At 50.3% G+C, this 70639-nt stretch overlaps 1 long non-coding RNA gene across 2 annotated transcripts; it reads right to left on the reverse strand.

The window, feature by feature from the left end:
* Positions 1–15921: 15921 nt before the first annotated feature.
* On the reverse strand, positions 15922–55157 carry LOC119144814. Of its 2 annotated transcripts, none has more exons than XR_005103223.1 (4): positions 54849–55157; positions 29523–54738; positions 29197–29259; positions 15922–21431 (listed from the first exon to the last, which is right to left on the reverse strand). It is a non-coding gene; the product is annotated as an uncharacterized LOC119144814 (long non-coding RNA). The 2 variants fall into 2 exon arrangements; XR_005103222.1 differs by having other exon boundaries at positions 29197–29385.
* Positions 55158–70639: the final 15482 nt, after the last annotated feature.

Below are 70639 nucleotides of genomic sequence, written 5' to 3' on the forward strand. Positions count from 1 at the left end.
CTGCTGCTGGATGGGGAGCGGTGAAGGGCGGGTGGCCAGCGGTGGCTGGTCCTGGCCCAGGGGAGCGAGCCAGGCATCCAGAGATCCACAGGGGTCCGTCCTGTGGGACAGCAGCTGCTGGGTTGGAGGCTGGCAGGTGTGGGCAGAGGTTTGGTGGACACACCTGGGGAAGGAAGGGCATTTGTCTTCAGTGCATTCACCCTTCAGTCACCGTTCAATAACCTTTTCTGCCAGAAAGAAATGTCCAGCACTGACCAAGCCCAAACCCGGTGGCCTTTTGCTCCATCAGGTTAGTCCCTAAAGCAACAGGCTGGCTGATAGGAGCTGGCTGCCCTGGGGATGCTGGCGGTGCCTGCCTCCCTCAGTGCCAGGGAGCAGCCCCGTGCATCCTGGGGGGATGCTGGAATGGGCTGTTCCCTCCCCTGGCTATGGGGGTGGAGGAGCATCCCCTCGGAGCACAGTGCTGTTAGCCATCTGCATGGTGTGAGCCCTCACTGCTGTGCCTGTGGCAGGTAGGGCAGCGGGACCTCCAGCCACCTTTTCCACTCCTTTCAGCTCCCAGGGTGAGGGCCAGGCAGGTCTCTCCAGAGTCCCCATCACAGCAGCAAGAAGGGGAGGAGGATCTGGAGGTGATGCAGGATGGAGCCCACAGCCCACGTGCTCCAGCTCAGCGAGGAGGGGTGCAGCGAGGTCTGTGCTCTGAGCACCAGCCCCTGGGAAGCGTCCAGGCTCCACGTGCTTCCCACAGGCAGGATCGTGCACTTGTGGGTTTAATGGAAAAAAAATCAATGGAGACAACAACCCATCAGCACAGCCAGCAGTGCTAATGGGGAATAAATCTGGTAGCAAATGTCACTGTGTAGAGGGGGCTGTCTGGGAGACGTTTCTGTAGGGCCCAGCGATGGCCAGGCTTGTCTGTGTTTTCTAATCTGACCTGGTTTCTATAACTGTATGTGGACCAGATGTGGACACTGTTAGGAAATTCTGGAAGACAAGAGAGTAAAATACTTTTCATCTTAACCAAAAATGCAATAAAAATTTGTCATTATGTTTCTGTCTCAAAAATCTGAGCTGCAAAACACTCAGTTCCTATCCCGGGCTGAAATAAAATATGCATTGATCTTAACTTTAAGGTGCAAAAACGTGTCTGATGGTGTGTGAGGATAGGTAGCAAAGCTATCAGCACACGCCACAGCAATCAGAAAGGTGTGTTGTGCCCCAGAGAGAACAGGACACACGTCAATGACCTGAGTGTTCACTTAGGAAGCCCTTGCCTTGGGGCTGGTGCACAACCAAGAACTTGTTCAGATCCAGCTAAGAGCTGAAATTTGTTTCAGTTTCATGTGGGATGAGTTTGTGATGAATTTTGCTTTTGGATGGGGGGCATCCCCAGAGCCAAACAAGGGCTGGCTTGGCAGATTTTTGGCTTTTTCATCTGTAGGCAAGATGGAACAGCTGCTGGCCTCTGCTCTGGGGCTGCATGCTAGAAATACATCCCTGAGCACCCTCCTTTTTGTCTACATCTACAGTTCAAAGTGGTGATATTCAAAAGAAACATAGTGCAAGGAACATGAATCACAGCCTTCCCCTGAAATAAAATGGTATTCATTGCTGCAAAAGTATTAGTTACTGCCAAACCTTAATCAACCACTTTCTACATGGGCAGCAGAAGCCCAAAACTGGCTGACAAACAGGTTGGTTACATTCACTTTTTAACTGGTTCCTTGTGATGACCCATTTGAAGAGGCTCATTTCGTGCTTGCAGTATTCTCTCATATTTACTCATCTTTCTCTTTTTTTTTCAATGCTAATTTCAAAACTCCTTCCACCTTTTTCTTGGTACCTGGAGAAACCTGTTAGCTTTTTAACCCATTGCTCTGTGCAGATCCCAGCTGGTTCTCCTCTTGACAGATGCCTTTGACACTGAATCCTTTGGTTGCATCCTGATTTCAAGCTCCTTTCCCAGCTCTCCATCAGGATATACCTAAGCCTTGCCAACAAAAAGCAGAGAACAGTTTTGGTATCAGTCCCAGTCCTGCTGCTTAGATAGCTGTTTAATCTGCTGCATCTCATGAATTCTGCTATAAAAACCCCAAATCCAGGACAGAGCTACAATCCTAGAGTCACAGCCCTGTCTCAGGTATGGGCAACCCAACCTAACTCACTGTGTTTTTCTTGCAGAACTGCATTTCTTAGCAAGAATTTAACACAAGCACATTTTTTACAAAGTCTACAAGACTCAGCTGCTGTGCTGGCCAGTGGTCTCACCAGGCCTGAGTCTCTTGGCCATCTTGTCTGCTCATGAAGCCACTGCTGTTCCCCAGGCTGGTGATTTTATCTTTCTCATTCCCCATATTTCTCTGACAGCTGTGGACCAGTTATTTCCAGGGCACCAGGGAATTCCTCCTGTGCATCCATACAGTTCTCATGGTTTCAGCTCGAGGTTACACCACTGGTGGCAGGGTCTGAGGTTTATTTTACTGGCTTGCTCCTGGACTGGTGATGGAACTTCATTCTTTGTACTGAGGCCACTTTTTGAGAGAACTAACACATTCACCTTTTTTTGGTAGAGTCCTTGAGACCAGGCTCAGATGATGCCGTGCCTCAGAAAAGAGAGCAGGGGTGGTTGGGAGGGACCTCTGGGGATCTCTAGTCCAGCCTCTTGCTCAAACTTGGTCAACAGTAGTCCATGTTTCCCAAACATCACTGTTGATAACTACTGTTCTGCTCTTCTTGTTCCCTTTGTTTACTATTGCTTTCACATGATTTCCATGTGGGTTAGCAGGGCCCCTGACACAGACACCTGCTGGATGAGTGCTCAAGGCTGAGAAATGCTTGGAGACTCAGGACTCTTCCCAAGACTCTGGCCAGCTGGGCAGGGAGGAGGGGGAATGGATGAGAAGAGGGGGCAACTGCTCAGGTGGGGCAGGGTGGACTCAGTACCTTGCTAGCTCTAGGGTCCAAGCGCTTGGTTGCCTGACCACGAGCTATGAAATGTGGCTTGCTGTCACCTACAGTGAAGTCAGAGATACAGTCAAAACCCACCTGGACAGCACTCTGTGCAACCTGCTCTAGAACCTGCTCTAGCAGGAGTTGGACTGGATGATCTCCCGAGGTCCCTTCCAACCCCGACCAGTCTGTGGTCAGCCAGGTGTATAAAAATACTTATCCCAAACATTCTTTTTATGTGACCGTGTAAGCCATGCAGATTGCCACACAGCTTCCCAGCCAGCTGTATTTACACAGCTGAAGGGGTGCGGGCAGCAATTTCTTAAACTGGCATTGCCACTGAAAAAATGTTGGTGGCACCACACCCTGCATCTGCCTGGGAAAAGAGTAGTAGGAAGGTGGCAACTCCATCAGCCGCCTGGCAGGAGGGTGAGCCTGGTGTGAGACATCAGCACATCACAAAGGCTTTGTGTATTCCAGCACCCAACATGCTTCAACAACCTTTCATTTGCATTCTCACAAACAAGACATTGGAGCCAAGCTGGAAATACCAAAAATTTCTTAAATTGATTAGTTAGAAGGAAGGAAAGGGAGGGGATGAGGGAGGTTGAACTGCTTTGAGGATACCTGCACACTCAGGGCTGCCTGGTGGCCCTGGCTTGTGCCTGGTGCTACAAGGACCCGAGGAGGGTGCACTAGGGGCTGAATTAGGTGTGGTGTATGTGTCTCACAGAAGGGTTGTCCCTGATAGATAAACGTTTTTCCTCATGTATTTATTCAGAAATCTACTGAAGTGCTCTGGAGTGGGGCTTGGTTGCATAAAGCCACATTACTGTGGGCATAATACGCATTTGCCCCAAGTTTTGCCAAACACATTTGTTTTCCCTCAACAAAATGCAGATCAACGTGTCCTAATAGGTTGCAGGGAATGTGTGGCCAATGTCGGGTGCCTTGTGAACTAGTTCAGTGCCCTTCTCCTAAGGAAAGCTACACATCCCACCGTCCTTCCCCACCATGACATTCCCAGGTGGCACAATAGTGGCACGTTTTCTTTCCAGAGATTGGAGCTATGAGCTGGAGCTGTGTCCATCAGACTTGGAGAGCAAAGGTACCTGGTAAAGGAGGGTGCAACAGACCTGCTGCAAACTGCTTGCAAGGGATTTTCACCCAAACTTCAGCCCAGGACCCAACAGGACCAGTATTACCCCGCTCAGGCCCTGGGGCTAGCATGAGCATGTGATGTGCCATAAAGGATGCCTCACATCTATCTGGGATGAGGGGAATGCTCTCATGTACTTGTGAAGGGTATCACAGATGTCCTCAAACAATTCTCACCTTTCATTAACCTGCACCAAAATGAAAGAGTGCTCCCAAGCAGCTCTGCTGATGCTGCCTTTATGCCAGAAGGAAAGGAATAACCTGATGGTGGAGGACTGGTCACACTGGTAAGGGAGTGCTGTAGGACTTGTCCTGCCCTCCATGCTCAAAACAGGCTGAATACACAGAAAAAGTCCAGCAGACCCAGGAGGTACCAGGAATCCATGTAATATATAATAAATCAGCAAAGTTCAACAATGGAAAGTGGGAATCAGACACTCTGAGACCGAAAGTGAGGCACCATCTAATAACAAAGGTAATTAGACCTTGGAAGACATTCACAAAGACTGTGATGGACTCTGTTAACAGAGCTGTTAAAGCAAGAGTACATGTTCAGCTGGGATGTCAGAGAGATAAGGTGGAAAGATAATTGTAAGGAAAAATGCTGTGCTGCCTGGCTTCGGCAGCAAGGGTGGATGCGAAGCGTGCGGGCTGCAGCCCCAGCAGCACGTGCAGCCTTAGCTGTGTCCCCTTGTGCTGCCGTGTGGCAGCACAGCCCGCACACCCCCTCACACTGTCACACATCACCCCTGTCCCAGGGGTGCAGGCTGACCGCCCTGCTGTGCTTTGGGTGCTTGTCACCTTTGCCAGCACCTTTTGTCACCTCCCGCTCCAGGGTCCCTCTTGGTGTCTTCTGTGTCCTGACCGGGGGGCTCTGCACCATTCTGCCTCCTGCCCCTGCGGTCTGACCAATCCCCATCTTTTCTGGGTGCTCAGGCCCAAATACAGCCCCAACATGCACGGTCGGAGCATTGTGTAGGAGTAGGAAGATCGGTAAGGCCCAGAGTCAGCGTCAGGCATCTTTCAGCCCTGACATCTAGGAACTCCGTGACCTTTCCCTGCTTGTTACCTGGGTGTCCCCTGCTGCAGGGAGCAGGTTCCCCCTCGCCCCCGGTGCCTGTGTGTCACTGCTGTGCAGGCAGGCAGAGCTGGTCCATGCACAATGGTTGTGTGCCACGCCAGTACCTGCCACACCAGTGTGTGCCATGCTGGTACCTGCCATGCCAGTGGATGCCACACTGGTACCTGCCATGCCAGTACCTGCCACGCCAGTGGGTGCCACGCTGGTACCTGCAACACCGATACCTGCCACGCTGGTACCTGCCATGCCGGTCATGCCCTGGTCTGCAGCTCCCCCAGGAGCTGCCGTAGCTCTGCCAAGGTCTCCACTGCAGACGATGTAGCGATGGCCGAGCTGTGCTGATGCCACCTGTCACCCACGGTGCCCCTGGGTGTGCCTGCAAGCATAGAGCCTTTCTGAGGGGCCTGCTGCATTAGCAGGGGCAGAGGAGCACTGCAGCAGGTGGACCTGTTTGCCAGCTCCTCTGCCCAGCTGCAGGAGTGGCGGTGGATGCATTTAATTCATATTTTGCTGGCAATCTGCAGGACTGGCCAGGACCATACTGTGCAGCAGCTAGAGCAAAGTGGTGCTTTCTTTCCTATTGTTCCTCATGTACTCAGTTTCTCACATTTTTAGGATGAGGACAATTCAGAACCAGGGAAACAGGGTCTTCAGGAGGTGAAACATCATTTTAATGCCTTTGTAGAGGGGCAATACAGTGACATTTTCCAGCCTCTTGGAAAGTGGAAGTTCATGTTGCACATTAACAGCTGAACTGAAACCGTTTCTGCACACCCTGTCATGCCTCCTGTTGCTCTTGTGGTTGGTTGTGGGTTTTTTTCTTGAACGCAACCATTCTGTCACTGACATTACTTTGCCCATCTGAAAATGCTAATTTGGCACTCTTATCCCTGACGTAGCACCCAAAGGTGTCCAGCTGCAGGGCTGGGGAGGGCAGACAAGAAAGAAGGGGAGAAAATGAAAAGCTGTTTGGGAGCCAGCAGCAGCCCAGGCAGAGAAACCTCTGGTGATAAACCAAACCAAGCGCAGGCAGAAGAAGCGAGGACAGCTCTCGAGCCCACTCCTGAAGTTCACAGCTGAGTGTATCTCCACTGATCTGAGGCCTGCTACAATAGCTAATAAAATAACACAACATATAATAAAATAAAAGTTCCAAAATCATGGATTGGAGCAGTTACTCTGCAGTTACAAGCAGCTGTGTGGCTTTAGTGACAATGGATTTCACCTGAGTTCTTCTCCTTCTCTTCTTATGTATTTGTCACGTGATCCTGAAAACAATTTTAGCCTGGAGCTTTAATAACATAAGAAGGGAGCCCATGCAGTTACTAAATGCCTCATGATTTTGCAATTTATTTATTTTTTCGCCCAGAAGTAGGATTTTAGATTCTCATTTTAAGATTTAATAAGATTAAGAGCTCTGTCCTCACGATGGAGAAATGCAGCAAAAGATATAAGGAATAACAGAAATGAATATATATAGAAAAACTCTTAGCTTCTCTGCTGAGAGCCTTGAGGGTTCAGCCGTGCTGCTGGCCCGTCAGTGCTGTCACAAGTGCTCAGAGTCCCCAGCGCTCCTCTGCCATTTCTTTAGGCATTTTGATTGAACATTTCACCACTCAGGGCAGCAATAACACAGGTGTAGGGGAAGTGCTTTTTATGCAAATGTTTTGTTTCTTGCTTGTAGGAGCCTGAACATATCTCCGAAGACCACCTGCTCAGGAATCCCAGGGGTGGCCACTCCAGGGTGCTCCCACGGGCGGCACTGGCCATGGGGGGAACTGGTCTGCTGGCCAGTGACCATGGACAGGACAAACCCCACGGCTTTAGGCACCTCGTAAGAAAAGGAAACGAAACTTGGTTGGGAAGTGTCATTTCCAAGAAAATGAATATTTAGGGTAGTTGAATTCTGGTTTAGTCTGAACCAGGCTGAAACTGAAACTTTTCTACATTTCCTTTGAATGGGGAATGCTCCAGATGTTTCTAGGGCTGCAAGACTGACAGTTGTCAGTCAGCATCACCTGCCCAAGCCCAGTTCCTCAGTACCTGGAGGAGTCCCAGTGTGCCCAGTCAGAGGTGACCCAGCTGGCTGGTTGTACTGGGGCTGAGCTGGCCAGCCGCTGCCCACCAGACCTGCAGCTCTGGAAGCCCGGCTCCGCAGGCGAACTGGACAGCTTCCCCCAGACTGAGGCATTCCCAAGGAGAAATGTGGGGCTTTGTGAACCGGTATTTTCCAGTTCCCTGAGCTGCCATTCCTTGAGTTTCCCCAGTGTTTATAGCAGGGTAACAGCCCTCTAATTGCCTCGTGCCTCCCTGCTGATCTTACGAGAAGGCTGCCACAGCATTTGCTTTCTCCCAGCCTCGTAAATCTTTCATGACATCCCTAGGTTTATTAAAAGTATCATCCTATGAAAGCACCCCCTTCTAGACCCTTGGTTGCAGGTTATTGCAGCTGTTTAACTTTGAAGTTTTTAAGTAATCAGTTAAACTTTGTTTTTCTCAATTGCAGTTTAACACCCTCCTTCTCTTAGGGGTGGAGCAGACACTTTGGTGTTACCTCAGCTTGGTGGGAAAGCCTCTCCCGCTATCTTTCCAGATATTAGCAGAGCAGTTTACTGAATCCCTTGGAGCTGTGTTAAGCCCAGTAGCCGCTCGTGACAGCCTGATCTCCATCTAGCAAAGGACCTGTGAGATCTTCAGTCTGTATGTTTGCTTCAGATATACTTCAGCAATTCCATGTCTTCGTTCTTATCCTTGTGGCTATTCGATCTTCATTTGTTTTGTACTCTGCTGAACGCATTCTTATAATGGATTTTATTTCCTGTCCTCACTATGCTTTCCCACACCCATAAGGTGTTACCAATATCCAGGCTGAATGCCAGCAGTCAGCTGGGATTGTTTCTGATAAGGCAGGAATCCAAGGACTTCGATTTTACACGTGATTTTGTGGCCAGTTTTTCTGGGCTTGCGCAAGCCCTTTTTAGCCACCAAAAGGACTTACAATTTGGATTTTTAAACAAACGTTGGTCATTCAGATTTTGATTCTTGAAATTCAGCCAAATTTAATCCTGATCAACTAAAGCAAACATTTAAAACCTACCCAAAGTTTACCTTTGGTGGCCAGCTGAACCCTCCTGCTTACAAGAACTTGTCCAGCCCCTGGTCACTGCACAGTGACTCCAACTCATACCACATGGGTATGGACCGGGCCCAGGCTGGTATGCATGATCTCCCTTTTCTGGGGAGAGGTCCTCTGTGTCCAACTTTTCCATTTGGATCAGTCTCCTCATGGGATGTGTCAGCTTTCTGCAGAGCCCAGCCCAGCACCCAGAGGCTCAGTTTCTGTTTCTCTCCAGCTGACAGGCTGGTAGGTGCAGGGAAGATGGCAGTGAGCTTTTTTCCTGCAGGGCAGACTGGCAGTGGGGAGGCATTCCCAGCCCAGGTCTGGGAACATGCTGGTGTGAGCACGCAGCAGCCTGGGCTTGCAGGGCCAGGAGATCCCTTGCTGGAGAGCTGGCATGGCCGGGAAAGGCTCTGCAAGTCTCTGGCATCTGTTACAGGGGCAGCTTTGCAGAGGGAGACATTTGCCCCGTGCGTTAACCAATGTGTTTGTGAACAGGGAAGAGGAAGGAGGGAAACACATCGAACACATCTAGTATTCACTGTAGATACACACCCTGACTGGCAAGGTGACGCCTCTTCACAAACACAGATAAGCTGCACTCACCAGCCCAGGACACATTTTGCCACTGTTTGTCCTGGGATTAGTGCCCTGACTGACCTTTCCCGCTGATGCTGTTACTGGTGAAACGCCCCTGCGCGGGCAGCGCTCTGGGATTTGGGCATCCTGCAGAGTCTGTGGCAGAGCGAAAAGCCTACCTTCATCTCTTTGTGTCAGACTGTGAAGATTGCTTTACTTCCGTGAAAAGGCATGACATAGGCTCTTAAGGCATCGTTTGCACTTCAATTTTTTTTTCCCCCCCAAAAAGAAGCAAATACATGGTGTGGCAGGCTAGCAGACCCCACAGACAGCTAATCAGATGGTCTATAAAATGCAGATTACTGAGGTGACAGCTGTGGTGTGCAGTTGGCTGTGCTCCCCCAGCTCCTGACCATTTGGTTGAGGCAGGTATGCACAGCACAGAGGCAGCAGCCTTTTGCAGGAGTACAAGCTGATTCACAAAATATTAATACAACCCTTTTGAAATTAAATACCAGGCAGGTTTAGGATCCTGACATATCACTGGGAATGCCATGTTTTGGCTAAAATATCTCAGAGTTGTGAAACGCACGTCTGGTTTTAGCTGTTTGTATGGCTGCTGCAGACAGCAGTAGGTTTTGCATCTGATTCACATCCATTGAGACTCAGAGTTGTTAACCAGAACAGCTGGCCCCTGAACCTCTGGTCCTTAGTTGTAAATCAAATGTGGACAGTTCTCTAGATTATCAAAAATAGATCCAGGACAGTGCTGTGAACTTGTGTCGGCAGGCGGCAGGCTAGTTGGCCAAGGCAGTCTCTTTTAGCCTTGAGTCTGTAAGTACCTAAGATTAAGAGAAAGCCATGCGCATCCTGCAAATGTCTCTGCTGACGTTAAAAATAAAGGGAGATACCCAATGCCATGGCACAGCCTTTTCCTGTGTCAGCAGCAGCAACTCAAAGAGAAGTGCAAAAACGCTTCCCTGGCACAGACGCCCGCTGCTCTGAGCATGGCATGACCAAGAAGTCACTTCGGTCCCTTGAGTCTTCTGACTCAGGCTGAGGGTGCAGGAGCACCGGTCAGAGTCAATGACTTTGTGTTTCTCCCTGTGATTTCATCACTTCAGACATTTCGTGTCTATTTAAAGTTCTGGTTCCTGATTATTCATGTATTTTGTCTTTTAAACTCAGAGGAAGACTCTAACTTCCTAAGAAGCTGTGAAGTAACATCCTTCCAATATAGAGGAACTTCCAAATGAAGTAACAGCCTTCCCAGTGTGACACTGCTGCCTGGCCTGTGTCACCATACTGTAGGTGTGGGCATTTCCTCAATGTAACCAAAGCCTCATGGTGCTTTCTGCACTCAGAGATGTTAGTATGCACAGGCATGGGAAAATACAGAGGGAATTTACAATCCATGTCATGATTTTGCCGCTATATTTCTGATTCTGAAGGTCTGAAGCTGCCACAACCACTGCTGGTCCTGAAGACGCTATGACCTACCACAGCCCTGACTCCTGACGGAGGGAGTTCAGCATCATGACTGGCTTTGCATCTCCAAAGCAGAGGGCTCCTACCTCTCTTGGTTTCCTCCATAAAGACATGTGTGTTTCCCAGTGCTTGGGTTGGGCAATGATGAGAAGGTCCTTTGACACATGAGGGCATCACAGTGGACCAGGGGGATTCCTCAGGAACTGTCTTGAGAGTAGAAGATCACTGACTCCCTGTGCATCCACCAGCTCGAGGTCACTGCTCTGGATCAAAGACTTTTTTGTGAGATGCAAATAATTAGAGCTTTATGAATTCATTCGCTTGGCTGAGCTACAAAACTTGGCAAAATAATTTTGCTTTGAGTGAATATGAAAGAAAAAAGCCAAAAATAAAGCAAAAAAAAAAAAAGTGGAAGTGTTCAATTTAAAAAATAGCAAAAGTTTATATTGTCTTGAGTTTTCCCATGATTTTTCATGGGATCATGAATCAACTTGGTATTTGCAGGCATGTGCTTGGTGTGCTCCATCCTTTCCAGGAGCCCAGAATTTACAAGTGGTGGAGACCCTGAGATTGGTCCTGCTGGAGAGGCTGGTGCTGGGTGCGCTCAGCCCCTGGGGCTTCCTAATGGGTGGGTGGTGGCCAAGTATCAGCAAGAAGTCGCAGAAGGGAGTGAAGGAGAGGCTAGCCCAGGGTTTGTGGTGTTTTCTGTGTTTAAAAAAAATATAAAATTGAGCACGTTATTGTGAGATAAATATTTCTCAGTTTGGAGTCACTGTCAACTGCTTAACACAAAACTGAGAGTCTCAGGGGTGAATGGAAAGAAATGGTTTATTTGACTCCAAAAAATAATTAACTTTTTCTTTTTCTGTTGCTATTTGGCTTTATAGGAAAAAAAAGAAAAAACTCAATGTGTTCAAATGAGAAAGTGCTTTAGATGGAAAAGCTAAGTCAGCCATCCTCTTAATTTTTGCCTTTTGATTTCATTCTTACAAAGCTTTTTTTTTTTCCCCAGGCCTTTCTTCTTCAGGAAGAAAGAATGGGACAAACTTTTATTATTTTTTCCTATCACAAAGGACCTGCAAAATCTCTTCAGTGCAGGAAATCTGAGCCTGGGAAACCCTGTCATTTGGTGGGAAAGAGCAGAGCATCCACCAGAAGTGATGACACCATCACACTCTGTGATTCTAGAATCCTCTAGTATTTATTTACTTTCAAATCCCATTGCCAGATTTGTCTTTCAGAAAAGAATGACTCTGGAAAACATGAGGTTTGTCAAGCTGCATCTCTCCAGTGTGAGAGGAGCTTGTGCCCCACACAGCCGCTGCCCGGCCTCCAGCCGTGCATCTTGCAGCACATTAGGTGAATTGTCAGTAAAGGAGAAAAGCACACCCTTGGAAACAGAGTGAATCCCTTTAATGAATAAGAACTTTGTACATGAGAGAGCGAAATGTTGTTTAATGAGCCTGAGGCCCATTAAAGGAAGAAATCTGCTATTTACCTCTCTCCGTACTGTGAAATCTCTCTTAAACAAACACCTGCTATAGGCATAAAGCTGCGAAGTATTAAATTGGCTGCACATTATACCTAGACCATTATCAGTTATCTAAGGAAAACATCAACTACTTTTCGAAGCTTTTTGCTGGGGCCCACAATAGACAAGAACTTTATTGTTGGTTCTGTATCAGCAGTGTTACCCTGCATGACTGAGACACTGATGTTCATCTTTCCCCTCCAAAAAGCTGAGATTTTCCCAAAGTACCACAAAAAGGACCTCGCTGTGATTACCTCTAACAGCAAGACTGCTGTCGTCATCCCAAGGGATGAAGTCTTCCTGGAAAACCTGTTCAGAGGTCAGAGCTGGACATGCCTTGAAGGCAGGTCTGCAGAGCTTTTGTAGGTTGGGAGAGCTTTGCCACACAGCACCATGACACAGCTCGAGCTCCCACACAGAGCACGACCCGTGTGCTGCTGGCCATTGGGCACTGCCTGGCTGATACCCCAGTCCAGCTGTGACACATCTGTAAGCACCACAAGGGACCAAGCAAAGATGTGCTGGCTTTGGAGGGCAGTGGTGACAGGAGCTACCAGTGGTGGGTCCACGCTTGGGTGGCACTGGCCAGTCCAAGTAACATCACTGTCAGCTCATGGCTGGGTAGTCGAGGTTGGCAGGCTGCAACCCCTGCTGTTGTATTAGCCCTTACAGAGGTATCTGGCCTTGTTGAACCACATGAGGTTCACACAGGCTCACATTTTGCACTTGTCCAGGTCCCTGGACATTTTTATTTTATTGCCAGCTGTTACTTTATTTATTTTTTTGTTTGTTTATGTAAATATATTTTTATTATTCAATTATTTCATCTTGCCTGAATGGTGAAAGATAATAGCCATGTCACAACAATGCAACGCTAATGCTGCATGCCAGCCCTGGCGATGCCATAGCTTGGTCGCAGCAGGCAGCCACCAGCTCCCAGCCCCAGCCCTGTGAAAGCAGACAGAACGTCGGTGGTGGCTGTGTCGCGGAGGAGGTGTTGGTGACCTGGGTGGCCCAGGATGGGTATAAAAAGGGGTACACCAGAGCAGACTGGCAGACAGGTAACCTGGTGAGCAAGGGCTGAGAGGAGAGGGCAGGGTGGGATGGGCAGGGCTGCCCGTGGTGTTGGAGGGTTGCTGCTCCTCCTTCATTCCTTCTCCTGTCTATTACAGCTGGATGCCTGGATAGAGATGTGACCAGACTGGCACATTCCTGTCCTGTTCCCCCTCACATGCTCAGCCAGAGAGCTGCCAGCATGCTGCAGGACACGTACGATAGCCCCAACCCCATTATGGGCTTACGGGCCACTGGGAGCTCCCTGAAGCTGTGGCAGAGCCATGCACCCTTTTTCCCCCGGTAGCCAAGGGCTGAGCGGCACAAGAGCTCTTGGCACCAGCCCTCGCATCCAGGTCACAGTGGGAAAACACTGGTGATGGCCCATGTTGCCATCAACCACAGTGGGGCTGGTGACATGGTTGGCCCGGGAAGGGTGTCTCCTGTCTGTCAGGCAGGCATGGGATGGACAGCCCTGACATGAGGCGTGGGCAGGTGATTCCCTGTCCTCCATGTGCCTTAGCATAGCTTCGAGGAGGACCTGTTCCATCATCTTCACAGGCACAGAGGTGAGGCTGACAGGTCAGTAGTTGCCAGGGTTCCTCGTTTAAAAATGGGTGCAATGTTTCCCTTTTTGCAGTCACTGAGGACTTCACCTGACTGCTGTGACGGCTCAGATATCATGGAGAGTGGCTTGGCAACTACATCAGCTAATTCCCTCAGGACTCTGGGATGCATCTCATCAGGTCCCATAGACTTATATATGTTTGGGTTCCTCAGGTGGTCTCAAACATCCAGGTTTCTCGTCCTGAATAGCCCCAGAGTGCAGAGGATGCCTGGGGCTGGCCAAGCACCATGCTCCTGCCCCTGGAAGATCTCCAAAGGGAGTATCATAGGTATGATAGGACTCAACTGGCCAGTGCAGTGGAATAAGGAGGTCTAGCTTGGACAGGAGTAGGAAACAAGCTGCAATTTCTACATCCACATGTTCAGTGAAAGCGAGTGTGTCGAAGACCAGAGCTCTGTTCCTGGCTCTGCCATGAGGTCCTGAGTAAGCCACTTGGCTGTGACATGCTGCACTGGTGTGATGGGCAGGGAGGGGCTGCCCGGGTGCCATGCGGCCAAAACAGTTATGAAACCAAAATCTGCATGCATATGCAGCGGATTATCATATTTAGCCAGAAAGGGGCAAGTTCATTTCTATATCAATATATCAATACATTTGAAATGTTCAGAGAAAATCAGCAAAACCGTTTGGGACTCAGAAGCAAAGATGAAAAGCGTTAATATTTTTAGCACGGCAGCCTCTGCTTCAGCAAGGTCATGACACCAGCCCATTATAATTTGAAAAGTGTACTCATGAAAGAGGGAAAAGAACTGCTTTGGAGCAAGTAGGTGTAACGGGATGAAAGGCACAAAGCTACATTTCAAGCCGAGAGCAGCCTCTTCCAGGCACTCGGCTGAGAACTGCGACACCCAATTTCCCTCTCGTTGCCGCCGCTGACCGGCTTTTTCATCTGCAGTTTCTATTATTCAGATGAGTGGAAATTACTGCAATAAATATTGATGGAGTGGCGTATGGGAATGACCGGACTGAATATTGGCAGATTACTATACAGTGCATGTGAACTGCATAGAAATAAGTGACCAGGAGCACGATGCGCTGCGGAGCCGTCACAGGGGTGCTTCTGGGGGTGCCGGGTCCTGCGGGGGAGGTGGGGTGATGGGATTTTCTCTGGGCCTTCCCGGCCGTGGCTGAGACAGCGCCGTTCGGCGATGGATGCTCACCTTTTGGGTTTTTTCACAAAGAAACCAGGAAAGCAGCACGGCTCTGGATTGCACTGAAATGAGGTTGGTTCCTACAGGACTTGGTCGGGGAGACGGGGCTGAGCACCCTGCGTGGGGGGGCTGTGCTGGCGCAGGAGTCGGCTTTGCATATTCAGAGGAGACGGGGAGGAGGATTTCATATCGCAGGTGACCCTGTGGCAGGCGCAGCTCCTCGCCTGGCTGCTGGGAAAGGTGAAGGTCCCTGCCCATGGCCCCGAAGAGTATCACCAAAAAGCTGCCTGCGAATCCCAACAGTACCTGCAAAGCATTTCAAACGGAACGTCCAGAAATAAAGACTCTTAAGCATTTGAAAGTGTTAAGATGCTAATTAATTCTGATGATTTGTATGTTTTAATTATTCACTGACACTGTATTATTTTTCAAGCAGAAAAGGAACTTTTTAAAGTGTCACTGCCTCTGCTACTTAAATCAAAGTAATTGTGTTTAATTAAACTGAGACCAGCAAGGCTGTATTGTGTGACACTTGCAAAGAAGCCTGTGGAATAAGAAATGTCAAAGATTAAACAAACCTCTTTTAAAGCCAGCTAAGAGGAGAGGTGCCACTGTTTATAAAATCAGAGCCAGGAAAGATACAACAATTAGAAAAAAAACAGGTCATATGGAAAAAAAATATCCAACTTGACAATCCTTCATGCAGATATGATTTGAAGTTTATTACTCATTGTATTCTTGCACAGAAGGCTTTTTGTTATTCTCTGTGCTAAGTCATTTTTTAATTTAAATGGAGATGGAGATGTGTTCAAAGGATTTTTTTTGAACAAATGAACACAGATGCATTTCATGTCGGTTTTGATATAAAGGTTGAATGAAGCTGCAGGGAAGGAAAACTGCATTTAATTAATTTATAATTTTTTTTCACAAATAGATCTGTTTCTGACCACTTTCTTTAATATTCATGTGTGGTTGGCGGGCAGAGAGTACATGAGGTTATTTCCTCATTTGAAGCCTAGTTTAATTACTTTTGAAAGAACATAACAGTTAAATTTAAGCTCTAAAACGTAAATATGTGTATTAATGTAGAAGGAGATGATGAGAGATTTGTCACCGGCTGGATTTCATCACATGGACCTAAATAATATTGTAATCTGAGATGCTCATTCAGACATAAGACACATATCATTAAAATGTGCTTTAATTCTCCTCTTTGGTGCTTAGAGCTATTTTCCACCCCAGAAGGTTACAGTGCAAAATATACAAACCGACAGTTCCCTCCTCCCTCCCGCTCCTGACAGCTGGGTGCATTGGGTTGGAGGCAGCGGCATCGCTCCGGAGCCAGGTGGGCACGCTCCAGCCCTGAGCCCCCACTTGCCCCGACTTGTCCCCCGGCTCGGGCACGGGGTGGAAGCCCAGTGGGAGCCTGGTGCTAAGCCAGCCCTGCGCTGAAGGCACGGCTGAGCCTGCCCACTGCCCCAGAGAGCAGTGCCTGTGCCTGCCACGGTCCGAGACCAGACCCCAGGTTACAGGACCATCCAGCCTGGATGAGGGTCACGGACCCTTCCCTAGCTGGGGAGCAGCTGGAGTTGGACGGGCTGCTCTGTTTCTCCTCCACAACCCATGTGCTTTGGGACACTTAGGCAGTACTGTCCCCTGTTCTCGGAGAGCTGCTGGCCTCGGGGGCAGGTGATGGGCTCATGGCGGAACCTGGGGCAAACCTGGCTGCCCTTACCATGGGTGAAGCTTCAGCGTGCCCGAGACGCAGGTGAGGGGCTGCACTCCCTTGTTCAACAATTCCAAGTTGCTTGGACTGAATTAGCTTGCTTGCTTTATACTCCCTAATGTGCCATTGAGTTCAACTGTCCTGAAGCAAAAATTCTGAGAAAAGTATAATAAAATAACCCACATGTTGGGATTCCTGATTGCTAAAATCTGTCCACCTTATTACCTGGTGTGCTGGACACACGAGTGGACAAAGCAGGTGTCTCTTTCCACTTAGAAGGTGTTAGAGTTTGACAGGGCTCTATTTAGCAACCCAGACCTGGGAAAGACTCCTGAGTGTTGAGTCCAGGCCCTGTAAATCCTTTCCTAGGCTGACTGGGATGACTGGCCGGCGGTGGAAGGGCTGGGGGGGGTGTGTGTCTGCAGCCCTGTCCCCCTGAGAACGGGCTGGGGAGATGGACTGTGGGTCCAGCCTGGGGCCCAAATCCACCTCCATACTCTGTGACAACAAGGGTGATGCTCCAAGGGAAGAGGTCTAGGGCATTACCCAGAGGGAAGACATCTCCACCGGCTTCTTGGTGCTGCCATGTGTTGCAGCAGCATTTGTCCGCAGCCTGTCACTGCAGGGACTCTTGCTGTCCTGTCCTGGTGTCTTTCCTTCCCTGGTGGGACACATGAGAGGTCTCATCCAGCTGTGCCATGCCTAGGGCTGAGGGAGCAAGTGTTCCTGTGGGGGCTCTGTGACCCTGGGACACATATGATTTATTTTTATTGAACTGTGTTCAAACTTACTTCAACCAGCTGATAACACTACTGAATGTGATGCCAACAAATGGACAAATGTGGCATAAATAATCATAAAAATGGCAAATGAGAGCCCCATGGCATGGCAGCAAATGGGAAATTGTTACAACAGTGCATGCCACTGATCTCCACTCAGCCTTGGGTAACAATGGTCTGCTTGTATATCTAAGCAGTCTGTTGATTGATTAATTGATCTGTCTACCCACTCCATGCAGAAAGGATATTTTAACCCATAACTCTCATTTTAGAAGTATTCTTACAGGATCTAATGATAGAAAATGAGTTGTTGCTTTTTCTCTGGGATGAACCAATGCCAGGTGCCAAACCCTCAGTCCTCATTTCTACTACAGAGCACCAGACCATGGCAGATGCATTGAATGGAGCCTGGCAGTGCTTGCCAGGGTTAGAAAAGCCATTATCTGCACTGCTAAATTGTCAGAAAGGGCCCTGGGTTTGGACTGTGCCAGACAGCTCTCTCCAAAGCGATTTCTGGATGTGGTCAGCAGCTGGAGTGCTCCTGGGACTGTTTTGGATGCATCCATCCTGCTGCAGGGACCAGGCAAGTTCAGAAGATAGTGTGGGGTGCTCATGCTGGTTGGTCCCAGTGCCCGGGCATATTTCCAGACCTATTTAATTCACTGTTCAGACGTAGGCCTGAGGTGATGTTGGCATTTGTGGCATCCTGCCTGTTGGCAGATTGCACCCTATGCCTCCAGTTGCTTCAGACCAGGGTTTCCCACAAAAACATCCTGTTCTTGCTCCACTGCTCTTCCACCTTTGGTTCCTACAGGTGTGCTGCTCTGCCAGTGCTGCCCTGTATGATGCTCTCACACTTCCAGGAGCCGTAATTCTCACCTCTTGGTCCTCTCCAGATGACAAGAGTTCAGGGTGGTGAGACGTCCCCAGCACCTTTAGGAGGTCTCTTCCTGCAGGGAGCTGTGGCAGCTCCAGCACACACGTCACATCACCTCCTCTGCAGACTCCCTCGCATGGGGGTCCAGCATCCCACTCACACTCCCTGTCAGTGGTGTAATTCCCTGGTGGCACCCTACTTTGGGGCTACTGCTATCCATAAAACCTCTTGAGGCTGAACCATTACAAAACTGTCACCCTAGGCTTGGGTTAGCAAAATGTAGACCCCTGATGCCCCTCCTTTCTCCTTGGGCACATCTGAATGCCTAGATGTCCAGCCAAGCCTGCTCAGATGCCAAAAATCTCGGTACCAGCTCAGCCCTGAGCATCACCAGGATCCTCCCCTCTGCCCCTGCATTTCTCTCCTCTGCTGCCCAGTCTGCAGTGTGCCTTCAGAGCCATCCCACTGGGTTAGGGTGGGAAGAAAACAGCCATAAAACCATGGGCTCCTCACCACAGCAGGCTGGTACTTTGAGATACTTCAGTGGGTCTCCTACCTCTCTGAGGCTGCTCCAAGAATGCAGCTGGGATGGAAAGGGCTCTTCTCTCCTTGCCGGGGGCTATTCTCTTTGCTGCCTCTTAAAGCAAAGGCATTCAGTCATGCCAGCACTTCTGCATCGCAGGGCTCCGTTAGAGCTTTACCCTGCTGGAGACACAGCTGAACATTTTGCATCAAAATTATTTTCAGCCAAAACTGATCGTCATCAACACAGAAAACAGTGTATAACTTGGGGGAGGGTCGAAATTTCAGAATCTCATTAAGAAAATGAGCCTGAAAAATCCCCAGCTCAATAAGACAAATGTCATTTTTTGTTTTGACAAAACCTCTGGCAAATCTTGCAGAAAATCTTCAGCAAAAATATTTGTTGTGAGCCTGTATAAATCACTTCTGTGAATGTACAGTTGCCCTGAACCCAGGCACCTCCCGGTGGCAGGGGTGGCCCAGGTGCATGGCCAGCCCTAATAGACACATTTCCTTCATTTGTTTGCTTGAAGCGCCCCAGGGCTGTCCTAGAGGCAGAGGATACATTGAAATAACATACAGATTCATTAGTGCCCCTGCTCATTAACTGAGACCTCTGTGGCACTGATGTGGCGCCTCTAATTTGTGTCAGTGGTGCAGGGGGTGCTGAGCACCGCTGCCCACCCAGCTCTTGCAGACAAAGCTGTCATCGCATCCTCGAGGGCAACTCCTGCCCACCTTTGCCCACCTCGCCTGCGCCTTCCAGGGGCTCAGGGCTCCTCTCTGGTCCCAGGCACGATGTCATCTTATCCATGGAGAGACGTGGATACTCCAGGTCAGATGCTGATGAAGGAGGTTTGGTGCCAGGATGAGGAGGAAAAGTGAGAAGGCTGAGAATTAGTTTGGGGACAGAAGTCAGGGGCTGTCTGGGTTTAGGAACACAGCACCAGATGTCACTTCTTCGCTTCTGCCAGGCAAAGCCCCCAGTCAGCTCCCCCCTCCCCGAAGAAACCAATCCTCCTAATCAGAGGTGTCTGTTTGCAGGGATTAAGCAGAGATCAGGCCGTCTGAGGATCTTACTCTCTGTCTTGAAGAGGTCCTGGTTATTTGAAGAGGTCTGCTTTGCTGTTATCCTTGCCAGGGGCTGGGTGACGCTGCAAGAGCCCGCTGTGCTCCCTGTGTGCCTGTCCTCGCCTCCCTCAGCCCAGGGTGATGCCTCCAGAGCTGGGACCAACGCTCCCTGTGCTCATGGCCGTGACAGAGAAGGGGTTCCTCTGGGCTGGTTGCTGAAGCACTTCCAAAATTTTGGGAAGATCATTTGCCTGTAGCAACCAGCATGTGACCCTGCTGGGATGCGGGACAGGTAGCCCTGAACACCTTCTCCCCTTAACCTGTTCTGTGGCTGAGCTGTCATCCACAGGACAGGAACAAGAAGGAAGATGAAGGGCTGGCTCTGCTGCTGCTGCAGAGAAACCCTGAACCACTCCACCCACAGTCCCCAGTGGCTCTGGAACTCCCTGCTGGGATCTGGGTATGCACAGCTGAATGATACCTCTGTGATGCTCCTGGGAAGCTGAGGCTTTCCTGAAATGGCAGTGTGCTGCTGCCTTGTCCCTGGCACCTCTGCAGCAGCTCTCAGCAGCCTTGGGTCTCCAGGAGGAGCATTGAAGTTGGTGGCTCCCAGAGTTAAACACCCAGTTCCTGACAATCTCCCCTCTCCTCATGCAGCTGAGGATGGAAAACCTTCTGGAGATATCCAGCAAGGTGCAGGTATCTGTCTTTTGCTCTGTCCTCTGCAGCAACCCCTCCTCATCCCACTTCCCCATGGCACAGAATTTGTGAGCAAAGAAGTGACTCAGTACTGACACCTTCTGCACTTGGCTGCAGAGACAGGTTCACTCTTCCCGGGGCTAAGAAATCCAGAGGCGCATCCCGTTTATTAGGAAGTTTTGGGAGGATTCCCTTTATCCACCTCAGTGTTGTCCAGGGCATCGAGCACAGAAGTCCATGGGGGAAAGGGGTTCTGTCTTTGCTGCTAGAGGCTGATGGGGACACTGGAGAGGTGCTGCGATGCTGCACTGGTCCTGGATGATGTCCTTGCTGTGCACTCAGGAGATGCTGGTGGGACCCGCAGGACTCATTCTGTGGGGCCAGGGATAGCCACAACCCCACAGTCCACCATCCCACTCCATCATCTCCTCCAGTTAGATCTGTGCCACGACGTGGTTAAGGAGTAACCCTTTGGGGAGGCACCTGCTGTCACTTTGTTTCACACTACCAGCCGTTACTCCAGCCGCAGGCACTGCTGTAAGGAGAGGCTCCTCGGCAGGTCTCAGCGGCAGGCTGCTCCGAAGGGTGTCCCAGCACCTCCCAGTGCACACCACACTTCACCTTCTGGTCAATGGCAAGTGCTCCACTGCCTTTATGGCAGGGACATCGCGTAGGGCCATTGCACTGCAATTGCCACAGGAATTTGCTGGAAGTCTGTTCAGGACAAGGAATGGACACAGCTGGAAGAGGCTTGTCCCGCTCTGCTGGGAGATGCTTGCCTCACCATCGCCGCTGCTGAGTGGTCTCCTAGTGCAAACACTGGTGGTGCTTCCTTCCTCTTGCTGGGAGTGGGAGGCATCTGCGGGTGAGCTGCAGCTCAGCTGGATGTGCTGCATCTCACCCCGACTCCTAAAGGATGAGATGGGGCAGAGACAGGGGAAGGGAACAAGTCCTTCTCCTACCCACCCAGCCTCTCCAAGGGTGCTGCCTGAGTGTGAGGTACCTCCCAAAAGCTCCATTCCTGCAGTGGGCAAGAAAAAGAAATAGCACCAGAAAAGTAAACTTTTTGGAAGTGCATCCCTCCTCCAGTTACCCTTCCCTCTGAGGACCCTGTTCCCCCTGCCAGGGGTCACCACCGCTCTCATCACCGAACTGAGGGAATAGCCCAGACCCACCGAGGCTGCAGAGGGGCTAAGAGCACCCAGCCCCTACCTCATATTGTGCAGGGGTCTGGCTGAAAGGCTGCATTCGGAGCTGGTCCCACTCGCTGGCGGGAGGCAAGCAGAAATAGCTTCTGTGGTATCATTTCTCCAAGTCTTTTTTTTTCCCCTGGGTGTAAATGATTAATGAAGGATATTGTGGAAAGCAGATGTACTGTTGCCACAGTAACTGAAACGAGTGGCGGGCAAGGTTTGTGCACATGGTGAATACTGAAGCAATGATCTTCGTGTGCGTTGTAGTTATTTTAGCTTTCATAAGATTCTGGTTAATTATTAACACCATAAGGTCCTAACCTGGGGGAATATTTGTAAGTGTGGATAAGTTCATAATGAATCCCTTTCAATTTTCTCTCCCCATCCCCTTCTCTCCCTGGATACTGTTATAATTTTATCTCCCTAAAGTCTCCCATTATCTCACTTTCAACTACAGTAACCTATTACCATCTTTAATTTTTAAAAAGGATAATAACGCAGAAGAAAATGTGAGCATGGGGATGACTCACATTCACGCACCTGCGGTGGCATTTCCTTGCTCTATTACCTGCTGTTTCCCTCCACTTTCTAGGGTCAGCCCATGGTCAGCACTGAGCGAGAGATCCCAGTCCAGCCAGTCTGTATCACCAGTCTGGGCCAGTGTCCAGCCTCCTCCACAGAGCAGCAGTGTCTGGTGTGATGGCCAGCACTGTCACTTTGGGAGACCTGTCCCTTCTCAGCTGCCACCACCTGAATCCCAGCAAAGTCTCTGAACTTTTAAAGAGGCTGTGTCCCAGGAGAAGGAATCTGGATTTTGCTTTTTGCTCCCTGAAATGACTTTGCATAGTTCTGGGAGAGAAGCAGAGGGGTGGGATCGATTTGAAAGAGCTAAAGCAAAAAAAACCCAACAAAAACAGCTGCCCCCATCCCAGTCCTCTGCTGCACGACCCTGGTGCTGCTAAAAGCAAGAGGCAGGGCTAAGTCTCATTGCTGTGATGCACCAGCAGGTACCAGGGAATTGGCACCTTCTCACATCTAAGTGACAAAGCCCATTGTGCAGCATCATTCTTTCCTTTACTGACCCCGAAAGGCTGAGAGCTGGCCCTAGAGATGGGCTGTTGAGGAGTAAACTCTAGCCAGCCGTGCTCGGTGCACAGCACCATCCAGCTATGGGACACAGGGATCACACCTGATGCTGCTCTCTCCATGGAGCTCACGGTGTGGCAGGCTGGCAGGGTCTCAGTGGAGGTCCTGTTTTATAGATAGGGAAACTGAGGAAGAGCCAAGCAGCGCTTCTTTCTCAAGGCTACACAAAAAGGGTGCCCCAGGGATGGGAACTCTTCATTTCCATCGGAGTCACCGTGGTTGGACATGTCCACAATGTCGATGGGAAGTCAGCAGAAGCCTTCCTCCCCTCCTCTACCTCCACGTTCATCACTGACTGCCAAAGCTGGCATATCACACACCTGACCGGCCTTTCCCTGCCTCATCCCCTTCACCTCCTCCCTCCTCTTGCTTTGTGCTCCTCACCCCCACGCTGCTCTGGTGACCTGGTCCTCAGCAAGCCCTCTCAAAGCCTGGCAGACCCAGGTGGACAGAAGGGAAGGCCCCTTTGCCTCCTGTTCTTCCACCAGCCCCCTCCTCTAGCCTTGCCCCACACCATCCCCTCTGATGGTTCCGTCGGCTCCTGCCTGGGAAGGTCGGGTCCGCTCTGAGGGTGCCTTGTGTTTTTCATGTACTTAGAAATCACATTGATGCCTCCAGCTGATGCTTTTATCTGGAGCAGATGCTTTTATCTGGAAGCAGTGCTCACATTGGACTCCCAAACACATTAAATGAAGGTTGAGAGGAAAAAATGAAGGGCATGTTGGCTGGTCACAAATGGAGGGATCTGGGAGTCCTGCCAGCAGCAGAGGGGCTAATAGGATGGTTGGATTCTGCCTTGCACAGTTCTCAGGGAGGGACAGATGGTTCAGGAGCTCCGGGCTCCTGATTTATTTTGCTTACAAACTGCAGCGCTACCCACCTTCCTCCCCAGGACACTGATTCTGGCCTGCAGGATAGGCAGCTGTGTGAGGGCAGGACCATGCCAGACCAAGGCTGGGATGGAGGGAGCTTTATGGCCCTAAGGGGAGCAGTGGCTCACAGCAGTGCCTGCCCTGCTTAAAATGCCAGGAAAGCCACAGTGCATGGTGAACTGTTGTGGAAGAAAACTTCCTGAAGGTGCTGCACACTACAACCCTGCCACTTGGCACACAGACATGTGTAGAGGGAGCGCGTGCTCAGCAGCTGAGCATGTCCCATACCCACCTGGGGACTCATCCCTGTGTTTGCTTATGCTTAGGGACTCCCTCAGCTGAGGAGTGATGGCAGCATGGTGAGCGTGCCAGCAGGGCAAGGAGCTGCCCGTGGGAGCTAGATCCTGCAGGGAACAACTGCAGGGGCTGCAGCACAGCTGGGTTAGAGAGCCACCTAATCATTTCAGTTCTCCGGCCATGCTGTGCTATTAAAACCATGGTCCTGGTCAACAAGCACCAGTGCATCGAGGAAATGGGGTCGTGCAGTCCCTAAGCCTTTCCCTTAGGGCTGCAAGGACACTGTGTCTGCTCACAGTGAGCCGTGCACATGGCCCTGGCTCCTTCTGACAACAGTCAGAAGGTGCAATAACCCTGTGGTAGCAGATGCAGGGCATTTCTTTCTATGTTAAGCCTCAATCCAATCTCTGAAGATCAGCTTAAACAAGATTGACTTAAACCCTGAACACCTCTTCTGTATTTCTCATTGCTGTCTATTGTGACAGCAGGGTATTCCTCCTGTGCGCAAAGATGTTCACCTCCTTTTATGAATCTTCCTAAATTCTTGTCCTCAAAGACTAAGTAAAATTCAGAAGGAGATGGGATTTTTTAATGGCTTCCAGAAAATCGCAGAAGATCAGAATTAAGAACAAAACTTCTCAGGATGGGACCTTTCCCATGATCAGGCAAGAAAATGCAAGACCTGACTCTTGTGAGTGATAGTAAAAATGAGGTGGGAAAGGTCACTTGGAAAGACACACACAAAGGCAGCATCAAAGGATCTATTTAAAACCCTGCACCACTTGTTCCTCTTTTCTGCATGAAGACATTGCCAAGCTGGGCTTAGCCACCAGCACACGATTTACAAATTGCCTCTGGCACGCAGGTGGATCAGCCTTAGACAAGGCTGAGGGATGTGCAGCAAGAAGAGCTGGTGACCTCCAACTGACCTTTGCTCCTCCAGCTGTGGCAGCATTTCCAGGCTGTGAGAAGGGTGGATGGACCTCACAGATCCCCGGATTATCCCAGTTCAACAGGCTGCAAGCATACGGCTTGTGCCCATGCGTCTCTTGCACCAGAGAAGCTTCATCTAGAGAGAGACTGCTCTCCAGGGCTGCAGAGGCTTCAGGTCCCTGCTGGCTGGGATGCTTATAGGCACCACTTTGTCCTGTCTGGTATTACTGGTATTACAGCCTGGGAGAACCTGGTTGCCAACCAGGCTAACAGCTCAGCGAGGCGCAGGAGCAGCCCCCCTTCCCACACTTCACTTCATTCCCTGACAACATTTACATAAATAACTGAAAGAGCCCCATCTCCAGCCAGCAGGCAAAGCCAAGAGCAAGCTGTCAAGACGTCTTTGACAAAGACTTTTTTTTGTCATGGAAAATGTGATTTCATCAGAACAGCCTTTTCAGAACAAGCCTCTTTCCTAGAGCCCTGCAAGAATGCTGGAGAACTTTGCACAGTGATTCTGTGCTTTCAACCTAGAAAAAATAGCCAATTTGATTGTCTTTTCTTGTCTCTCACACAGTTTTGTATTTTTCAAAATCCGTCCCGTTTTTCTTACAAGAGAAATGTGTGTCTAGGGTGCATTAAAGGTAAAAAATAAGGAGGGGGGAAAGTGAAGGGAGTAAAAAAGAGATTACTAAACCCAACATTTTAAAAATATAATGCTTCCGGAAAAAGTAACACTTTCCATTTTAAACAATCATGTGTTCACTTTAAACTACCTGTGTCTCTAAGCAAGTAAGACAAATAATTAAAATGTGGTAAGAGATGGTGTTTGTCTTTTAGACCTCTCAGTTCAAGCTGCTGTTTCAGTGGGAAGAGAATATGATTTTAAAACAAAGAAAATCAGGAATTTTCAGCAGAAGCCCAAAGCAAAGGAATCCACCGCAGAAGCGCAGTTAAAATGGGCTCTGAAATGCTCAGAGAAATGTGGGTGAACCCACCGTGTGCAGGACTGTCCCCAGGGGATGGACAGCGGCTGCAGCATCTCCCCCCTGATGCGGAGGTACCTGCCACAGGGAGGTCTGCAGCTCTCACACCCTTCAGGCCCTTGCAGGAGGTGTGTGCTTTGCCCGGAGCTGAAGCTGCTGCCGTGGATTATCTTGCAGGGACACCTTAGAAGTCACCCTTGGATGCCAGCTGATCCCAGGCTGGGATTCTAAACGCTGTGGGCTGAGCTGAGGTCTGCTGGCCAGCTGGAGCCCTGTCCAGCTACTGCTCTGCTCCTCTGCCCCCCGCTTGGGCCACATGGAGGTCACCCTCCCTCCCAGGCTGTGCTCACCAGACTGGAGCTGCCCTTCCCCTCCTCTGCCCACCCGGCTCCTCCCCATGCTGGGAGAGGGGGCAGGCGGGGGCTCAGGAGTGGGCAGTAGGTATGTAACATTGTGGAGGTGCTTTCTTTTGGGCCACAAGACCTGCAAGCTCAAAGTCAAGGGCAGGGCTGGAGAAGGGTGTTGGAGAAAGCTCCACCTGGGGCAGAAATTCGCTGCTTCTCCACTGCTTGCCCTGGCACCCCTGCCACCTTCCTTGGCAGGGGGGCAGCTACCTGCAGGACAGCACAGCTTTTGGAAGAACTAACGTGAGTCCTGCCTTCAGTCCTTGTAGTTGCAAGTGTGTGTCCTGCTCATCTGCAGGCACAGCCTTGGCTTAGCCACGATCTGCCACGGGTGCCAGCAGCAGGTGGGACGGGAGCGGGTTCTGCCAAGAGCAGAATCTTTCCATCCCCCCACACAGGGATGGAAACACTTCCCTGGGCTGCTGCGTGTGGCTGGGGTTTGGATTGGCCACAGCTTACTGATTGTGCTGTGACATCTGTCCTCAGCCAACCACCAGAATGGGAAGGAGCAGAATTTGTCCCTGAGGTTGTGAATTGCCAGGTCTGCATGTTTCGTGCGTCTTGGGTACTGTGCATCACTGCTGGCTGGGAGCTGAAGGAAGGCACAGAAGGCACGGGTCTGGCTGACACTGCAGTCAAGGCAGTGTTATTAAATATTTGTCAAGACAATCCTTCCACTGGCTTAAGGGTTTTACTCCTGATTTATACCATTAGGAGGGAGGAATTAGAAAGTTATCACTGCAATGGGGAAATGGTGTTATGTTGGCTCTGCCACATTTTTGCAAAAGCTCTTGGACTTCAGAGCAGGTTTTTGTACACACTTTCTCACTAGACTAACGGCATTGAGTCAGTGTGGGAGCTCTTCCCAACTGCTGCTCTCGGTAAAGCAGGGCAAATCGGTGCCCTTCTCTGACAGAATCTGCAGCACTAAAATGCTGAGAGATAACACAGCAACTCCAGGAATTACAAGAGAGAAAGGAAGAAAAAGGATGAAGGAAGGAGTCAGGGAGCTATCAGTATCCTCAGCCTGGCTGGGGAAAGGGCACGGAAGGCTGCAAGACTCCCATGAATCTGCCCTTGGCCCCTTTTCCTGGTGCATCAGGGCTGGAATTCGAGGCATGCGGTATGTTAGCACTGCAGATACTGGAATGAAAACAGGAAACGTGGAGAGGCTGCAGGCACCCAGCACGCTGGAGATAGCCCCTGCAGAGCTCCTGGAGAGAAGAAGTCATTTGTGCTGCAAAATGTGCTCTTGTGAAGGGTTTTCTGCCTGTGGTGCATGTCCATGCAAGGGTCCCCATCTCTGCCAGTTCCCAGGGGTGCTCTCTCCAAGGGCAGAGACTCAGTGTGAAGGGAGATGCAGGGCTGGGTTTCCTCCAGGCTGGTCAGATCAGGAATACAGTGACGGTCATGGCTCCTTTAGTTCACAGGCAGGTGAGGAAGGGGCACAAAGCTCCTCCGCCTCATCCAAAAGAGGAGCTAGAGATATTCTCTGCTTGGGAAGCAGCAAAATGATCCTGGAGCTCACAGTACGCTTCTGTCACTTCCAGCCTTCTCCAAGGGCAGAGCCTGCACAGGGCTGACTCTCCCGTTCCCTCTGTGGATGGTGTTTCAACCACCGCAGGTGCCAGCTGTGGTCATGGTCTGGTCACAGGCAGTCAAATATGCTCGTCTGGCAAAGCAGCATGGGAGGAAGGATGTACAGGACTTAGCAGCAATAGCTCAACTTCCACCAGACACTGGTAGAAAGGACTTCACAAACCTCCCAGGTGGAATTATAGCACCAGACACTTCCCCTCCTGTGTGTCCAGCAGGAACGAGTCCCCTTTTCGCAACACCAAAGACAGAGTTGTGACAGACACAGCACAACACAGAGCATCCTGCCCATGCACAGGGCTGGCAAGAGGTGGCTGCAGCCAGTGCCATGCAGCCCTCCCCCATCTGTGGTTCGATGCTGAGGCCACGGTTTAGAAAAGCAGAAAAGCACAAGACGCATTAAGTTTCAGGTTAGGGTCTGACATGTGGATTTCAAAATTCAACTGTTGGGAGCCATCACAGGGCTGTATCTCACCACTTGCCCATTTCCCACTGAAAGACGTGTTGGTGTGGGTACTGCAGGGTGGCAATGACATGAATCACTGCAAACCACTGCCTCCCTCTGCCCCCCCACTGAATTCCACCTGCAGGTGTAGTCTTTGCACGTGGGGGTTCTGGGCTGAGATACCTGCGGCATCCAGAGTTGCACACACAGCCCGGCTGGAGAGCTCGCTCCCCATGGCAGGCTGGAGGAAGGAGCTGCTTAGATACCTAAAGCGATGATTTCCACAGAGATCATGGTTGCAAACAGTGAGATGCTTACCACCTGGTAACTGTCACGGTATGCAGCTGCCAGAGCTCAGGGTGAGCTGAGGAAGCTACTCATGAGCTAAATACAGTAATGAGACAACTCTGCGCATGGTTCTTAAGGGCTCAGCAGAAATGAAAAGTGAGCTGTGCAGATAAAAGATTTGAACGATGCAAATGCTGACCCAAGACACTGTGTCATGCAAAGGATGTTGTTCTGTTTGTCCTGACAACTTCATACCATGGCTATCCCCCTCCCTGCCTTTCTCCTGCTGTAGCAAGAGCTGGTGATGTATTCATGTGCATTTCCCTGCTTGTTCCTCTGCTTCTATCCCGTGCACTCTGCTCCACAAACACAGTGCTTGGCTTCTGGCAATGAGAGGAAGATCCTACCAAAAACTGAGCCCACGTGGCAGGAATTGAGAAACTGAGACATCTACCCAAGAGAACACAGAAAAAAACACAGGCAAAACACAAGGCTCCAAAGCCAAAACTCAAGTGGGTGTTTCAAGCATTCCTTGGATTGCTCAACCCCTTCCACAGCTTCCTATTGCAGGCGCTTGAGCCCTTTGTTACTCTCTCAACAGGGAAACTGTATGGAGATAAACTCACCAGCAGGCAGAGATCTCCAAGAATGTCAAGCAGCTATCGACATCTGATTCAGGGTTCATTCATCTGGGTGAAAAGAGATAACAGAGTTTGCATCACTTCGTGGCACTGGAGCCATTCTGAGTCACGCGCTGCCAGGTGGGACACAGGGACCTGTTGCTGTGCGAGCACCACGCCGTCCATTGAGTGACACTACGGACAAATGGGTTAGGGACCACTCATTACGGTTAATGAAATCAAGGCATTCAGAAATTACATCTGTGGAGGTGCAATCAAAATCTGCCAGACTAAAAGCTAATTGTTGGATTTCTCTTTAAAAACAAGCCTACCTTTCCAGGTGTGTTCCCGTGAATGCTGCAGCAGAGGGCTGTGATTACACACTTGTTTACAAGCCAGGATAACTGAATGCCAATGCTGACGCACTGCGCTGGCTGGTGCTAAGAACGTGAGATCGTCATTCCACCTCCAGATGAAGTTTTTGTAGAGAAACTTCTCCCTAACTTGCCTATCTTCACTGAACAAGTTGTGAAATGACTGCCCCAGTCCCAGTCTGGTGTGTGCTCCAGCTGAAAGCAGCGGGGCTGGCCCCTGGCGCAGCTGCCTCTATGGTTCAAATTGTTTTGACTCACAAATATGAGTGCTCCTTCCATAGAGGCTGCTTTGAAAGGATGCTCTGTTATTACTCCTGATGAAAGTTTCCTGGTCCTTACAACACATCTAGGAACTATGTACGTGAAGTCATTCTTGACGGCTCGAAATCAGCCTTACAGGAAGGTGCCTGAAATGTGCCCAGTGTTTTCACGGGAGGTGTCCAAGAAGTCACATCCACAATCCATGGTGTCATTGCTGAGTCCTCTATGGAAGAGCTTTCCAGTTGTGGTAGACATGTACTTGAAACGGTCTGTCGTGACCATGGCCTCATTGCCAACAAGTATTGCAACAATCCCTACTCTTCATCATCTCTTTGAGACTCCTGGACCTGGCTGCTGTGGTAGCTGACAAGTGAGCAAGCAGTCCCTATCTCTGAGGAGTGCCTGGACACAGGCAAAACCTGTCCAGTTTGATCTGGCCCCAGTTCACTGTGTTATACTCAAGGAAATGGTCAGATTGGCTGGATGAAACAGATGGACCAACGTGCCTCAAACAGGGTAATCACAAGGTGCTGCCTGGGGTGGCAGCTAGGTCCTTCATGACATTGCTGCTTCATCACATCAGCGTACTGCTCCTGGCTAAACTCTGCACATCTGCTGAACTGCTCTTTGCTACTTTTCCAGCTCTTTCCAATGTATTCTTACTTCTTGAAGACATCTCAGGTGCTTGTTTTGAAGCACAGGTGAATGGGACACACTGGGAGCCTTTTCAGGATGTGAAGCCCATTATGGCAGGGTTATCGGTACTTTGGTAAAGGATATTTTCTGGATACCTGAAGCGTTGAGATGCTGCTCTGCAGCTATTTCCAGACTTAGTGCTTCCAGAGTTGGCATCTTTTGATCCCTGCAAGGGTTGCTCTTGAGGGACACAGCCCTCTCCTGACGCCATCGCTGCATGTATCCTGCCACCATAAAGCAGCCATTTTCTGGACCAGTGCAGTCCCCTCTGCCTTTTAGTTCCTGCAAAACCTGATCTCTTTGGTGCAAAAGGGTGGGGCACAACCAGCTGCCTCATTGATTAAACAAATGTCTCAGAGTTGGTTGGCTTTAAATCTTTGCAATCCCCAAAGGTAACCTGCATCCAAGTGGGACCACCCTTTGTAAACACACCTTTTGCAGGCAACATCCCTGTCACTGGTAACTTCTCTCTTTGTTTTCCCTCTGACTTTGTTTTTCAGGGTTCTGTTTTACTCTCTGACTTGCCTTCTCACTTTCCTGGGTTGCCTCACTCTGCCCACACATCACCTGAGCACCTTGATTGAGTTCAGCAGCGTGTGGGTCTCCGTTTAATTCCTCCACTGTTTTCTTTCCTTTGTTTAGGACATTGTTACAGTGAACAATCCACCTGCTGTCCTGATTGTCACTTTCTGTGATTACATATGCCTTGATAACTTCGCATATATTTGCATAATGCTCCCTTCTGTGGCAGTTGTTGCAGAATTCCCAGTTTGCAGGGCACATTTCAGGGACATTCAGCTCCACGCTTAATACAGTCCAGCTCTGGCTTGATTTTTTTGCCGAACTTTGCCAGTTTTGCTTGCCTTGGTCTGTGACCTCCTCTGAAGAGCACCCTTACCCGTCGCTGCACTCGGTGCAGTCCCTGTCAGAGGGGTCAGCATCTTGTTCTTGGTGTATCTGCCTTTGCCTTGTTATTTAATGGCTCCTGCATTTCCACAAGGATCTGCAGCTGGAGGTGATGTTCAGACTCAGTCTTCTTTGACTTCTGGAGGACATCATCACCCCAAAGTTGCACGTTTCACCTCCAATCTATTTTATTTTCCTCTCATCTCTATTTTTGCTGTCAGATTTTAAGCTCAGCTCCTCTCACCTTCTTGTTCCAGCTGGGGTTTAGTCCTTCTGTCCACGGTATCAGCAGAGCGGGGATCACTGAAGGACTTACGCTATTCATCAGCAACAGCTCCTGGGATTTCCACCTGCCCAGGGTCACTGCTCTCCTCCTCTGATGCTACATGGAAGACCAAGCATGCAAAATCCATCCGTGTTTGAAGCACGTGTGACCTTACAAAGCCACGCAGCTGCCACGAGAGGGAGGCAATTAATGAAACTGCTGCTGCACATCATCCCTGCAGCCACCGCCCCGACACAATCCCATGTGTCAGCGTCGAGGTGACACCTGTGTCCTGATGCCACCTGGGACTGCGCCACGGGTCTGCCGCAGCACCAGGGGCTGGCGCAGAGCCTCAGGGAGGGGGGAAAGGGGGCTCGTCCCATTCACAAGTCATCAAACTCAGGGTGCCACCGCCCTGGTGCTGGCGGAGGGGACGAGCAAGGGGACGGGTGCTGGGGCAGGGTGGGCAGTGCTGTGAGTGCCAGGGGCTGCAGGCTTCGTCTTGTATCTCCCAGCTCAGCTGCTGCAAGGCTGGGATGTTCAGGACTGGAAGAGTCCTGGTCACCGCAGGGAGCTAACCACAGCCGCTCCCAGCAGGTGCTGAAAGGTGCTGTGTGCTGCTGTGCCAGGCTGCAAAAATTAAAGGGAGGAAGGTCACCTTCACCCAGCCAGCCCTCCGACCTGCTGCTTTCCTGGGCTCGCTCTTTTTGTTTTCATGTTTCGTCTCTACCAACTCTGAAATCTTTCCTAGAATCAGAAAGCCATGCAGGCCAGCGTCACTGACTGCAGGGTGGGATTTTGAGAAGAATTAATAAGAATTCAGTTAAGTGTGTTGCACTCGGGTCCACTGATGAAGCAGCCTGTTTCCAGGCTCCAGATCCGAGGTGGCCTGGCCTTCATGGGGGGATGGGCAGGGTTACTGCTCAGCTGCACTCCCAGCGTGTGGATGGCTGGGCTGGTGGTGAGTCAGTGCATCATACGTTATATGCATTGTACAGTTACATTTTAAGGCAAAATGAAATAAACTGATTTATATGCAGCAGGTGAGAGGACGCCTAGGGAGCAGTAACTTTATTGTCAATCCTGGTGCAAGCTGGCTTGCCTGGCTCATGAGTCTGACACCGCTGATTCAGGAGTTCAAGAACCTACTAAAAAATGGTGTCTGTAAACAAGAGCAAGGAAGGTGTCAGGACAAGCCACCTTACAAAACACATCACTCCAAAAAATAAAAACCCCTCTGCTCACAGCATGGAGGAGACAGCTGCAGTTATCCACTTTAATACATAAGAAAAAACCCACAAATCTCTTGCACAAGCTTTAGTGCAAGAGGTCAAAACACCTTCAGGGCAATAGGTGGAAGGAAGCAGTGGCTGGAAGCTGCAGATGGGACCATAAACCGCATCTATGAAGGATGACTTGCAGCATCAGTGTCTGCTGAAACCACAATGAGCTGCCTAGTCATTTTGCTAGGGATGACCCTGTGTTAAGTTCTTTCCAGGTGAAAAGAAACACAGCTAAGACCTCTAACTTCATCAAAATATTCAAGTGAAGCCAGTGACTGAGATGTAAATGAGCACAAGTGTTCAGGAGTTTGGAGAACTTGTGCTACTTAATGAAATACATTGCAACAAAAGAAAAGAAACAAATTTCAAAATGTTAAATCTTGCACCAAGATACTCCATTTCTAAATCTAAATCAAACCATTTTCAAATGATGGATATAATTCTTATTAAATCAGTGCTTACAAGTCCCATAATTTCCAGGTAAATATCCCAGACAAACCACCATTTCCTCAGATCTTCTTTATTTGCTAAAGATTATACCTCCCTGCCACCTTCCTCCAAGCCATGAAAGATGGCCGCTTGCCTGCTGCTCACTTCCAACATCAGAAGGGTGTTGGACCTGACTGGTCCTTGCTCCCCAGCCTCTGCCCACAGGGATGCTCACTGTGCTGAGCCAGGTAATGCTGCTGAGCACCTGGCTGAGGCCTCCTCCAGCTAATCACATTCCCCTGATTAAGGGGAGAGACACAATTACCTTTATTTGTCTTGTCAGCCCTTGGATGTGATGTGTGGCTGATAGTAAAGGGCAGCCGCTTTGCCTCAGGGCTGCCCTGGGTAATAATTTACATAGTGCAGCTAAATCTGAAAATCCCACTAACATCCTCTTCTAATGAAGCTCCAGGTACCTTTCTCAAAGCCCCGGGCAAGGCTGTATCTAGGCAACAAAGACGGATGTCCCTCAGCGAGGAAGCACTTAGATGAACACCTCCAAAGGCAAAGGATGCTGCTAATTAACCCTTGGGGCAGCGCTGAGCTCTCTGCTCCGTAACAAGGCAACAAGGTCTTCACATCCCTCGCAGCCCGCTGAAAGGCTCTTCGGGCTCTGCCTCATCCCTGCACTCCAGGCTCCCCTCCAGCCCTGGAGCAGGGCTGGCAAGCAGTGCTCTTTGAATGGTTATCGCCAACCTGCAGAAGGAGTTCACCTGAGCCCTGGTTGCTCCTCTTTGTACTTGCAGTTCCTGAATAGTTCCAAAGTCTGCAGAAATTTCGTGTCACATTGTTAGTGCAAGCACCCTGTCAGGAGCAGGGTACAGGCATGCCTGCGGCAGGCAGGGCTGTCCCTTCAGCAGGAAACGGGAGCAGCCTCTGACCCCCGGCAGCCGGCTGGAGGTGATGGGGAAGGTGTTTCATGTGGCAGGTGGATCTCAGGAGCTCCTGCAGCCTCAGAACCGGCATCTCTCTGGGATGATCCTCTGGAGAGTGAAGGGTGGCTGCAGGTGGCACAGCATGGCTCCTAGCAGTATTCCTGCAGGGACACAGGTCAGAGAAGAAATTTTGGCCTGAGGTCCAACCTCATGCCAGAGTCACCTAGGAGCACCCTCTGCAAGGGAAAGAAGGAGAGACGGAGGGAAGGAGGGACTCTGCAGGAACCTTCAAAGGCATCGGAAAACGTTTTCTTCAGACTTCATACATGAAATCAGCATCAGCATTCCAAAGCAGGTGAAATAAAGCCCACATTTTGGGAGGTTGAGGCATGGGCCTGGGCTGAGAGCCGGATGAAGACAACACAAACTAGGAGCAAGAGATGCTGAGAACAATCACGTGCTGTGTGGTCCATCATGGGTGCAATTTCCTGCGGAACATGGCATACAAGTCCTCCAGAATATTCCTCACCAGTTTTATTCACTGCAGAACGAGAGGTGCAGCAGGCAGGGAGGTGGTTGCGACCCCAGATGGGAATCTGCCTGGCAGCCTTTTGCCATCTCTTCCCCTTAACTCTTGAAATGGTGTGAGGAGCAACGAGGAAAACACGTCATGAGAAGGGAACAGGACTCGGGGTCCAGCCTGCCACCAACTCCCCTCTGGGCAGACAAATACATTTCCTCGGCCGTCTGGAAGCTGATCCAGAGATGCTGGCTGCACCTGAGGTTGAGCCCGTTCCTCAAGGAACCAAGGTTCGAGGCTGACTCAAAGATTTCATTATCAAAACGCTGCCAGCAACAAGCACCTTCTGCCTTGCTGTACAGGGTCTATTGCACCAGGCACATGTAAATCACAGGCACGACATACCTTGCTAGATCAGATGGAGATGACAATGCCAAAGCAATGACAGTGGTCTAGAAAGACCTGCAGCAAGATGGCACAACAACCCCTCTGGCTTCCCCCACTTCCTGTAGGGGAGCAGGTCAGGCAGGAGCCCTGTCCCTGCCCCTCCACACCATGGCAAGGACAGACCCCCTGCACACCCACCCAGCGCCTGAGCACTGGGCAGGCCGTTTGGACACAACCACCCTGGGGCCCACGAGCCTGTGAGGCAGCGAAACAGGATTTGCTGAAAGATAAAGTCTTCTCCTGCCGGCATTGAGCTCTGCTCAGCACCTGCGCCTTTGGCAGGGATCCGGAGTGCCCAGGCATCCAGGAGGATGATGCTTTGGGCACGGAGAAAACGTGCCTTCAGGCTGAACCGCTCCCACTGCAGATGTGTAGTATTTACCAAGTTGTTTATATAACAAAAATCCTCAAAATGGACAATATTTTGTGTCTGTATTTCTAAAATCAATGCTTCAATACCCCAGTTTGAAATGGCAACATATGAAATCCTTTTGCTGGCAAATTCAATATTTTCTTTAATATACAGATTTAATTTCCTATATACTTAAAACAAATAAAACATTGTTTCTCAATGTCTCACTAATCCAAGCGAAAAAAAAAAAATAAATCGGGTTCTTGCCCAGCACTTTGAGAACACAGAACAGCAACTGATTTACTGACCCTGACCTTGGCAGGGCTATAAACTCCCCATCTGGTTAAGTCAGGCTATGGCTTGGGGCAGACCCACGTTGAATTTGGTGGTTCATCTGTCTCTGGCAGCAAAAAACCCTATCATTTTAATTCTAAAGAACTCCTATAGATAGACCTGATGGTCCCATAAATGCATATAAAATTCAGACAAAATAGAAATGTTTCATTTTGATAATTTATAAAAGGCCTTTTTTCTCTTTGGAGACAAATTTATAACTATTATTTATAAAACAAACAGAGAGGTAATTCTCTCCTCAATCCCCTCAGCTCAGTCAAAATGTGGGAGATGTCAGCTTGAACAACTTTCCTGCTTGCTTTAGCACAGGGGTCTGGAGCCAGGACAGCTGTCTCTGGAGGACGTGGTGCCCAAGGAGGGCGGGGTGCGCTGGGCAGCCGTGCCCCCCACTCCCCCACTGGGCACTCACCTAGCAGAGGGGGCACCAGAAGCCTAAATCATTTTTAATTGCTTTTTGTGCAAGTGGGAGGAACAGAGGATGGAGGAGGGCAGAGCACCCTCCTGAGAGCCCTGGGGTCCCCAGTCTGAAGCAGGGGATGTACAGCAGCGCAGGCAGAACCCCCCATCCCAGCTGTGCTGCCACCGTGCTGCAGTGGCACCTCTTGCCCTGTTGAACGCAAGCCTTCACGTGGAAATTTCCTTTGCTTTTGTTGTAAATGGGTTACTCAAAGCCTCTGCTGGGGTATTATTTTGGAGCAAGTGCTCTGTTCTGCTTCAGCTCCAGCTCCCACCATCCAGCCGGGATCACAGCACGCGGCAGAGCTTTTGCCAGGCTGGCCGTGCCCCGTGCCGGGTCCTCCGCTCCTCAGCTGCTGAACATTCACTGAACGGACCACTTGGTCCATCGCTTGCATTGAGGAGGTATTGTCACCGTGTGAGGCACAGACCCAAGTGCACACAGTGGGGGATCCTGCTGCAGCCCCCAGGGCAGACGATTTGTCCTAGGGCGACAGCCCAGGGCTGCTCAGGGACGCTCAGCCATCCCAGCCCGGGGCTGCTCAGGGATGCGCAGCCATCCCAGCATGGCCCCTTCCTCAGTGTTACCCGGTCCTGGCTCCTGGCCGTGAGGCAGGAAGAGCTCAGACCCCAGCTGGGTTTGTGGGAATATTGTGATTTTAGAGTAGGCAGTGAAAGGTGTGAGAGGAACAAGGACGTGTACTGAAAGCCTCCAAGGTTTCCATCTGTGTTGGTCATCTCCAAGTGAAAGCCAATCCCAAATCTTTGTGGATTGTTTCTTCTTCGAATATTAGAGGAGGAGGAGGCCAGGAATTACATTTGCAGTCTTGCCAGGTCTCTAGAGTTAGATCTCAGTTACAGACACATATTTTGACCTAAGATGTTAAAAGTTCTTCCCTGAAATCAGATCATGCTCAGGTGAGGCACAGATGGAGGAAGAGATGTTGTCGAGGGTGGTGATGATGCGATTAGGCAGTGCAAGTCTGATCATAGAAGCCAAAGGGGTGAATGAATCTTGAGCACCTTGTAAGCCAGCATCTCTGCATTTTTACCTGCTTGGCTTTGCAGCCTTGCTGTTCTCATTGCAAAGTTAATTTTTTAATTCGGTCTCTGAAATATGGACACAAGGCACGTAGGTCCCAAGGAAAGATTCAGCATGTGAAGGTGAGAATTTGTAAAGGTGTCCACAAAAAACCTGCCGCGGGAGATGTTCCAGTAACTGTGCCCCCACATTTCTCTTGGCAAGTGCTCCTTGGAAATCCTACCATTGAAGTTACTTGTGACTTGCAAGGTGACTTATTAAGGGCGTCAGCAAAGTCCTTACACAGCCTTGGGGGAAAGCACGAGCAGAAATTCACTTCCTCACACCTGGAAATCCCTCCAGTGTTCAGCAAACCTGCAGTTCAGCAGGACTGGATTTTATGTTGTTTTTGGGAGGGGCAGCCTGGGGGCACCTCTACACGATGGAAGCTTGTAGCTCTCTCTTTAATTGGAGGTGAATTTAATTTCAGTAATGAGCCTGGCACATTCCAGTTCCTGATTAGATTTGCACAGTGATTAACCCAGCAGATATTCACTTGGCAAACTGCCCAGTCCATTCCAGTTGCAGTGGACTGAAACCACTTCTGCTGCTACTCTCACACTGGGAAGCAAGGTCACCTGAAGGTCATTGTGGCAAGGGAGAAGTAGCAGTGCTCAAACATTTGCTGATTTTCTAAAATTCTGCTCGAGAAGGGCCTGCCCAGCTCTCCTGTTGGGTCCCACCTAGACTGAGAAGGTCCTGTGGTCCACAGTGTGCAACTTCTGGTGCTCCAGGAGACAGCAGCAGCTCCTTGGAGGAGTTTCCCAAAGAGATGGTTGGGTTTCCCCAAGCCTCCGGGAGATGAACACCTCTCAGAAAGTGCTGCAAAGCTCTTCCATCTCCGTGTCCGTAAGATGTACAAGAAGCTTCCTGTTGCCTTCCTGGCTCAGGTAACTGTGCCCGTGCCTAGAAGAGATGGAGCTGTGGGTACCTCCAGGTAGGATCCTACTTCTGCACAGAGCTGAGCTGCTGGCTGCAGAGGAGAGCTGCTCAGGCAAATAGGGTGAGCTGCGCCAGCAAGTTTTGCATGCAAAGAATCCCATCCCCAGGGATGTCGGGAAAGTGTCCTTCACCTGCACGAAACCATAAGCTACTCTAAGATGTAAAATTCACCTGTTAGTTGATCTGAGCTACCCAGTGGTTCCCCAGAGGTTCAGCTCAGTCCCACTTCACCTGGGGAGGTGGGGCTATGTCATAGTGCAAACTGAGAAGCACACAAAACGTCAAAGGACTTTTTCTATAGTAATTCCACTTACCAGTTACTGGATGTCTCCATTACAATTATTACTGGGTCAGAGAGTGAAAATGACCATAAACACACTCTCAAATCCATTGCAAAAATCCATAGTTGGCTTGGGAGAGACACAGGATGATGACTGCTCACTCCAGCCTCCCTCAATGGCTTATCATTTTCTTATGCTCACAAAAGACATTTTGTTCCTCCCTTCAGGGACTGTCCAAGAGGGAAATAAGACAGGATCAAGAGATTAGCATGTGTGGTTCACGTTTGTAATTTGGCACTGATGGGATATTATAATATGGCCCAGATGCCTGGGAAGATGTTTAATGTAAGCCAGAGTGATTGACATCTCTCCATACAGGATCTGAAAACTGTCAGATCTCAGGTTATTGAGTGTCCCACTTACTGACAAATATATACGCCAGCTAAGTAGGGCACAGATCTCCAGATCACCCTGCCTGAGCTCAGATCATTCTCCTGGAGCTGCTTTTGCAGGAGCTGTCAGATGCTGATGGCATCAGCAGAGAACACTGGCGATTCCCAAAACCAGTAATGGCCCCAAACCCCCACCTTCCCGTTGTGCAGGCGAGGTGTACTTTGGAAACAGGCACCACAGCAAGCAAACTGTAGGAACTCCCATTAATCCATGACCTTGGGCTGCAGGAACGGCACGAGGACTTTGCCTCTTAGGAGGATTATTTGGTGCACCAGCCAAGCTCCTTGGGAAGGGGCAGTGGGGGCGACAGCAGGCGCAGGTCACGCCAGGCTGCTTCCGTCTCCCCTGGCCATCAGGCATGGCATGCTAGCTGAGGTTTCTTTCATTTGAGGTTGCCATTGCAGTTGATCGCCTGTGATTTCTACCAGGGTGAGCTGCTCCGGGTGACTCAGGAGAGTGGCCGTGTGTGGAGGTGGCACAGCCGGGGGATGGGGGGGCTGTAGTATCCACTGACCCATGAATGCCAGGGCCAGGGGGTGCTGGGAAGGAACAGAGAGACCACAGCCATACTGGGAGCTTCTCTGGTATGCCAAGGCTGCGGTGCTTTAGGAATATTTCTGCACCAGCAAAATATTCTGCACCTTGGCATAGAAACATCGATGTTAGCATTAACTTGCTTTTCCCAGAGTGTCCTATTTTGCCCTAGAAATAGCCCTGCATTATGAAGTCCAAACTCTGTGAATTAGATGGCCACAGGGATGCTTTTACCTGCACCAGCAAAGCTTTTCCTGGCCCATCTGAGCACCTGTATAGCAGGAGCAGTGAACTCAAACAGCTCCTGTGGGAAACCTCTGTTCCCTTTGTATCCAATGAGATATCTGGGAAAGAGATGTCAAAACAGATTTGAGAGCCACGTCGTGAGACTGAGCTCAGACATGATAAATTTGCCAGTGGTTAGTTGCTTTAACAGATATTTCTGGGTTGAATTTGCCTTGCTGCAGCTCCCATTCATTGGATCCTGTTACGTATTTTACCACTAGATTAATGAATCAGCAGAAATCAATTTGCCATTTATCCACCTACATTTGTTATGAGATGTATATTTCTCATTTCTTTATTAAAATTATTTGGTTGAGCAGTTGTAACACCACTGTAAGACAGCTTTCCTGGGCCTTGGATCACTCTAGAAAACCTTAATTGGACACTTTCCATTCGAAGCCAGTGCCTGGTAAGACTTCCATTGAGATCGTCAGAGTCAAAAATAGCTGATATTCCCCTTCTTGGGAAGCTACCGTTGTGGTGGTCTCTCCCATTTGAGCTCTCCGCCAACTGCTGCCAGAAAACTGTGGTCCCACAGGACCCAGCTCCGATCTCTCCTTCAGCCACCGAAGCAAAAGCCCCTTCCCCAGTCCTCATCCAAACCACTTTGCTTGGTGCAGGGCAGTGCCGGGATACCTGTGCGCTACATTAGTCCTCAGTTCATCCTCAGGTCGGGCTCTCCTGTTCCTTCTTCACACCTTCCAGCTGCAGGACCCATGCTGGATCTTCTCTGCATGCTGGAGATCCTCGTGTCATCGCTAATTGCTCCTTGTGATTGTTGGAGTAAGGCGCCATGGCAGTGCCGATACTGAGCAGCTCCAGTGGAATTGCGGCTCCTGGGGGAGAAGCCAGGGGGAGTCAATGCTGGTCTCGTGCAGGCTTAAAGGGTCAAACCTACGGCACTAATATGTGGCAGTTCTGGCTTTACTTTGGGTTCTTGAAAGACCGCAGAGGACTGTGGAGCCCAGCTCCCACGGATACCTGGTCACTGTTTGCCTTTGATCTGCTTTGGAAAGCCAACCTGCATGAGTTAAAAACCCATGGTGGTAGAAGGCAAAGATCCTTTCATGCTTCTCCTTATTGCCTTGAAGGAAGAAGAAAACGAGTGTGAAAATGACCTCTTTCATCTGGAAGAGGCTGGAATCAGCACAGCAGAGCCCCAATGATGCCCTGACGCTGCACTCAAGACCTCCAGTGCGTGGGTGGGAGCGCGCAGTGCTGTGGCCACCCTGGAGCCAGTGCCGTGCCATGGAGACCGGGTTGCGCTCCTGAAGTGGGAGAAGCACGTCAAGAAGCATTGTAGTCAAGGCATGCTCTTAAGTGGAAGACAAGACTTAAGCAGCATTTTTGCAGCAAGTCCCCGGGGTTCATAAGAAACACAATAGCGTGTCCTTTGGATTCAGTTTGGTGGGCTCAGGCAGCATTAACTGGGAATGGCATCTTGGGGATAAAGAACAGGTGTCAGCCCAGACTCAGGGTCTCACGCCGAGCAAGGATTATTTTATTATAATTAATTTTATTATTTCTTATTATTGTTAATTACTGGCTGAAGCTCAGTGGTTTAGGGAACCTATAGTAATGCCTCCATCAGTGTGCCAGACGATCCTGCGTACTTGGAAAGACCTTGTCAGATCTCATCAGGTTCTGCAGATGGCTGGATACATACCAACCAGAGGTGAGCAGAAATATTACAGAGAAATCCTGCAGAAAAATCCCCGTGAAACATTTTGTTTGCATTCGTGGCCTCTTTTATTCATGAATATTTGGTAGAAAAACACTTCCTTCCAAATAAACCCTTGTGAAAAACAAACATGTCCTAATTACTCGTGCAAATATTCTCATCTGCATATTTATGCAAATATATTTGCCCACTCCATTCACCACCACACTCTGGTCTCGGGCGCCCAGCCAGCTGCCTACCCAGCGAAGCCGGCACCTGTCCCAGACACATGCAGCCGGCGTCCCCAGAACGTTGCAGGAGATGGTGCAAGGGCCCAGGCAGACACCCGCTGCCTGTCCCTCAGCCCTAAGTGGGTCACCGGGCTGTAGAAGTTCAAGAATATTTGAAGAACAAAAGTTCCTCGCAAAACTAGCAGATTCTTGGCTCTTGTGCTAAAAACGTGCTCTGCTCCATGCTCCATCAGCCATGGAGGCTGGGGGCCTCCAGTGATAAAGGGAGAAGGCAGGTGGAAAAATGTCAGAGGTTAGCAGAGTTCAGAAAGATTCGGGGCAGTTCAGACCTTTTCCGAGCGTGAGTAAAGGTGCACTAGCGAGGGCCCCGCACCCAGCCCCCACCCTGCCATCAGCCCCTGCTCTCGCCCAGGGCCTGACCCCCATCCTGCCATTTCGCCAGATGTGGTGGGCCAGGGCTCTGGATCAAATAGTGGTCCTGCCTCCCAGGTGAGGCAGAAGTTGAGCTCTAATTTTAATGTGCTAAAGATTTCTTTTTCTGCACACCAGGTGACCTAACATATATTAAAAAGTGGCACACGACCTGTCTGTGTGAACATAACCACTTTGTATGAACAGAAACCAAAAAGACATTAAGAAGAAATCCAAACAGAAGGCACTAGCCTGGTTTCCTGTGCCTGTCTTCAGTTATGCTCAAGTCATCTTTGAAAACCTATTTAGATTTCTTTAATTTTTCATTTTGAGATTATGGGTGTGTTTGTCTAAACATCTGTGGTAGCTGGTTAACAGGATCAGGCCAGCATTAGACTAGTCCAGACACAAGAAGATAATCTTTTGCAGCCAAGCAGTAGCAATAACATTAATGCATAAATGCATAAATCCTCCTGTTCAACCCCATTTATCACCCAGACACGCCACCCCCCAAGCCCTGCAGTTGCACGGTCAGTCTGGGCTTTCTCTCTGCTGAAAACACAGCGTCACCACAGCGATAGCCGCAGAAAGCTTAGGGTCTCATGTAAGGAAATTGTTAAAGCTACTTAATTCCTGTATCACCGAGGAAATGCAGGAGTTAGACACGTCATTCTCTTTGTCCCACTGGCTTCAACAGAGAGCAAGACTTTGCCATGTGCAGTTATGTTCATGGTGGTTAATGATGAGCATTTGCTAATAATAATCAATAAAATGGTGCAAGCGTGGACTGGTCCCTCAGCTGCCACTGCAATGTCCTGGGTGCTGCATAGGCAGTGCAAGTAGCTGCCTCTGCCCTGGCTGGAGGTGGTTTTGGTCATGGAATGATTCAGCATTCCTGATTCAAAACTGTCCATGGTGCCACAGGGACACACGATCCCTGGGAGACAGGATCAGCCAGAGCCCAGATCCTCCCAGGGGATGGAGGCTGCTGTCCGAGGACACCATGAGCAACAGCATCAGAAGGTTGCAGGGGGTGGGTCCCAGATGAAGCCACCATCCGCTGTCAAATGCACCCATTTACAGCGCTACATTAAATGTCCTGGGAGACTGGGCGCGCAACAAGATGGATTTGTGGCCAAATCTCATGCTTGAGAGAATCATGGGTTGAATGTAAAACCAACCATAAAAGGTTGACAGAGGCCTTTGGAAGTTATCTAGTCCAACCTTCTGCTCCAAGCAGGGCTGGCGTCAAAGCTGGAGCAGGTTGCTCAAGGTCTTGTCTAGTCAAGTTTTGAAAACCTCCAAGGATGGACACTCCACCACCGCTTGGCTCAGCCACCCTTGCGGAGAAGAATTATTCTCCCCTTACGCCTACATGGGGTTTCCCCCGCTGCGGTCTGGGCCTGTTGCCTGCTGTTCTTTCATTTTGGTGGCTCCCACACTTTTCATCAGTATCATTCTTACACTGGAGGAGCCTGACATGGTCACAATACTCCAGATATGGTCTCACAAGTGCTGGAGAGGAGAATAATCTTCCCTTGCCTCGCTGGCTACACTTTTGTTCATACAGCCCAGTCTCTGGTTGGCTTCAACACAGCCCAGGCACACGGCTTCCCATGTTCAGCTTGTTGGCCACAATCCCCAGACCCTCCTCTGCAGAGCTGCTCCCCAGTCACTCAGCCCCCAGCCTGAACCCATGCAAGACGTCACTCAGCTCCAGGAGTTCATATTTCTTACTGAACTTCATGTGGCTAATCCCACCAGCTTGCCCATGTCCCCCTGATCAGCAGCCCAAGGGTATCAGCTGCTCCTTCGCGGCGTGGTGCCACCCAGGCAATGGTGACGTGGAGCAGAACTCGCCTCCTCCTGCAGCCAGGGAAGATGTTCTGCACAAGCTCCTCTCAGGTGCTGAGTTACCATCTCTAACTCTTTTGTCCTACAGTCTGTTGGCTGGTGGTTCAATTGGTGTTTTGCATGAATAATAGGCATTTTGCAAATTTTGAAGTACTTGCTATAACTTCTGGGTGAATTGCACTGGACAACAGAAGGAAATGGACAATTAACTGTTGCAGTAATTTAAAGTGTTAATGAATGTCTGTTTGATCTGTAACCTGTGCTGGAGGAGTACTGTGGGGTGCTCTTTCAGATACTAACTTTCATGAAATATACAAGAATTTCATGTTTTGGACCTCAATTTCTTTACATAATGTGATCGATGTTAGCCTGTTACTGTATGAAGACAGACAAGGGGCAGAGGTAGAATGCTACTGCGTGATATCACCTCCTTGGGTCATTTGGGTTATAATTTTTAAAATATGAACATGAACTTGGCAAAAATAAGAGAAATCCACAATTTGTGTCACTGAGCCTGTGTTTTCTTTCTCAAGGTTTCAGCTCAACATTTCACCCAGCTCAGGACCCAGGAGGTGTTGACTTCGCAGCCCTGGCAGCACGTGCAGCATCACACAAAGAACTGCCTCCAAGCTCCTGGGGGTCGGCGAGGTGCCATCTCAGCCTGCACTCTGCTCAGCCTTGAAGTTACTAGTTTTGGCTTTAAAAGGAGGAAACGGGCTGGAGTGCTTTGATTTTTCTCCTCTAGACTGCAAATCACATTATGCACTAAGTCGCTTTTACAATACATCAGACTGGGGGTTATTTTCCAAATCCTATGATGAGAACAGCTTTAAAAAGCAAGCAAATGACGTCCCCAAAGATTGGCTGAGGATAAAGCATGCACAAGAATTCATTCACCACCCCCCAATGATAACACAGTGGTGATCAGAGCTCCCAATGAGGCAGCCGTGGGCAAACAGTGACTCTTTAATGACGAGCATAAATTTAATTTGATTGCTGGGAATAATTGAGTGTTACGGCCCTCCGCTCATTGCAGTGGATTTGAGCAAACATAATTGAAAAGGACATGTGTTTTTTCCTTAGCACTCCCTCTGCAGTTGCTGATTAACCTCCCAGCTGCAGCATTTGAGCCCGGTGCTGGCTCTCGGGGAGGACAGACACTGACCCAGTGCCGATGGAGCTCAGCCTCAGGGGCAGCCCATCAGGATGCGGGGGCAGAGCCCATGACGGGCGCGAAAGGGCACAGCAACCGCCGTGTGCTTTGGAGGGAGAAAAGGCCGTCAGTTCATGTCGAGCCTCACCCACCTGGCAGAGAAGGTGTGGATTTTACCTGTCAGCTCGGTGCATTATTTCGTGTGGAAGATTTTTATCAGAGGTGTCACTGACTGCTCCAGCCCCATGTCCTCCTGTGATGGGTTCTCGCTGACAGAGCACACGGTGTTTCTGAGTGCTGCTGCCAACCAGCAATGACTGCCCCCCCCATGGATCAATGTCCTCATGCAACCCAGGCATCCCGATGGATATGTGCAGCCTGTAGTAGGTTCTACAGAAAACTTACAGCCTGCTAGATGAAAGCCACAGGGACAAGAGATGGGGCTACCCATCAAGGATGTCAGGCTTGAACCCCACCAGTTTCTGCGCTGCTTTTCCCCAGTACTCTAAGATCCTTTGCCCTATCTAGACACTTCCTCCTCCTCCTCCTGATGTTCACATCCCAAAGCTGTTTCTGTTCATCTGATGGGTGGAATTCAGGCCTTCTACAGCAGGACAGTGCATGTTGCAATCTGTACAAACTTTGGGAGGAGCATTTCCAAAGCTACATGGGGGCCTGGTGCTTGCCTTGCACCTTCAAAGGTGACTCAGGTGCCTTGGAACGAAAAGCTGGGGAGCAGCCACGGCTAGCTGCAAAGGGCTGTGGCAAAGGCAGTGTCTTTAAATTGCACCTGTAGAAAGGAGGAGGAGGAATGTCAGCGAAGGTTGGAGAAATCCCACCAGGGAGACTGGGGATAAGTGAGGGAGGACCAGGATCCTCTGAAAGAGCTGGAAGTGTTTAATGAGTCACTGACCATGATGAGCTATTGAGCACAACCTCCTCTTGGGGAACAGAGTTCTGCCACTTCTTTCATTGCATCTGGGCCCATGAGAGAGGGTTTTGTCTGTTAAAGCATCCTTTGATACCTACAAAGACCATCAAGGGATGGGATCAGTTTTGTCAGCAGCATATTGCTGATTCAACAGAAGTTTTTGCAGGTGTCGTGCAGCAGAGAAACTCTGCCAGTCACAGAAGTGCTGTGGAAATAAAGTTGAGTGTTTTCTTGGATAAACCCTGGTGCCAAGCAGAGGCAGAAAGGAGCAACTACAGGCCAGGCGTACCTTGATGTCTCTGTGACCCTGCAAAGGATGGCTGGACAAGCAACTCCCCTTGCCAGGGCAGCCCTGGCATTTGCTCCGTGCCTGAAACAGCCAGTGCTTGCAAATAAGTCTTAGCTCTTTAGAGGTGATATTTTCTCTTTTGGGTCAGGAATGTGTCAGAAGTAAAATATTTGCTAAAAAAAATCAAAGTACCTTTCAGTATCCCTTGGAAAGAAGTGACAGTCACAAGGAGGGCAAGCGCTACTGCTTCTCCCTACAAGGTATTGCGGCAAGGAAAAAAAATCCCTAATGCAGCACATGGTTTTCCCTCAACTATATATTGCCACTGGACTAAAATACAATTAAATTATGACAGGCTTTGATGTATTCCTTTAAATGCACCTTATTGTGAGTTTTGTCACATTTCACAACACCTTTATTTTTCAGCTAATTCATAGACCTCCACAGTACAGATGGGTTCATGGCTGCTGTGTATCTCAGTGTTCTGGAACCATCACTGAGCAGGTCTGCATCCCTGACAAGGGAGTGTCATTGCCACTGCTCACAGAGATAAGAATGGACATGAGAAGCTTCCTGTGTGAAAAGAAATGGGAAGACCAGGAGTTTGAAGTGGAACATGCACAAGAAAAACTACATTGCTCCCTGAAAACCAAACTCCACAATCCTCACCTCTGTTATCCTTTAAAAAAGCACAACAATGACGGGGCAAGCATCAGTGAATACAAAGCAATGCCAAAATAATGAGAAACCAATTTAAGAGCCTTTCAACATCAAAGTCTAGGAAAAGCTATCTTCTGTGGACATTCCCACATGTTAAAATTTGAAAAATTAAATCTGTAAAATTAAATGCAAATCTGTAAAAATGTAAATCTGTAAAACTAAATTCTGGAAGTCTGAAAAGCTTGGTAAATTAAGAAGACCAGGTGAAAAAATGACACTGCAAAACATTCAAAATAAATTGTAACTTTGTGTTTTGCAGTGTCTATGCATTGTGCGATCTAAAGCTAACATTTGCTCCCATTTTCCAGGACTAACGAGACAGAGCTTCACCAGTTGCAAATAATGTTGTAGTTCACATCCTAAATTTTTCAGCAGACCTTATGCCCTTCCATCACTGTCTTGCAAGTAAGCATTTTCCATTCTGCACACAGGTCTGGGACAAATGACAAAAAGGCAGGGACAGGCTCCCGTTTGGGAGCGCCTTACTCCCGAAGGTACTTATTCGTGCCTTGAAACAGGATGGTAGGAAGAGAAAAGGAAGGTCAAGTGGATATTTGAAAAGAAAAACCTACAAGGGAAGACAAGAAAAATAGATGTGCTTAAATGAAGTTGTGTGCACCTAGGAATTGGAGGGTGTTGTCAGCATCCTGTAGTCACTGCACCGTGAGTCAGCACATCCAGCGCCCCTTCGAGGGAGCAGAAAATCCACTTTGTCGTGTCCCCGTAGGCAGCTGAGCGCCCCCAGCCACTCGCTTACCCTGCAGTGCGATGGGGCAGAGCATCAAAAGGGTAAAGATGTGAAAACTCATGGGTTTCGATGCAGACAGCTTAACAGGTAAAGCTAAAGCTGCACGTGCAAGGCAAAGCCGGGCGTTCATTCACCGCTCCCCACCAGCAGGCAGGCGCTCGGCTGTTACCAACACTGTTTTGGTCACAAATCCAACACACAGCACCATGTGAACTCTTATTAAAGAAATTTAACAGAGCATCTCCACGTGGACCTTTCTCTCGCAGAGTGTGCAAATGTCCCCCTGAAGGTATCTGCCACTCAGACTTGATAGTTCGCTCGGTCAGGTACCTACTCACGAGCCTCCTGCCCTCGCTCTGGCGCGTGGCTGAGCTGTAGAAGCATTTAGAAGCATCACATCTTGCAGAGGCCTGGGGGGTTTATCGTCAACTTGTCAACACACAATTCCATCACGCTATGGATGTGCCCTTTGCAAACAGGCTGGGGAGGAAAAGCTGACTCATCTCCCATTCACGTGCATCCAAATACCAAAATATCTGTCAAAGAACTCCAGAGCTGCCTGTTAGGTAAATATTTTGGTAGGAGAAAAGCTAAGGTGTAGGTGGCATTTGTCCCACCTAACTAGTGATGACGTAGTTTAGTGTTTGGGTCCTTTCCAGAGCCTGTAAGGAGAGAGACAGGTGCTGTCCCTGCTGCGGGATGGACTGGTGATGATCGCTGGCGGTGCAATCCCACCCTGAACCACTACCTTAGAGTGGAGAGCACAAAACCCCTTTGGGCAGCTCTCATACTGCCCTTCCTCTGCCAGGGCAACTGTAAGACCCACAAAGGAACAGAACAGCGTGGACTTCAAAACTGAGTCATTACGAGCTGGTAGGAAAGAAGATGAAGTCCACACCACGCCAAAAATACCCATGTTGCAGCAGCACCTCCTCCTCAAACATCACGAGAAAGTGAGACATTTTTACACCTTCCACTTAAGTGCATTTTGCACCCACTGAGCCCTCCAGAAGTTGTTTCTACCTGGCTGTTCTTCAGGGGGATGGGTCAGGCTGCAGGGATGTCCCAGAGCTGGGGCTTGTGCTTCCTGGATCAGCTCTGCTCAGCACCAGCACCGCTGGCTGTGGGTCTCCGTGCACCTCCCCAGCTGCTCTGTACGTGCCAGCAGATAGAGCAACCTTTGCTTTTCACATAACGTGTGATATGGAGAAAGGTCTAAGAAAGGTAGAGGCTGGCAGGGGGCCCATTAACCACGTAATTAAAATAGAAGCAACAGGGAAGAGAGATCACAATGGCAAGCTTTGAAAGACAAAGATACTGAGTAATAGGAGAGAGAAAGGGCACTTTCTTCAAATGCTACCAAAAGGTGGGTCCATCCCAAAACCAGACAGAGACCCCCATGTCTGAGGAGTCTGCGCATCAACATGCGCCATCAGATGCATTCAGAGGGGACCTGCAGGGGAGGATGGATTAATCCAAGAGCTTGTGCACTCAAAACACAACATGAGTATTAAAACCCAGGGAGCACCAGGAAAACGTGAGCCCTCAGCTGAGCCCTTTGGGTCTCTTCACGCACTTCATGCCTTGCTTATAACCCGGATCCTGATCTGAAAGCAGGGAGAAGGGGAGTGTCGGCTGAGACCATGCAAGTTGTGTGAATGTGCAGGATGGCCAGACCCCAAGGGCATCTTCGTCAACGGCAGTATGGTCTTGCACTTGGGTGAGGTGGCACCTTATCGCTTCCCTCGCTCCCAAACAGGCTTCACAAGGAAAATGTCCCTCCTGAGAGTCACCCTACTGTCCCTCTCCCTGATTTACCAATCAGCTAGTTAGAGGGACTGGCTTTTCTCTCCTTTGTCTTGCTTTTAGTTTAGTGAAACTAACATTAATTTCACTCACACCAGCTCAATCAAAATAAAATCCCAGCAGCCTTAATGGGCTGTCTTCAGACTTACAGCAAGGCAAAGAGTTCAGGATCTGGCTCTTTCATTAATTATTGTTTTTCCCTTCTCTATTTTCAATTGTCTCTCACTGATTAAGGAAGAAGAGGAAAATCTTGTCATTTCAGCCAGACAAATTTAACCCAAACTTCAGACCCCTCCAGCTTCCTCATTTTCAACCAGTGCTGGAGGAGAGGAGCCCTGTGTGGACCTCTGCCCGTGCTCCGAGAGCTCTGCCTGTTTGAGCACAGGTCGGCTGCAGGCTGAAAGTCCATTACCTGCAATTGTGAGGGATGCAGCCTTGGAGCAAACCCCTTGCCTTTCCATCACAGCCCGACGGTGGGAGCAGCAACGCACTGGCCATGGCTCCACAGCTCTCCTACAGAGCCGGCAGTGTCCACCCTGTCCAGGGCAATGGGACCTCTCACGAGGCCTGTCCGTGGGCAGGTGTGCAGACCTGCCTGCACGGACCAGTGCAAGAGGAGCCCGGAGCTGAGTGGGGATGGTTAACTGGCAACGATCACCCTTGGAGATTCGTGTTATTTCTGCACAGCACACCAGTGCCCTGGATGCAGCTGAGGCACACCAGGTCCCATGACCACGCAAGCTACTGTGGTGATGTGGGGATCCCATGGTAGCCGGCCCTGCGGGCAGGCAGCACAGCCTGCTCTGCAGACCCACCATGGGAGACCAGCTCACCTCTTGCACACCCATGTGCCACACTTGGCACCGACCTGGTCAGGGAAAGAGTCTGGTGTGAGCTCAAACGTCAGCATTGCTTAACCAGGCTCCCTGCTCACCTGATTTGCTCCATCCCCCACGATGCTCTGACAGCATCTCTCCCTCCTCTCCCTGCTCCCCTCACCCCGCTCGGAGGAGTGCGTTCCTGCAGATTGCTTTGTAGTAATTAGCACATCGGTGGGGCTGGGAGTGCAGAACAGGGAAGTGGAACAGGAGGAGAAGCTAACGAGGTCAGAAGACAGCATGTGGCATCCCCTCAAGGAGAGGGAAGAGGATTCAAAACCTGCTGCAATCAAAGAAGCACCTGCCCGGGATGAATCCCCGGGGCCAGGAGAGCGAAAGGAGAGGGAGAGGATTTCTTACTGTAACATACGGTGCCAAGTCTTTCTCTCCCATTTGTTTCAGAGACTAATTAGGTCAATGTTGCCCTTGTAGATTCAGCCTGGAAACCTGAGGTCTGCCTTCACTCCAGATCGCAGAGTCCTGGCAGACAGGGAGAGAGTGGGCTGCACTGCAGGGCTGGGACAGCCAGCTCACTGCTTTGTGCAGGGAGCTCAGTGCTCTCTGCCCTTTGATACTTTCTTGATGTAAAGGGCTTTTCACCCCCAACCTCATGGCAGAACACCACCACCCCTTCCTCAGCCCTGCGCTGGCAAATGGACTGGAAGGCAAAACAGATACGGTGTTAAAACCCCACGCTGCAGCCGCTTCCAGGTGTAACTAACGCTGCATGTAACTGGGACTGCTTTCCCCACCTCACCGCCACCGGTGTCCAGAGCTTACAGGGCTGTGTGAAGCCACAGTCTTTCACTTACAAGCTTTTCACTGATCTGTATTTCTTTCATAGCACAAATATTCTGGGAAAGTTCTTAGGGATCAGCTCCAAAAGCCTGAACTTTTGGGGCATTTTGCTTCTGCGTTTGCTCTCATTTGTAAACCACTGAGCTACAGAGTAAAGTAACGTGACAAGAAATGCAGCAAAACCAGGCCAGAAAGTGGTCAGCATGGAAGAGAGAGCCAAAAGATCCTCCTCCACCCATCACCAGCAGTCCCAGCACTTCTGCAGAAAGAAAAAGATAAAATCAAGATATGACTAACATATCCTGAACAGTAATATACAAACATAAACCCCAGATCCTTGGGTACCAAGGTATGAAGCAGCTTGCTGCAGGAAGAAGAGAGGAAATTCTTTCTTACAGGGATTATTACATGGGTGACCACCGTGAAGTCCTTTTTGGCTCCTCCGGATCACAGTGCAGAGCTGGTCAGTCACTGCACACAGGTTTGATAAAATCCGTTGGTTCCTACATCGATAATAGCATCATATTAAACGATTAGGATGGCAGCAGCTCCCAGATCTGTTTTGGTGAGGGACAGGTTCATGACAGACAGGCAGCTCCAAGCAGTCCCATTTAGGAAGTTATATGACCCAGAAGGTGACAACCCCTTGGGCAAGTGCAGCACAATCCTGCTTTCATGGGGGGAAAAGGAAGCGAATGCTGATACCACCCAGATAAATCACTGTGGAGACTGAATCCCAGTCGTCTGCCTCCTCTCTGTGCCCCTCTCACACACACACGTGCTTGCGTGCACCCCCCGCATCCTTTCCTCTCATTTCAGCAGATGCTGGTAAAGTGGGTCACCTTGTGGCACCAGAAAGGTCCTCCTGTGTGACAGCTATTCCTGCAGAGACACGTCAGCCCTTCAGCATCTCCCATGCTATGTTTGGGCAGTGCCGTCATTACCTCCTGCTTTATCAGGTCAGCCCCTGTGGCACCTAACCTGGGGAGTAATGGGGGTTAATTCCTGCAAGAGGCTCACTCCTTTACCGGTTTGCCGGGTACCATCACAGCATCCTCATGCAAATGACATCCTGGGAAGCTGGCAGCATCCCTTTGACTTTTCCAGATCAAAGGTGCTTGCTTTGGGAGTCAGAAGCTGGTTTTCTTCCCAGCCAGCTTGGTTGTGTCGGCCACTGGTAAGAAACACAGTACAGGTGCTGCTGTCAAAGCTTGCGGGGGGCAAGGCAGGAGCCCTTTGGACCCAGCCATGTCCGCTCACCCCACAGTCAGGCTGACTGCTGTTTGGGCAGGAGCACATGTCCTCTTGTCATCTCTGTCACCCTGAAGTGATGGCAGGTGGCATCATAGTGCAATGCCATCTCCGCCACCCCTCCCCTCCAGGACAATTTCACGCATGGTTCTGCTTTTCACTTTCTGCCACACTGCACATTGCCCCGGGGCTAATGGCAACAGCATCTTACCCCTTCCAAAAAAAGGGAGAGGCAAGAGAGGAAAGGCAGGACTTACCCTTCACCAGAGAGCCCTTTCTTCACTGGGGTTTTCATCTTTACTCCCTCTCTCTCTGGACTTTTGAATCCTGAATTTCCTCCTTTCTGGGCTGGCAGCAGGGATTGGTGATGGGAAGGCAGGTTTCTCACTCACTGCCCTGCTGCCCTGCTCCTGCCCACAGAGAGCCTGCAGGACAGCCCACAGGACTCAGCCTCTGGGGGAGGAGAGTGCCAGAGCTTTGCTGCCCTGTCCTGCCCCAAGTCTGGTTCCCTCCTGGTCAGGCAGGGTGCCCCTGGGAAAGGCTGGCTCCCTGGGGCCTTGCGCTGATGCCCTCTCCCCTCTTTGCTCCAGGCAGGACCCACAGGTCTCTCTTCCAGCAATACCCAGTGAGTCACCCTGCAGGGAGCATCCCTCTTCCCTTCTGCCTCCCTATTGCAAGAAATCCTTTGCCACCTTCTCTCCACCCTTCCCTCCTCTGGGCTCCTGCCCTGGCGTGGCGGGAGAGGGAGCAGGGATGAGACAGAAGCCTAAAGAGCTGGTTGCCGATCCCTCCAGCACTGGCCTGTCTGGCCTTGATGTTTCCAGCAAGGAGCCCTGCAGCACCCCACCAGCCCCACTGGCCTGTGCTGGTCGTGAATCCCCCGGTACCAACCAACACAGATGAGCTGGTTGACTCCAGCTCCCCGTGAGCTGGAGAGGGCCATGGCTCCGGTTGCCATCAGCTTCCATCTCTGGCTATGAGCTGTAATCACCACAGCTTGGTGAGCATTTTTGTTTTGAAAAAAGCTGGACTTAATATGATGGCAAAGTGTCTTCAAAAATTGAGGAAGAATCATGCCACTGCTTTTGGCAGCTGGATTATTAAAAATAAATCCTGGTCTAAAATATAGATGCTGTTGCTCTAGTCTGTACTGCAAAAAATTATTTTTATTGTGCCATGGAGATTTCAGTATTCCTAAATCTCCTTGGAAACTTGCATGCTAGCTGCATGGAGAACACAGATCCTAATTACACTGTTACACAGCTCTTGCTGTGGACAGTTTGGGGCCAAGCCTCCTCATTTTGGTCCGTGAGTACTTCTCCCCAGGAATCCCACAGGAAGAAATACAGGCATGCGTGCCTGCCTCCAAGCGGAGCAGCTGCTGACTGAGTGAGGCAACATTGCTAACGGAGCCAGAGCCCCTCATCCTGCTGATTAGTAAGTGCAAATAACGGTTTTAAACTTTGATTTCATAAAAGTCTTGCTCACGTTATGCTGGAATGGACAACACAAACTTTGCTGGTGTCTCACCTTTCCAGCTCCTTTAGCAAGAAGCCTTGCACTCCCCCAGCCCCAGGCTGCACCCTCCGTCCTGCCCATCACCAGGAGAGTGGATGGGTCAGTCGGGTCACCCCGTCCCCACAGCTGTCACGCTTTCTGCACAACGTGGTGGCTCCATGCCAGATCAACCCAGCAGCTAGCTGCGCCGTAGCTGAGGAGGGCATGGACGGAAGCAGTAGATGGAGAACCAGGAGCATTACCTGAGGTCAGGCCCCCTCTGAGCTGCTTGTGTGGGGTTTGTACGGCTGCAGCTGCTGCCCGCTGCGGGGGCAGCAGAGCTGGGGCTTCTAGGGAGGGCTCATATCTCCAGGTAAACAGATACACACCGCGGGGGGAAACCAGATCAGCTGTTGGAATGAAGCTGTCGCACACCTCCACAGCCCACTGCAAGACACAATGAGCCGGAGGGAAGGTAGGCTCGCCCCCCTGTCGTCCCCCCCCCGTCGTCCCGTCGTCGTCCCCCCCCCCCAGCTCCCCAGCGGGCTCAAACTCACGTGCTGGCACGGGGTCCATCCCATGTGCACTCCCATCTGTGCGGGGACGGAGGCTGAGCTCCAAGCCTCCCAGCTAACTACCTCTCCATCGCACAAGTCCTGAAACCCCTCCAGGCACAGACTCGGGACTCCAGTATAGTTGTTTCAAATCTCATCCACTCACCCATGCTGCTTTTCATCTGGTGATGGTTTGTTTAGCCTGTCCCTAGCAAGTGACCCATAAGGATCCTGGCAGTGTTTATGCTACTGCTGATTAGCAAATAGCTGTGTGACCCGCTGGGAAAATCTAAGTCAAGTCCTTGTCTAGCTGCTGACCCATGTAAACACTAAGAATTACTCCTCCGGCTGGAGTGATACAGGTCTGAGGTCAGAGGATTAAGCTCCAGGGAGCAAGCGCTGCTTTACCTCTCAGTGACAGCATCTGCACAGAGGTTTGGTGACTTACCCTGACAGGCACTACCTTCCCCGCTCTGCCTAACTCAGCTTTCCCAGCCCTCAGGAGACAAGTCCAGAGCATCCATCCGTTTGATCTGCTCACCTCATGGGCCTGGGAAACCAGCAAAGGGTGCAAAGAGAACAAAAAAAAGGTCAGAGAAGAAGCAGGCTGAGAAAACAAACACAAAGGAACAAGAGGGTCTCTGTACGCCAGACATGGGACATGACTGCTTTCTGTAAATGTCACTTTGGAAGTGATCCGAAACCAGAGGAAAGAGAAGAGGCATCTCCCACCCCCACGCTCATCCAGTAGCAGCTACAGTCACTGGATCAGGAGTGAGTGCGGACACAGGAGTGAGTGTGGGGGCAGACAGACCGTGAAAGAGCCAACATGATGAACACAGTGTGACAACTCTGCTTTCCCCATACAGCCAAGGCCACGAGTGCCAAATCCACTCGGAGTTTCCACTCAGGTCCCTCGAATGCGTACTTCTACCAAGTTTTCAGCCATGCCTCTGGCTGCACCTTCCTTTCTTTGCAAGCTTGGAAGCAATTATTGTAGCAAAGTGGCATTCGTGGTTATTCACAGTGCCTGGGCAAATATCAGAGCTGCGCATGTGAACTGATGTCTCTCAAAGGTGATATTGCATCAGGAGCACAAAAAGAAAGTCTCTGCTCTCCCTGCTTCTGCTCCAGTTCTTGCACTTGAGAGGCACAGAAGAAAGGAGAGCATCTCCTCTGATGTTTGCCAGCAAAGGGTGAGCAGGACACATGAAGGGCCAGGGTGACCCAAACTTCACGAATACAGACCAGGAGGAGAGGGACAGCAGGTAAAATGTCTGGACTGGTGGCAGGGGTGCACTTTCAGGATCTTCACTGGATCCAGTGAGGCTGTGTGGTCCCACCTGGTCTCCATCCCTTTGTCCAGAGTGATGGTTTCTGGTGTCTCCTCCCAGAGACAGTTTTGGTAAAACTGAGCTGTAACAGAGTCCCCTGCCCAGGACAGGTATCAACTTGGCTTTTACTAACCAGTGATTCTGGGGTTACATTAAATAGAAGGATACAAAAATTAGGCCTATCGGCTGAAGTCAATGTTTTCTGAAAAAGTTTCCTCACTTCCCCATGGCTACACCTGGGATTGCAGGGGAGCTGGCTGCTGTGACACAGCTGCTCCTGGCACGTTGCCTCAGACAAAGAGGAGGATGCATTTACTGGGACTTGGGTGACATTAATAATAGATAGTTGTCCTGAAATAGCAGTTTCGTCTCTATCTCCATGCTCCGTACAAAGGCAGTTGTCATTTCCCAGAACAGCATGTAACCTCATGTGCCCATAACCGAGCTGGGAACAGCAAACACCACCCCTGCACCAGCTGCGCGTCCTGGCTGTGGTGCAGTGACTCTCACCTTCTCACCTGAACCTCCAACCCCTCCCCATATCTAGGGGATAATTAATTGTCCCACTCTCGTCTGCATTGTAAACTGATAACCCACAACAACCTTCTCTTACTAGTGGAAACCCTCCCTTCACCTGCCCGCTGGCCTTACCCCACACCCGCTGCCTTGTGGCTCAGCAGCAGGAGTTGTGAGCGGACCTCTGCTCAAGGAGCTGGTTTCCTAGTTTTTGCTGATCTGGGTCACCCATAAATTTAAACACGAGCTAAAAGCCGTCAGCTGTTTTGCCTGATAATTACATGCACGTGGGATTTGTTTCAGTTCAAGACAAAGTAGGAATTTCTTTGACTGAAAGTTGTTTGGAAAAACTGTGGCTTATAGAAATTAGTCTTGCAACGCTCCCAGCTCTGGCTGCTCAGACCTGCTTTCTGCCTTGGTATCACATCCCTTTGTTATTCACCTAAGTGCTCCGTAGTTAATTGCAGAGCTCACACTTTCTCTTGGCTAGCTAGCTTCCTGCTGTTTCATGATTCATTACTTGTAAATGAGTCCCTGCGGTTCCCTGGCAAAGCTGATTCCCAGCTACACAAAAATCCTCAGCTCTGCCCTTTGGCTGAGCCTTGGCCGCTAACGCGTGTGCCTGCTACTGGCGAAGCTGTCGCCGAGTTGCAGGTAGGAGCTGCAATTTGAAGAACTGTTTCATCTTCTTCAAAAAGAGACTTATTAAAATTTTTTTTGAGGTCCCGAAGTTTCTATTGATTTCAGGACTGTGAAGGGAGTTTCCCACTGTGCAACAGCTCCAGGGCAGGGCCACAAGTCATCTCCAGACAGGGACCATGGGAATAAGACTTATAGTCAGATGGTGCAATTGCCCTTCACTGCGATCTCCACAGCAGTCCACTGGTGTCTGGTGTGGATCCTGGCCCAGAAGAACAGTTCTCCTTGACCAAAACACCACCAGCTCCCAAGGACACCCTCAGCATGCCTCTGGGAACACTCATTTAAGATCGCTGCTTAAGCATCACCTGTGAACTAAAGCAATTATTTGTTATCACCTGAGATGGACAGAGAATGACCATCCCAGACTGGAAAAATGAATTTTGCTACAGTTTGCAATGAAACCCCCGAATTTCAGAGTGTTTCTCCTGGAACAGATGAAGCAGCTGCTCCAGAACTGCGTGTACAGCAAGCTCCAGCCACCCAGGACAGCAAAGCTGGATCTGTGTGACTCGTCCGTGGCAGGACAGGCACAGCCTACTCATGTGCCCCAAGCTCCTGTCCTGGGAAGCCGTGTGGCTGTGGGCAGGTCCCAGCCCACTGCTGCTCCTGGTCCCTAGGGCTCGGTCCCAGGCCCCCCCCTCCCTGCTCCCCGGGGAGGATGCTGCCTGCACAAGAGCTGCAGTTGGGACCAACCCCTCCAGCTGTGACAGTGGCTGGTGTCCTGCCCCCCTCAGAGTGCCGCAGTTTAATTTTCTGGAGAATGAGGCAGTTAGGGTAAGGAGCACATGCTCCTTACGGCAATTTTTAACACTGCAGAGTGATCGTACACAAGGCACAAACCAGTACAAAGCAGGACCCCTTGGATCAGGTTCCCTGGGCTCATCTCAGTCTTCACAGAGGTGAAGTCTGAGGCATAAATGCGAAGCAAATCACCTCACGGAAGGTCCATACAAACAAATGGACCCTACAGAAGGTGTGAACATGGGGCATGCCCAGCACCAGCAGGGCACCAGCCGAGCCAGCCAGGCACTGGGAGTGTGCAGACAGGACAGCATCTGCCCTGGGAGGGTGAGAATTGAGCCGTGCAAGCATTTAGGAAGCAGTCAAATCCTTCCAAAAAATCATTTGCATTTCAGGGCAGGTGTTCAGCCAGCATGTTGTGTGTGTCTGCAGCTTTCACAGTCAGGACAATATGTTAGCTCACTGTCAACCCACAGTCAGGGTTCACTCAAGCTGATGGCTGTACATGTAGGGACTCACATGCTCCCAGGCTTGGTACCTGCATTTTTGCCAAAACTTGCCCAAACTGACTGTTTTCTGATTTCAGGCAGAGCTGCACCAGTACCAGGGCCATAACTGCCAACCTGCAAGAGAGCATCCATCAGGCCAGGACAAACAGAGTGCCTTGTGTGTGTGCCATCATGGCTGGCTGCCATGGATATGACTGTAGGGACGCCAGCTGGGACCACGGTCCCCTCTCAGAGTTCCTGGAAAGAAAAGGAGGAGGAATGTGTGTTTTCACCAGACAGCACTGCAAGGCAGGAGTAACATTCTCCCAGCCACTGGGTTGGGACTGCTCCTGACTAACTCACCACCTTCCAGCAACAAGTGAAGATTAAGGACCAGCCAGGAGTTTGCAGCCCAACTTGGTCAGTCGTTTGGGGGATCCTCCCTCTTCTTGGGGGAACATTTTAAAACAACCTACCTAACGAATGGGTATGCACGGCTCTGATGGTGAATACCCTGGGAAAGGACCGTTTAAGCAACCACTTGCCCAGGACTGATGGTGGGTGACTCAGCCCTCTGTGCTCACAGCCCTGTCCTGCTCCTAGATGGATGTGGACACAGTGCTTCTGGCAGGCTGACATGGCAGGAGTCTTCATCTCTGGAATAGCATCCTTCCCCTTTGTAGTCAGATAATGACAATGATTTCATTTTTGTTTCACTTTCTTCCTTGTCACCAACATTTCTTTTGTCCCCTCCTCCCTTTACAAATGTTAATTTCCATCTTTGTCTCGGCTGTAGCTGTTTCAGTGCATTGTCTTTTGCCAACTGAAATGAAATCCTCCTCGATAGACAGAAAATTAACATCATGCTGCAATCTGGAACAAGCACAGCTGAAGCAGCTGCTCAGCTGAAGAGAATGAGAGATGAGAACAACAGGACTGTTTGAAAAGCACCTCCGACCCAGAGGAGCTGTGCAGATGTGGGGCCATACTCTGCCTGTATTCACCTGTGGCATTACTTAATCATTTGAAGCCAGAAGGAATACCTAGGGACAGAGAGCTAGTCAGGGGTTTACATCCCTGATGATTTTGCATCAGCTGGGGCAAGAAGACAACTGGGAACTATGGGCCAGTCATTCTCATGTCAGTGCCTAGGTAGGTCCTGGAGCGTGTCCTTCTGGAACCCTTATCCGAACCTGTGAAGGATGAGGAAGCAACCAGAAAGAGCCAGAATGGGTTTACTGAAGACAAATCATGCTCTTGCAACTTCATTGCCTTCTACAACAGTGTGGACTGGGCACAGCTACACTTGGGTGGCTGAAAACTGGCCAGACCACTGGACTTAACAGTCATCAGCAACAGACCAAGCGCTGGCTGGTGAGATTCCCTGGCAGCCCATGGGGAAGCCCACAACGAGGCAGGCTGTGTGCCCCCAGGGCGAATGCATGTAGCTGGGATGGTGTCCGAACCTGTGGCGGGAGCAGCAAGACCTTTGCGCTGCTAGAAGGACAACACAGCCTTAGGTACGGAAAAGCTTGTTAGCAGCTTGAATAATGTACTGTCTACAAGGACATGGGTTTAATGCTAATGCTAACAAAACATCCATGGTGTCAGCACGTAGAAATCTTGGCCTTAAAGAGGCATGTTACCATGGCAGAGACCTGGTAAGTTCCAAGTGCCTGCTCCTTGTTTCAGGTTCCTTGGAGTACACTATAATTTAGGAATGAGGAAAGAAAAGGAAAATAATTAAAAATTGTTTTGAAATTCTGCAGCTGGCTGCACAAGTCTAATAAAGAGAAGAAAGTGCAGACCTGCTTCTACCCCCTTGTCCCATGACTATCCCATTACCTTATCGCCATTCGCACCAATTTGAGTAGGAACCCTTCAAGTCTTTGGTTCTACATGTTATAGTAGGAACTCAAATTTAATCAAAGTGCAGTTATTACCTTGCAGCTGCATTACATATTACAGCTGCAATTTGCACAAATGCACTGAATGAAGATAGAAATCTCTCTGGGTATTGCATCATTTTGAGAACAACAGCTAAACGTCTTCCTGGGATGCTAAGATACATGCTAGAATCGGATCTAATGAACAGCACAATCGGCTGCAGCTGCAGGACCAGTGCACGGAGGGAACAAGGGGTTTTCAGCAGTTCTGCTTCCGAAGGGACCTCTCTCCCTGGAGCCGCGGGCAGCACCGCAAGCGCTGCAGGGCAGGAGAGCCCACCAAGGCCCGCAGAAAGGATACCAGCCTCTGCAGTTCCCAGCAGCTGCTGCTCCAGGGACTTCGGAGGAGGTTGGTGGTATTTAGTTGTTTACAGGACTGAATCCAAATGGACTGGAAAGCTCTGACTCTGGGAAGCTGACTGATTATGTTGTGGTAACCAGCAGAATGCCTCAATTAATTCCTCAATTAAATCCTCAATTAACTTATCAGATGTAGGACAGGCTGAGCTGGACAAGGCAGTTGATGCCTCAGCAGAATCCTTTGCCAGGCTGGAAGGAATGTGGAAATCATTCAGGATTAAAATTCCTCTGGCCCATCCAGATTGCCCCTCTGCAAATGCAGCAGGACCGCAGCCCTGGGGTGAAGGCAGGGACAAAAGCCTCTCTGACCTGCTGTTGTGGCACACCTCCTTCTCACTACTGGACACTTAAGACCACGCTCAGCCTTATGCTAGAGAGATCGAGAGGGAGAGATCAAATCAAAATGCCAACTCTTTCACCCTGGGGTGAATACTGCTGGGTTTACCCTCCCGGTGCTCCTGTCGCCTGGCCGGCTGTTGGCAGGACCGCTTGCTCTTCCCCTTCTCCTGGAACAAAGGCGATGAACAGCATTCATGTCTATCTGAAAATGACTCAGCTGTGCTTGTGCAGAGCTCTCCTCATCTCCTGACCCAGTGTCTTCTGCTTCTCCTGACTGAAACCACCAAACCTCGCTGCCCCTGCGCACCCAGCCCGTGCACCGCAGGCGCGGGCAGCCCAACACGCTCGTGCTGCCTGTCCTTTCACACCTTCCTTCCCTGCGAGCTCTTTATTCTTTCATGTCTTTCACAGTGTTGGCCTCTTCTCAGCATGGATCCGAGTGTATAACCTGCTCGTACTTAGCAGCCTGTCTTGTCCGCAGGCGTGGAGCGGGGTTTGCGGGAATGTTTAACAAAATGAGCTGCAAGCAGTAGCTTGACAGTAGCCCAGCAGGAAAGCGCACCAAAATCCTTTGACTGCACTTAAGGGTTTCTTCTGTAATGACTCACTTTGTGCAGGGAAATGTTATAAATTTAGGCAGAAATTAGTAGCACAAGTGTGCGAATATTTCTTCATTGACAGTTAAGCAAAAACAGCATAAAAATGAGCTGTGCAGTGGCCTCTCAATGAAAAACCCATTACAGCTACATCAGCCTGGTAGAAATAGCGTGCAAATGATTTTGTTTCAAGAATGCTAATGGTTTTATATTGGGGGTTTTGATTGAATTAAATAGAAGTTCAAATTATCCTGCAATGGAATTAACCGAAAGTCGCTGTATTTCTCACACATTTCATAAAGGTGAATAATCCAATCACGTAAGAATTTAAAGAGTACTTACAGCAGGGGTTTGCTGCCTTGAAGACTGTGTGAACTATGAGTGATTTGTCCTTTTCCATGCAGTCCATTCTGAGAGATCCCACACTGTTTATGTGATACACTCATTACCAACCAACAAAGCTAGCACATATGCCTTCAGAAAGGAATTGAAATCCCTCAACTTTTTTGCCTCTTTAAATGGCAGAGAAGGAGGAAGAGGCCACCTGCAGAGTCAGGCTCAAGATGTAGGAGTCCAAAAAAGTCAGTGTGAGAGAATGAAAGACATTTTAGACTGGTGGGTGTCCCTCAAATGACTGCATTGTGGAGCTGTTATCAGGGTGGATACAGGGATGTCACTGATGGTGACAAGCTCTTCATGCGGAGCTTCTACTCGGTCATAATGCGTGTTGTACTACACCTGCTGTTCACATAACCAAATGTTGTGCAGAGACTCAGGGTTTTATGAAGAAGGAGTTAGATGGGGTGGCTTAAAGCCCATCCAGCTCCTGAAATGACCACACCAGTTCTGCTGACACCTGTTGCAGAGAGAGAGGCTGGTGGTTAGAGGCAAAGCTTATGTTTGATTTCTTTGACTTGGGCACTGACCAAAAATAGCAGACCTGGCAGTGACCCCATGGATGTGCCTGCGGAGTGGCCATCACTCGCTGTGGGATGGCAGACCTGCAGATGATTTGGGCAGAACATGAGCTCAGCTGCTTCTGTGAGGTTTCCTTGCCAGCCCAGCTTCACCTCTGCTAAAAGTCCACCCAAGAATGCTCCCAGGACAGTCTTCATGTCTCAGGGTTCAGTGTCAAGCTGAATTTCTGTCACTCTCTGGAACTGTTACGGCTCTCCAGTCTGTGCCCAGCTTGCCAGGAAGAACCTCACAGGAGTCTCACCATGGGACCTGGTATTTTTCAGCCAGCCATGCTGGCCTGAAAACTCTTCTGCCTGCCCATGTGCTCATTTGATCCTCACACCCTCTGCTCGTGCAGGTGTCCGCTCACACCAGTTCCTCTGTTTGCTTTGCACTTTGTCAGCGTTGCTCCTTCTGCATGTGCTTCGCTGTCCTCTAGCCAAGGTCGGGTCCCACAGCTCAGACACATTGCTGTGCTAGTGGTATGCTCCCTCTTGCTGGTGATCACACGTGCTCTGCTCCTGAAATGGAAGGAGGATGCTCCTTTTTTACAGGCAAAAGAACCTGAGGGAAAGTGACCCCTGGGTGAGAAGCTGTGTCACCTGTTCTCTGCACCAGAGAACGATCTTGTAGGATTTATGTTGTGGAGTGAAACATGGAGACCCGATCTCACCCCTTAACTCTGCCAGAAGTCTCATGTGACCTTCAGCAAAAACACCGAGTGCCTTCATCCTTCGATCACCATCCTCTTCAAAGAGGCACCCACAAACTTGTGGGAGAACCCAGCTTTCTCCCAGAGCTGCCTGGCTGATGCTGGACCCTGAAAGGTATTTCTTGCACCTCAGCAGCTGCTTGCAGCTCTGAACCTTCCCCTGCACTGTTGGGGAAAAAGCAGCTCCCTTATGCCTTGGATAGAGCTGAATCCTGCATGGAGGCGAGACCATTCCCAGAGGAATGGGAAGGCTCAGTGTTCTCCAGTTATCCAGAAATCACTTTTGCTACCAGGCAAATTTTGAGGTGAAAGCAGAGTTCAGTCATTACAACGCAAATATTGTCAGTATACGTTTAAAGACAGGTACAGAAATAAGGGAGCGTGTAAACAGAGCTTTACGTTAGCTCTGGATGGGTTGTTTCCTGTGGTCGGTGAGCTGCTGGGACACTTACGCAGTGATGTGGTGGACAATCAGTACTTAAATAAAATTCTGGTCTTTGGCACATCCACAAAAGCATCCTGAATTAGGGAATTGTAATTTCACATCTCCAAACCTCCTCTGCGGTTCTGGTGTTTCCTCGCGGTGGTTTCCTCTGACACACAAGCCTCCTATGAACCGGTCCCACCTAATTCCACAGCAGCGATGGCTTTTGCTTGTGGCAGCCCGGTCAAAGCATGGACAAACATGCTTTCTGCAAGCCTATACTGGCAACGTCCCTCTTGAATCAAGGTTTAGACATGGCGGTAGCCAAAAAGCTGCTGGGGGAACAATGAGCCTGGTGTATATTTTAATTCAAAGAAAAATGGTACAGAGAACCACACTTATTTTTTTCTCTGGCTGTTCTGTTGCAGATATGAATTGTTTGGTGAGAGGTGACCCGAAGGTGTGCCTGCGCAGTGCCCCACAGCCTCCCCACGCCTGGGCATGCCTGGCTAGCGCAACCAGCAGGCATTGACATAAACCTGGGTCGCACTCTATGTATTGTACGTTGCAAATGATGGGACCAAAACCTGTTTTGCCTCCTGGCACCTCGCTGCTTTGCCGAGCGTTCCTGCCCTGCTCTGTACATATCATGCTTCAGGCTTTCTGAATCCCACCCTTCAGAGAGCAGTTGCACTGTCTTGCTTGGCACCGAGCCCCCATGTTCTGTGGCTAGCATCGACCTTCTCGTCCCCATGCAGAAAGTCCCATCACAGCAAATTCTGCCCATTTATCGAACACCTGGACAGACAAGCTTTCCTCTGTCACAAAGGCAAGACAAGCGTGACTGACAAATGCACAAGTAGCAAGGATGGCTGGTGTCTGCCCATGGAACCTGCTGGCACACCCGGCATCCCAGGGTAAGGTCCCCTCCACCAGTGTTCCTGCAGGTCTTTTACCTCACCCAGCCCTTTCACCTCCCTGTACCAAACCTCTTCTTCAAAACTTCATTCATTACCACGACCGTGTCTGATGAGCAGCTCCGTGAGATAATTTTACATCGCTACCTGTTGCTACTAAGAGGAAAGGGAGCAATGACTCACTTTGGTCAGTAAGAACAGAAGGTGTTACCTGACAGCAGATAAATGTGCATCATGCAAACACAAACCCAGCTGAGTGCAGAAGGATCTGGGTGCTGGCCTGGGAGGCATCGGGGGAATCCCTCGGATAGTCAAGCTCACAGAATTAGAGGCAGATGTAAATGACACTGTGGAAATATGACAGACTAAAACCATTAAAAGCAGAGGATTCAGGGCAAAATCCAACCAACATGTTGCCTGGGAGTAGCAAGACTCTTTTCCCTATACTGTTATTTTTCTTGAACGATTCACTACAAAGTCCTTGTACCAGCTTTCCCTGCTCACTGCTAGAGGCAACTTACTGGGCCAGAGGACTAGCAGACCTGTCACAGTGCTGTGGATTGTTGGGAAGCCTATATCGCGTGGTTCATGTACAAGGACCGGCCAGCTCTTCTGGGAGCAGACGTAATTAAATTCTGCTCAGTCGTGCAGGTAGAGAAGAAGCTCTTGACAGTCTTGCCTCTCGCCCTTGCACGCCTCCGTAACAGGCTGCGCAGCAGCTGGCCTTGCCTCTCCAGAACGCACAAGCTGGAAACCCAGAACGCTGGGGGAGCTGGGGACACCCCATAGGCTTCAGATGGTCCATCTGGTTTCTCTCCTCAGAAAGAAGGAGTCCAGCAAAGCTCTCACCAGCACAGCATCCCTCAAAGAAGTAAACTTCATTTTTTCGAAGGAAAATGTCTCATTCTAGGTCTGCAACCTCACCATGCATGAAAACTGCATGAGTCTTGCTGCAAACACGGGAGCCTGCAGAGCGCACCCGCGCCAGGCTGCCCAGGCAGCTCGGTCAGTGCCGGTCACACCTCGAACAGCAGCTGGTTTTGGCAGACCCCGGGTGGCTTTCTGTAGGAGATCCCACTCCAATGGACATGAGGGAAAGGAGGACACCAGCCCGCGCAGGTTCGGCCCCGGCCGGCCAGTCTCATGCATGAGGCTAAAATCCCCTCTGGCTGTGACACCAGGCAGGGACACACGGGCTCACAAGTGACCAGCAGAGTCAGTAATGAAAATGCAGAGCTCCAGCGCCCTTTTCGTTGTAGATATCAAAGGACTGGCCCAAAAGGCTCGGACTCCTTGACTCCACCTTACACAGAAACTGAGGCACAGGACTGTGGGGTGACCTCCTGGGAGGGAGGGCTGTTGCTGGTCCCAGCGCAGTGCTGTGCCCAAGGGCAGCGCAGGCTTCGTCACACACAGCTGAGAGCATCAACACCCAGCACGTGCTGCCTTGGTGCCCTGGTTCCAGCTGGGAGAGAGTTAATTTTCTTCTCAGCAGCTGGTTCAGTGTGTGCGCTGGATTTGGTGTGAGAATCACCTTGATAACACACTGAAGGTTTTGGTTGTTGCTAAGTGATGTTTATACTAAGCCATGGACTTCTGGGTTTCTGAGGCCCTGCCAGCGGGAGGGCTGGGGGGGCACAAGGAGCTGGGAGGGGGCACAGCTGGGACAGCCAGCCCCAACTGCCCAGAGGGATATGCCAGACCACGGAACGCCATGCCCAGTGTACAAACTGGGGGAAGAAGGAGGAAAGGGGAATGATCACAGTGATGGTCTCCGTGTTCCCAAGTGCCTGTTGGGCGTGACGGAGCCCTGCTTTCCCGGGGATGGCCGAGCGGCCGCCTGCCCAGGGGAGCGGTGGATGAACTCCTTCTGCTTTGCTTGCATGCGCAGCCTTTGCTTTACCCATTAAACTGCCTGTTTCATCCACCAGTGTTCTCACTTTCACTTTTCCGACTCTGCCCCCCATCCCACCGGGGGTGTGAGTGAGTGAGCCGCTGCGGGGGCTGAGTTGCTGTCTGGGGTTAAATCACAACATTCTGCATGTGCAAAACTTTTTCTTCCCACCCACGCCGCTTTCTGGTGACATGCTCAGCCAGGTCTGCTCGCTGCCACCTTCGGTCAGGTCACCGTCCCCTGACCCCGGCGTTCCCTCCCCGCAGGGTGAGCACCGCAGCACCGCAGTGCTCGCTCCTTGCTTCCTAGGAAAGAGACCTGCTTCCCTGAGGAAAGTAGATAAGAGGAGGCCTGAAGGTGGGGAAACCCTGCCTGAAAGAGCCCGGCCCTACGAGGGAGGGTCGCAGTCCCCCGGTGGCAGCAGGACATGCTGCAGCTAGTGGCCACACGCCACCTGGCCCAGAGCAGCTCTGAGGTCCCAGCCTGCCACCGCTCCTGACCTTCCCTTGGTTACTGCAGAAACTCTTCTTTCCCTGTCCAATTCCACCATCTCGTGGACGTTTCTGGAGAAGACACAGTGCAGCCATGCGCTGGGCCAGAGGGGAGGGCGAGAAGCCCCCACAGAGTCCGCAGCCCCTGGCACCCACCTGGCTCCCATGCCCGCAGCAGCCTGCGCCTTTTGTAGGAGCTGCCCAAACTCCTCTGTTTGCTCAGGGTAACGGTTGTGTTTGTTTGGCATCTCGCTGAAAACCTGATCAAGTTCAGAGCAGAAGTGTGCAGACTCAGTAAAGCACCTGAACAACTTACACAAACCCTGTGTTAATCCTGCACGTGGAAACCTACAGGAGCTGTACAGAAGACTCAAAGTGAACATCCTGTTACGTGGACGTGGGGCTGGACCCCACTTGTAAGAGGAAATTTTCTTCCCAAATCAAATTCTGTGCAGTCTGCTTGCCACTTGCCAATGATCGACATTGCCCATGACTCCACATTGCCCCTGCTAAGTTTAGGACAATGAAACAGCAGATGAAATCCAGCGGTCAGCACACAGCGGAAACCAGGTGTAGAAGAGCTTCTCCGGTGTGTTCCAAGGCTGGCTGACCCCGCAGTGGCTTTGAGCCATGTGCTGATGGGAACTGGTCAGAAGAAACTTAAAACCTGGGATTTTTAGTGTCATTGCTACAGAAGAAAGTGCAGCGTCGTACCTCAGGTGGTACATACTGCCACTGCTAAGGGAGAGCTGCCACTGCCACCACAAAAGAAGCCTTTTAGGAGACATTTGGATCACAGCAGGAACTATTCCGTCACCATTTCAGCAGCCACAGAGTAAGAACTGAGGGTGAATCTGGAGAAGGAAAGAATGGCAACTGCTCTCATATTTTGATTTTTAGCTGCCTGCAATGTTCTGTGTGAAAAAAACAGCCAACAATGATTTGCAGAGGCCCGCAGAGGCAGAGAGGTCCAGGGCACTTTGGCAGCATGCAAGGTGGTCCACCTTGCCTTTGTGCGCTCCTCCAGGGGAAGTGCAGCATTTGGGTACGTTCTCTGCCTCCCATTTCAGGTTGCTCCTCGTGGTGTTAGTGCCACATAAATCAGCTGGATTTGCTCTCTGCAGATGTTGCTTGGCATGCCTGCACAGTGCAGAGGGTACAGAGCAGCTGGAGCAGCTGCACCTCCTGTACGCCCACCAGCACCGGGCGGGTGCTACTGGTGCTGCTGGTGCTGTCCACATGCATGGGTGCGCTGCTGTCCAAGTGTTCTGTGAAGCTGCTAAACTGCACAGCACAGTCAAAAAAAAAAAGGGGGGGAAAAAAAGACTAAACCCTTTTATAAATGGCAATAAGAGTAAGTGATAGGGTTTTAAGTAAAAGAAAAGGGCATTTTATTTTGCAAGACTTGGAGGGTTTGGCTCTCCCCAGGTACTTTCTCAGGCTCCCAGGGACCCATCAGGGCCAGCTCTGGCCTCGGGCCGAGCAGCTGGCAGGGTGCTGAGGTGACAGCCAGCTGACCCTGGCTTAAGCCAGAGAGGACGGGGAACAAGTGTCCAGCCTGTCCTTGCTGGTTCCAGCCTTTGGCAAAGCTTTCTGCTGCCACCAAGGGACAGGCCAGGGGGGATGAGGATGGTGTCAGGGGTGTCCTCACCCACCGCAGTGCCATTTGGGGCATGAGGGGGGCATCTGGAGTAGGCAGCAGTCAGAAGGGTAAGAGCTGAAGCCCACCCAACACGATATGACCGAGACAGGTGCTAAACATAAATACTGGGTGTGTGTGGTGATGTGCAATACCGGTAACAGTAAAACCAAAACATTTTCTCTGCAGTGCTGCCCAGCGGTGGGGTGGTGGTGAGCCCACATGGCTGAAGACCCTTCTCCACAGGGTCTGAGTCAAGCTTCTGGAGATCCCGTCACTGCCCGTCACTTCTCTCACCTGTCACGGAGAAGAGTCACTGGCCTGAACTGATAGCCCCTTCTCAAAATCTTGCTGCAATAGGTCATGTTTTCATCTTCAGGAGTGACTGTACTATGAGGAGGCTGCAGGAGCCCTGGCCACCGTTCCTGTGTGCATCCCCCCATGGAGGGGCAGCCACCCTGGGCTGGCAGCCCCCTGCCTCCAAGGGGCACCCGGCTCCTCCGCCCGGGAGAGGGGCACCAACAGCCAGCTCAGTCGGCACTGAATACCACGCCAAGCACGTGCCATTCCACCTGCGTCTGCAGGTCCGGCATGTTCTGGCACTCGCCAGCAGCCCGGCTCTCCACGCGCTGGCTGGGACTGCGGCACCACCTGGGCAGAGCGGCATCGCGGGGGAACCAGAGCCCAGAACAACGGCAAACCCACATTCGAAACGCTCCATTTCAGCAGCAAGAATACAGGGCAATAGCATGACCCAGGTTACTGGACGGCTGGCTGACACCTGAAGGCAGCTGGTTCTGCACGGTGGAGATCGCTGTTAGCAATGGCAGAGGTGGCTGCTGCAGAGGCACAGCATGGTGAGAGCCCACAACACTCTGGCACCGCCGAGACAGCCCTCCGAAACGGCAGGGAGGGCGTCGTGAGGTACACGTGAAGCAGTGACCTTATGGACACCCCCCTCCACATCCATCCCCCAAGACGCCCGCCCAGGCACCTCCAGGTGGGACACCCTGGCTAACACCATGCTGAGCCATCTCCGTGCACCGAGGCAGTGTGCGCATCACCAGTGTGTGACATGGTGCGCTAATGTGGTGAATAAAACTCCATCACCTGCTTAAAAATGTTTGTGCACATTTGTCATCTTCACGGGCTAGTTCTCCCACGTGCTGTTGGGGTAGATGTATGGGGGCCAGCAGAAGCAGGTTTGACAGGACTCCTTTTGCTTATAAGCAAAAGATAAGGGCTTGCATCTTGCAGGTTATTGTCATTAGGCAAAATCAACTTTTCTGTGGAATTTTAAGGCAATCAAAGAAAAAGATGCAAAACCAATGATGAACAAAGTGAACTTGTTAAGAAAAGCCCTCACTTGAAAAAAAAAAAAAAGTTAAATGTACCTTTCAGAGAAAATACAAACCCCAATACCTATAATCAGGATTATAATACAATATAAATATTACATAGTATATAATTTATTAACATCATTAATATTATATAAATATAATACCATAATAAGCATTTTCTGGCATCAATAGGCACCTAAACAATAACAAAGTTCAAGTGAGTATGAGAGGATTCCAGTATATTCTTTCCTCACATAATCCCGGTAACACATTAATATTCACCAGAAAGATGCCAGTCCTCTGAGCAATGCTTTCCAGTTAATTAGTTCTGCTATGAATCAAACCCTGTTAAATAAATAGAGTGAACCACATCTCACATCACATTTCTGAAAGGAAAA

This window comes from Falco rusticolus, chromosome 3 (genome assembly GCF_015220075.1).
Source record: "Falco rusticolus isolate bFalRus1 chromosome 3, bFalRus1.pri, whole genome shotgun sequence".
Classification (NCBI taxonomy): domain Eukaryota; kingdom Metazoa; phylum Chordata; class Aves; order Falconiformes; family Falconidae; genus Falco; species Falco rusticolus.